This window comes from Talpa europaea (assembly GCF_964194135.1).
Source record: "Talpa europaea genome assembly, chromosome: 11".
NCBI lineage: Eukaryota > Metazoa > Chordata > Mammalia > Eulipotyphla > Talpidae > Talpa > Talpa europaea.
Genome location: NC_140078.1, coordinates 62,235,100 through 62,307,188, shown reverse-complemented (window position 1 = coordinate 62,307,188; position 72,089 = coordinate 62,235,100).

Below are 72,089 nucleotides of genomic sequence, written 5' to 3'. Positions count from 1 at the left end.
GGGAGCAGAGAGACATTTGCACAAGTCCCATTTGTTTCTCAACTTAGGACTTGAATCAGGGACTTTTGGGAAATGGAAGGAGACAGAAGACATGTAGAGACATTTGGAGGAGATATAGGTGAGAGACCCATTGGGGACACTGACAATGGCAGCCACTCCCTTAATTTGCACCCTGATTTTGCCCCTCTCATTCCAAACTATCTGACCCCTTTTACACCTTTCCTAAGGTTCCCTGCCAAAAGGTGCCTTAGACTTGTGGCAAACTTTTGGGTCTTGGTGGCCCCACTTTGGCCCCTCTTTGGCTGGGCATTTATCCACTAGGGGATGGTGACTTTGGGTGTTTTATTGGAAAGCTATTATCCTTTCTTCTCTTTCTATGCACACTAGTCCTATTAATGTTCTTTCACACTAACAGTATGCTTTGTCTTTATGCAGGGAATGACAAGACCCATTTAGAGCATGCATGTTTGGAGGTCACAGGGTATCCCTAAGGCTGACTGCTAACAGTGGTTCATTGTTTACCTGAAATTCAAATTTTACTCGTCATTCTAAATTTTATCTGGCAACTTCATCCTAATCAGGATAGCATTATTAGATTACAAATACTTAAACCTAACACAGAAAAATAAAAGCACAGCTACAATGCACTATTAGAAGTCTCAGTCATTGTTGTTTTATATTCTATTACATGATAAATTTGTGTTTCATGGTTTGTGACCCCCTAGGCCCCATCCAGGTTTTTGTGCCCAGGGACTCTAAACAAAAACAGGCCACATAGATGCAAATTATAATTTGTTTATACGAAGGCAAAGAAGCTGACCTTTATGAATATAGCTATGGCTAAGAAAGGAGAGCTTTGAGACAAAAACAAATCTAAAAATTTTTAATCTGCTTTTTTAAGCACCAATTTGCCTTTTATTATGAGTTTGTTTGCACAGGAAAGGAAAAGACAAACACGTAAAATGGATGTTATATTGCTTCCTTATACACGAAGAATTACACCTCTGTCTAACAATACTAACCACTCTAAAATATAATTATGGATCAATGCTTTAAAAAATATCCTGAATTGCCTGCAGAAATGGCAAGAAGAATTCAATTAAATTATTTGTAAAAGCCAGAGTCTTTTTTTTCCTATCCATCTGCTACTCGAAATGGGATGACCTTTCAAATAGTGCTTGCCATTCTCAAAGCAAACTCTAAATAAAGAAGTGAAGTGTGGCTTTTTTTTTCCTTTTCCACCAGGTTCAGCATAGATAGAGCATTTGTACTGACATACTACAACACTCAAAAGAATGCAGATTTGGCTTCTAGAACATAAAAGAAGCATTTTAGGAATATCAATCAGGTTCTGTCCCATACCTTCAGTCATTGGCATTTGACTTCTATCAGAAAGGTGTGCTGCTTCTGAGATAAGTGTTTGGGAACAAGCCACATGAAATAATTTACTCCCTGGAGAAAAATTACAAATCCCTCCCCAAACAATTGAATAAAATAAACCAGTTACTAAAGAATCCCTTTCAAGCTGCCTATGGCATGGGAGCTAATTCAAAAAGGTCAGATTTTTAAGTAACAATAGACTCAAAATAGACCTTCCAAAGGCCTCTCAATAGACCTGTATTATTAACGAAAAACTTTTACTTTGAGACTATTAATAGTAATAAGCAGTGCTTTCTTCACCAAGTCTATATATTTTATTTTTTTTTATCTTGCTTACTGTCCCCTCTGTCCCTCTTCAATTCTAAAATGGTTCTAATTTTGTCTTTTGTATTTTTCTGTGGAAAAAATTAAGAATCTCTTAAAAAAAATTCAGTATTTTTCTTGATAAAATAGCCACATTTTTAAAGTTCATAAAATGCAGAAAATCATTAAAAAAAATAAGATATCCCCACATCACCTGAGAAAGCTACTGCTAACAGAGTATAAACAATTCCATTCATTTTCATGCATAAATCTATCACAAAATTGCATCATAATGTCCAACTTTGAACTCTAACCTTATAAACTGCTTCAAAAGTGTAAACTTAGATTAACTGCTTTGCACATCTATGCTATAATGGAAACATACATCATTAGAAACAATTTTTTAAAGATTTTTATTATTTTATTTATACAAGAACTGGGGTACAGACCAGAGGCATGGGAGGGTGAGAGGATTCACCAGAGACAGAGTGGGGAACAGAACAGGCAGACTGACCAAAATACACTGCTGAGAGGAGCAGCAGGCGAGAGAGGAGAGGTCTGCCACGCCATTCGGGTATCTCCCTGGCCAGCCAGGAATCCAACCTGCACTGTGGAGACTGCAGTCAGCTTCACAGCACTGCACTCAATCCACTGTGCCACCAGGGAGGCCCATTATAAACATTTTTTTTATAATTTTGCATGTGTTTATAGTTGTAATATAAGTGGATTATTTAAGTATTTCTGATTTATTCATATGATTTACAGCATTTTTCATTATTTTAAACAAAACTACAATGAATATTTATGCACACATCTTTACAATTATTTCCTTAGCATTACTTTTGTTAACTGAAAATAAAATCTTAATGATAGACAAAGAGTTTATTCGATAATCAAAAGTGAGGACTCGAATCTGGGAAGTAGTCTGACAGACTGTATTATGTGAAAGTTGTTCTAATAAACACAAATTTGAGGGCCTCCCCTGGTGCCCCAGGCAGTTGAGCACCGTCCTGTGAAGCTGTCCACAGCCTCTGAAGTGCCAGTTCGATCCTGGCCCTCCGGCAAGGGTCCCACATGGCACGACAGACCTCTCCTGTCTCGCCCACTGCTCCCCTAAGCAGTGTATTTCATCAGTTCTGTTCCCTGCTCTTTCTCTGGTGAATTTTCTCACCCTCCCACGAATCTGGCCTGTACCCCAGTTCTTGTATAATAAATAAATAAATTTAAAAAAAACCACAAATTTGAATTCACTTTACATAGGTAGGAGTAGTGAATCACTGACATAAAGAAAGGAATTATTTTTTTTAAAGATGTATTTATTTTTATACAAAAACTGGGGTATAGTCCAGAGGTGTGGGAGGGTGAGAGAATTCACCAGAGACAGAGCGGGGAGCAAAACAGGCAGACGGACCAAAAACACTGCTGAGGGGAGCAGTGGGCGAGGCAGGAGAGGTCTGTCACACCATGTGGGTATCTCCCTGGCCGGCTGGGAATCAAACCTATGCTGCAGAGGCTGCAGACAGCTTCACAGTGCTGCGCTCAACACACTACGCCACCAGGGAGGCCCAGGAAATAATTATTCTTGACAAGACAGGCTTCTTATTCTAAGTTGGGTCATCCTAAAGATATGCTGATGTTAGAGGAAGGTAATGAAGGATTTAATCTTTTCCTTCTTAAAGAAAGCACTGCAGATATAGAAAGGCTAAGTGCCCATTGTTAAATCTCTATCTGGCCCCTTGGTTATCAGTGGATGTGGAAAGACTAGCTTTACCTTAGCCGTAGATACTGCATAAGCTCCAGGATGGAACCTGTTCAGATTTTAAGTCTATGAAGATGACTTTCCTTTCTTACCTGCTGGACCACAGAGGAGTTCTAGAAAATTTTATGCTATGTTTACACTTTCTAGAAGTTAGAAAGCATGAGCATTATTAAAGTTTTAAAGCCATAATCTTAAAATACAATAAATACCACGAGGATTTAAGATAAATCCACACTCAAAAAAGTCAGGAAAAAAAAGGATACAGATAATATATATTTTAATTTTTAATATATATATATATTCAACATAACAAATTAAGAAAATAGATGCATATGTACAAATAAGTTTCCGTTTGAAAAATTAAACAAAAACACATACACACATACTGTCAGAGACATCTCCATAAAAAGGAGAGGTATCATGTTCCCTGCCCTCATTTAATGAGGGACAGAGCAGAGTAACCAGGTGATGCTGTAAGACAGGGAAGGCAGGGGGCCTCAGAAGAAAAAAGGAAGAGCTTTGGCTTTTGCAGCCCTACTTGCACCATGGTACTGTTGGGAAAGATACATAAAAGGAGACACTTTGAAGAGACATGGGTGAGAAACGTGGGAAGCTGACAGTGGCAGCCTTTATTTTGATATGGTATGTCCCTTTGTCCCACCTTTCTGGGACCTGCTCAGAAGCCCTTTCGTATGTTCCCTTGCCAGGAAGTGCTTTAGACTTATCACAATCTTTTGGGCAATAGCCCCTGAGCTTCAACCCACACTGTTTGGCTGGGCATTTGCCCATGAGGGGATAGGAATTTGGAGTAATTTACTGGAAAACTATTATCCTTTCTTTTCTTCTCTCCCTATGCACCTTAATTTTATTAAAGTTTTTTTAAAACTATAAATCTGCTTTGCCTTTGTGTGCACAGATGGCCAGACCCCTTTAGGGTTAGCAAGATTGCAGGTCCCTGGGTGCTCCTTGGTTGAATGCCAACAGCACCACAAAAGAAACCAAAATTTCCCCCAGCCCTACTGCCAATCCCATTTTCCCATGATAGTTAATAAAAATACAAACAAACAAACAAACAAAACAATTGTTTGCTTATGAACCATTCTTTTCTTTTTCATTTTAATGGTTTCATAGTTTCCAAATTATTCAAGTGATTATTTTCTTGCTATAGTATGTGTGGACAGTCTCCCCAAAAAAGACAGATATGATTTTCTGAATATGCCCAGAGTAGGCATATTTCAATAATTGTCACTTTTACACAGAGAACTAATGGTTAATCAAGAAGACTCTGTGAGCCTCAGAAAATCTATTATCAATCATTACTTTAAAAAACAAATCTTTTTTTAAAGATTTATTTATTTATTTATTTATTTTAAATTTTTAATTTATTTTATTAAATAATAAATTTTATTTTTATATTCCCCCATACAACTGCACATGCCCCATTCTGACCCCAATCCCTCCCCTCCCGGCCCCCAACCCCCAAAAAGTGTCTTTGGTTCATAGTTTTTTGTTGATTTTGATTTCTCACTTTCTTATAGTTATTCTTTTTCCTGATCCCTTATTTAAGTTTTCTAGATTCCTGCTATGAGTGAGACCATCCGGTATTTTTCTTTTTCTTTTTGGCTTATTTCGCTGCGCATGATCCCTTCCAGCGCCATCCATGTTGCTGCAAATTGCATGTGTTTATCTTTTTTGAATGCTGAGTACAAGCACTGGATACAGTCAGAAAAGTGGGAGGGTGAGAGAATTCACCAGAACCAGAGCAGGGAGCAGAACAGGCAGAAGGACTGAAGTACACTGCTGAGGGGAGCAGTGGGCACAGTAGGAGAGGTCTGCGTGCCATGTGGGACCCTCGCCGGTGGCTGGGGATCGAACCGGTGCTGCAGAGGCTGCAGGCAGCTTCGCAGCCCAGCGCTCAACCACTGAGCCACCAGGGGAGGCCTCCCCAAAAAAATAATAATAATTTTAACTTAATAGTATTTATTTTAAGTAAAGGCCTTTCTTTGATCTTTGTTCCTAATGGAAGAAGCAATCACTAGTCAGAAGGATGTAAGGGGTGGGGGCGGGGAAGCATCATTCAGGTATAGGTTTGTCTGTAAACTTTCATAGTAAATATGAGGTTACCCCCTTCTCTGTCATATGAAGTTTCCCCTTCTCTGTCCTTGATGCTCCAGGTATAAACACACACACACACACTCAATAACTTTTCTATTAATGAACTATTTTTGGTTACTGTTTGTCATACTTCATTATTTTTGCCACTACAAACAATGTAACAACCTCATATATATTTTTTTATACAACAGGGGCCTCCCTGGTGGCACAAGGGGTTAAGCACCGCACTGTGAGGTAATCCACAGCCTCTGCAGCACGAGTTTGATCCCTGGCTGGCCAGAGAGCAACCCACATGGTGAAATAGACGTCTCCTGCCTCGCCTGCTGCTCCCCTCAGCAGTATATTTCAGTCAGTCTGCCTGTTCTGTTCCCCGCTCTGCCTCTGGTGAATCCTCTCACCCCCCACAACTCTGGCCTGTACCCCAGTTCTTGTATGCATAAATAAATCTTTTTTTTTATTTTTAAATAATAGATTAGCAATTCCCAATAGTAGAGACAGAGTCAAAGAGCAGATTTATCATTAAATTTAATATATATTTGAAGATTTATGAAGTCATGGAAATTTTTTATTTTCACATCATGATTTGAACTTGTATATTCATGACTGACTACTATGAGGTTTTTAGATTTTCATGTTATTGGTCATACATACAGACCTTTTGTGAACTGCCAATTAATATCTTCTTTAACCATTTATTTTATAAGTTAGAAGTATAACTTTAATCTCATCGATGTCCAGGAGCTCCTCATTTTCTAATATTTGCATTTGTTTAAGGATTTACATGTATATTTCTAACTGAAATTTACTTTTTGTTTTATGGTGAGAAATAGGGGGTTAACATTTACAATTTGCAGATGAAAATCCAACTTTTACGAGACCGTTTTTTATATATTTTCCCTGAATTAGAAATTAACTTTCACCAAATGTTTAGTTCTTTATTTCATATTTGTATTTGTTTCTGATTTCATTTCTATTTCAGTCATAAATTTTTCTCCTGACCAGTAACAAACTGTTTTAATAACACCAACTTTATATTAAGCTTTATTGTCTAAAAGGAAGAGAAAAAAAAGTGTTGCAATACTGACTATAATTACATTAATATATGTATTATTTTAGGAAGAATGGCATTTTCTAATACTAGGAATTATTAGGGTATATGTTTTAATTATTTTCTTATCAAATTTTTTACTAAAGATTTTATATTTGTTTGTTTATATAAATAAAATTTATTTTTATTTTTATGTAACTAGTTTGAAAGTATAAAGAAGCTATGGTTTTTATGTTTACATTTTGGCCATCCAGTTTGCATGTTTCTTAATCATCTCTAAGAGAGTCTTTATAAGTTTTCTAGGAACATATTCATATTATATAAAAATGAAGATAACACTAATTTTTTTTTCAAATATCTATAATGCTTACTTTTATTGTGTAATTATATTATGGAGGACTCAAAACACAGAGCTCAATAACATTGTTGTCAGTAAATATCCCTTTGTATTTTTCCTGGTTTTAATAGGAATGGCTTTTATATTTAACTGTTTTGTTTGATGTTGGATTTTTACAGCTATTATTTAGCATGTTTAAGTTTCTTCTTATTTACAGTGTTATTAGAAATTTCTGATAAATGCTATCAAATTCTTATTTTGTAATGTGAACTATATTTAATAGAGTCCTGGCCCTCAAAAATAAAATAATCAGGGCCACCTGGATTCTCAGAGGGCCTTATTTTCAAATGCAGTCTTGATAGATGTAGTTAGCTAAGATTAGATCACAATGAATTAAAGCGTCCTAATCCAATGACTGGTGTCCCCATGACAAGAGAAAACAGAGACACAAACACACACAAGGAAAAAATCTATGTGAAGCAGAGGCTGGGATAACATATTTATACATCAAGGAATACTAAGAACTGCATGCAACTATGAGATGATAAGAAGCAGCAAGGCAGGATCATCCCTTAGAGTTTTCAGTGAGAGCATGGTCCTACAGGCACCTTGTTTTTGAACCTCTACCTTCCAGAACTGTATGAGAATATTTCTATCGTTTAAAGCAACACAGTTTAGGGGCCTCCCCGGCGGTGCAACGGTTGAGCGCTGGGTTGCGAAGCTGCCCGCGGCCTCTGCGGCGCCGGTTCGATCCCCGGCTTCTCCCCGGCCACCCGAGGAGGGTCCCACATGGCGAGCAGACCTCTCCTGCCGCCCGCTGCTCCCCTCAGCAGTGTACTTGGTTCCTTCTGCCTGCTCTACTCCCTGCTCTGGCTCTGGTGAATTCTCTCAACCTCCCATGCTTCTGACTGTACCCAGTGCATGTATAAACAAAACAAACAAATAAATAAATAAATAAATAAATAAAACATGCCTCTATTTAAAAAATAAATAAATAAATAAAAATAAATAAAAATAAATAAAGCAACACAGTTTAGTAATTTGTTGTGTTATCCCAAGGAGACACTCCATATGTTAATATCATCTGTTGGAGGCGGCCACCCTGCGTAGTGAGCAAAAGGCCTTGACCCGAGTCTCTAAGGTATGTGAAAACACATGTGTCTCAGAGGAAAACCTCTGAGTGACAGGACTTGGTGTTGAGAGCCTGGAAAGTGACCTGCGTGGAGTCGGGCTTCTACATCTCCACAGTCTGAGAATAACAAAATGGAGAGATCCTGCGCAGTAAGCAGAAGGGCCTTGACCTGAGTCCCTAAGGCATGTGAAAACACATGTGTCTCGGAGGAAAACCTCTGTGTGACAGGACTTGGTTTTGAGAGCCTGGAAGTGAACTGCGTACATCTCCACAGATTGACAACAACAAAATAATGAGCGAACTTCCCAGGCTCAGGCTAGGAGGTGATAAGATTATGTGTGTGAGAACTAACCGCCTGGTATCCTACTGTCTGAAGTAAATAGATAATAGTAAGAAAATAAGCTAATCATTTATACATGTTATCATTATGTGGTATGCTTTGATGTTACACCTGCTACAATTAAAATAGTATATAATGAGCACTAAGACAATAAAGATTTGCTCCATGCTGGACATGACAGTCCCCCATGTCTGATTTCCATCACCGTCGCGGTTCAGGTTCGGACTCACTAGAAGTCCACAATCATCATATCTTTTTATTTGCTAATCTGGTTAATGATATGGATAAACTCTGAAACTTTATAATTTTGAAATAAATATTATTTCAAATATTGCATTGTATTTTTATAAGCAGATTACTTCAAACTGCTATTTCTGTTATTATATATTCATATATTCAAATATTAAATTGTTATAAATATATTCTTAGAGCTATATAAATTTTTGATTTTACTCTACACTTATACAATCAAGGTCACTTCCCTCTTTCTTTATAATGTTGCATTATTTGATAACCGTAGAGCACAACTATTTAAACTATTTAAAGCTTAGATTGATTTTAGCTGTAAAACCATTTGGGCCTGATGCCATTTTTCAATGGTACAGCTTTAACAACCTTCCACTTTCTTCTATTATTATTACTATTAAAATTCTCAACTTTTCTTCTTATGTGAATATTAATCCGATACAAGTTCATAAAGAATCACCATTTCTTCTACATTTTCAAGTAAATAGCTATAGAATTTTTTTTTCAAAATTTAGTCATACCATTGTTTATTTGTAGAGTTGACCAGGAAACTAGGAAAGTATATACCCTTTTCCATCTACTCCCTTGTGTATGAAGTGAAATTAAAAAGGCAAATTGTCAAAGAAAGAAAAGAACTATTCTACTATCGAGTGTATAAAAGTAACTCTTACCCCTTAGTAGAATTTCCAAACAGACTCACAGGCAAAGTTTTTCATTTAAATCATTAAGACTGTGTCACAGTAAAACTTAGATAGCTGTCCTCAAGTCATTTGATACTCTCCTGGAATCTCTGCAAAACTATGTAGAAAAATTTTTGATATCGAGTGTAAAAAAAACTCTCCTCTCACACCTGCACAATTTCAAAAATATCTTCAACTTTTCTAAGAAACAATTTTCACTAGATCTCCCAGACTTCATACACATATCCTTTTTTTCATAGCAGATGGAGGAAATTAGAGTAACATATTTGCTCTAAAATTATTAGTGTTGCATCACCACTTCCACTCTGAATGGCATTTCAAGAGGTTATTGTTAGGTGGATGAAAAGCTTGTTCTAGGCACAAAGAGACATAAACACAACCTTGCACTATTTTGCAATTAGCTTTTATATTTTAGTGTCTTCAACATCAGTCTAGTAGGATTTTGAACACAAATGAAGTAGAAGAACAGGTGGTTCGATTCAGATATGGGCCATATTTTGTTAACTGACCATTCTGTGTTAAGTCATCATTACTGTTTCTTAAAAATAATGCTCTCAAAATTGACCATCAACTGCTAGATTGTCAGGAAGATTGGGAATATAGTCCTAACACTCAGATCAGCTTGCCCATTAGCCTCCGGAAATGCCTAAAAGTAAGCTATTTAGGTGGTTGGCTTTAAATGACTGCTACTCTATTTAATAGTTAAAGAATCCTAGGCTTAAAAATGCCCAATCCATGAATGTTTCTTAGGCACATACTACATTAAGTCCACTGTGGAATTTTGCCTTTAAAGTTTAACGTACATGGAAAAATGGAATCTTGTTTGGACAAAAGAGTGATTACAGAAAATTATACCAGAAAGCCACTCTCCTAGTTTATATTTCTATGCTACATTACAATTTTCAAACTACTTTCATGATACTTTTCATATTTTATCTTCATTTTAAGTCTATAATGGATACAGGATAAAAGAGGAAGGAGACATAAACAGAACTCTAGAGATGCAAGTGACATTAAAGATCATCAGTGGGCCTCCCCTGGTGGTGCAGCAGTTGAGCGCTGGGCTGCAAAGCTGCCCGCAGCCTCTGCAGCGCTAGTTCGATCCCTGGCCACCGGCGAGGTTCCCACATGTCGCAGACCTCTCCTGTCGCACAGATCTCTCCTGTCGCACAGATCTCTCCTGCCGCCTGCTGCTCCCCTCAGCAGTGTATTTCTTCGTCAGTCTGCCTGTTCTGTTCCCCACTCTGGCTCTGGTGAATTCTCTCACCCTCCTGCGCTTCTCTCTGTACCCAGTGCTTGTATGAATAAATAAATAAATCTTTTTTTAAAAAAATCATCAGTTAACCTTTTTTTCCAGATGAGAAAATTGCGACCAAAGGCAAATGAGAACATGTAACATCTTGCATAGCCAAACTGTGAGAGTAAAGACGGGCCACCACAAGAATTATAAAAAGATTTACAAAAATAGAAAAAAGAAAGATGATAGTTATAAAGGACACTAATTCTAGTTATGTATGGGATTATAATATTATTTTATTTTTTAAAGATTTATTTATTTATTTATTTATACAAGAACTGGGATACAGGCCAGATGTGCGGGAGGATGAGAGGATTCACCAGATACAGCGGGGAACAGAACAGGCAGACTGACGAAATACACTGCTGAGGGGAGCAGCGGACACGATAGGAGAGGTCCACCGCGCCATGTGGGCTACTAGCTGGCTGTCCGGGAATCGAACCGGCACTGCAGAGGCTCTGGACAGCTTCACAAAGCTGCACTCAACTGCCTGCACCACCAGGGGAGGACCGCATTATCAATTTTATTAAAGTTTGAAATCCAGTGTTGCTCTTTAGGGGCTAACTTGCTATTACCAGATAATTTAGAAATACATAAAATTTTGAAACTCATAGTTTTCAGTAAACATATACAAGCCTTTAAAGAACATATACATGTAATTATAAAAAGTACCTATACATCTATACAAAAACTTAGATTACTTAAAGGAGACTAGCCATTCTATATAGTGCAAGTAAGAAGTTACCTATGCATTTCCTATACACCCACCCTTGACCTATCATCCATTATCCTGCCTCAACAAGTCCAAATTGATTATTGTAACCACTCCATGATACATATGGTTTTAACATAATATTTCCCTTAGATTAGAATTCACTAGAAGGATATATTTTCTGTTAAAATATTCTCAAAAATATATCTCAACAATGCATAGGCCATTGTCCTAATATCATCCGTTCAAGAGACAAATAGTCATTTTTCATGACTCAGCACAGAATATTTTTTTTAATTTCCATCTGAGATATCATCACAAGTCTAAAAAGAGACTGAACTATAGAAAATAATGGAAAAGTAAAAACATTGGAAGTGTAATCATTATATAATAAAATCACAGTGATGGTGAAAGACCATATCAGGGTTAGAGGTTGCATGTCTGGATTAGAATGAACACTTACCTTATCAGAATGCACAATAAAATCCTCCATTTTAAAACTGCATTTTGTCACCATTTAAATGTCTGGGAATAGATAATGTAAAATAAATGTTTGACACACCATGGAAAGTTTTATGAATCTCCTCAGAAAACGAAGAACAAATATCTCTATTTTCATTCCAGAGCTGCACAATATATTCTTGCATCCCATTTGCTCTGATTCATTTACATTTTGCTGAATTCTGTTTTTGTCCATTTTCATCTTTCAAAAGATAAAAAAAATCAACAATAAAAAGTCCTCAAAAAATGCTTTCAGATGAACTCACAAAGAAAATAAGTACATGAATTAGTGAAGCAACATCCAAGTCTATACAAATGTGGCAGTTACATCTTTTCTCATCTTGTCCAAGAATTAATTGCACTGCTGAAATTAGACATCCATCCTGCTCCATGCAGACAGGAGCCCAAACCGGAAGCAAACTCTGAATAACAACATTGCCTTCTGATTCTTTTCACATGACTACATTTTTGACATTTCCTTCAATATTTTATCCCGTTGAAGTGTGACTATGACAAAAGATTTCTGTAGGCATGACTGGCACATCTGTGGTGAATGACAGGAAATGAAAGCAGGCAACAAGTCCCTATAGTGATTCCAAAAAGCCCACAATCTTTCTGAAAACCTTCTGTATACATGCTTTAAGAAAAGGATATAAAAAATGGAAACTGTGGTGACAATTTTAATCACCTGACAGACAATTCTATGATCTACTCTAATTTTATAGTAGCAAAGCCTCTAACACACAAGAGACCGACAGGCATAAATTCCCTGTTGCCTCTCAAGATCTTCAAATGTTTATAAGATGGTTTTACACATGGATGGAGATGACCTTAACATGGCATTTGTTTAATTTATCCAAGGACAAATAATAAATGGCTAAATTTGACAACAATAGAATTTTCTTGGTAATTTTTAATTTGACTCAAATCACCTCTCTGGATTCTAGAACTTTCTCCTAGACCCCAGGAGGAGATGTCAAGTGTCACTAATCAGTTAGCCCTTCTACAGTCAGTACAACGCAAAGTTCTGTCTATAAGAAAGCAATTAGAGTTAAGTCTATTCTGGAAATGCCAATTACTGCTCTTTGTCTTCCCTGTTGAATGTCTCCTTAATATAAGAATGACATATCATGTTTATTCTATAAACCTGGAAAATATTATTTAAAACAACACTTATATTTGGCAAGAGTGCAGGCAAAGAAGCACACCCAAAAATGGTGGGAATGTTAATTAGAAAAATCTTTCTGGAAAACAATGTAACATAGGTCCTGATATGTATATCCTGTCCTATTCACTGATATTATTTTGGAGACATCCCATATATCTTTAGTTTTCAAAAACAGATTCTTTAATGACTGATGGCATTTTGTTGTAAGAATATACTAAAGTTTTTCATTGTGTCCACATTTATCAATATTTTTGTTGTTTTCAATTTTTGATATTATAAATAATTCTATTGAGAATTATTATGTTTTAAAATTGCATTGTTTATTCCTTAGAATAGGTTCCCAGGAATGAAAAGATAGCTGTTAACAAGGCTTGCTTTCAAGTATAAATTTGTACTAGCAACTAAGGAATTGCAATCAGCAAACCAATTCTTTTTTTTTTTTAACCTTTACACTCTATCTTTAATAATGTATTTTGCAAGTAACACACCAAATGGATTTATGTAATACACTTTCATGACTTAATTAGAATGCATTCTGGGTTAATTTCTGTTAAAGCAGCTACTTCATCAATGGTATTATTTACAGTTTTTCCATAAACATATGTTTTTAAAATTAAAGAATTCAACCTTTTTATAACTTTTCACCAGTCTAGTAGACTCCCCAAAGAAACCGTTCTTCAACTATTTCAGTACTGTAATAGAATCTGGCAAATACTGTAGCCTGAGACATACCAGAAACATGTTTTTTTAATCTAAATATACAGCAAACATGTAGTATATCTTATATAATTTCTACCAATTTCCTGGTTCTTTTTTTTGCATCTTTAACAATATTGGCTGATAACACACATATCTTAATGTGTTGCCATATTATGTTATTACAGAAATTTTTAATTGCATGCATGAAGATCTTTCTAAACACTGTCATTTGGTTTATATTCTGTAAACTTTTATTTTTTATTTAAATATTTTATTTACTGGATCAAGAAGATGTGGTACATATACACAATGGAATATCACTCAGCAATCTAAAAAGATAAACACATGCAGTTTGCAGCAACATGGATGGAGCTAGAAAAGATCATGCTCAGCAAAATAAGTCAGAAAGAAAAAGAAAAATACCAGATGGTCTCACTCATAGCAAGAATTTAGAAAACCTAAATAAAAGACCAGGAAAAAGACTAATCAATACAAAGTAAAAATCAAAATCAACAATCAACTATAAACCAGAAACACTATAGGGGGGGAGGGAGGGAGAGTCAAAATAAGGCGGGAGGTGCAATTGTATGGGGAATATTACCAAAATGAAAATGCATACATTGTGCAAAGAGAAAAAAAGATGTAAGCAAACCAATTCTTAAAGTAGAATCCAGTGGATCATTATTTATTTGGAGAAATGTATGTGATGATAAAACTGACTTTGCTTATTTACAGAGACTTTATAACAGGTAACTTCTCTGAGGAATCCAAATCCGATAACATATATGATTGAGTAAACATTGACTCAAAAAGGAGGGATCAGGCCCTACCAAAAGAACATTCATTTCATGCAACGGGAGCAATTTGTTGAGTTAATTGCCTTCTGACCTACAAATCCTCTTCACAAATCTATTGAATGTGTGTTCTTACCATCACTGGTTTGCATTATTTGCCTATCTTTTCAGACTGGGTAAACAATCCAAGTTTATACAACTAAAAAGACAAAATGTAGTAAAACCATGTACCTTTGTTGCCAAACCTTGCTTCCCTCATGGCATGAATCGGGAACTTATTGTCTGTAAGCTGTCCTAATGGAAAACACAGTTGACCCTTCCTACTCTGAATATTAGAAGCCAATAAAAAATGACTTGCCCATTTTTACCCTATCATATTGAAAAATATTTAAAATAATAATACTCATTGTTGACAATGAATTGCATTTCCAAAAGCTTATTCCATGAAAAAAATATTTTCATAATTGAACATGTTTAGGAAAGAGTAAGTTAAACAAACTTCAAGTTGAGTCTTTAAAGTGCTGTTACAAGCTGTGAGTCTCCAGGAGCGGTTGTAGCTAGTTAGGATTCCCAAGCTTATTTAACTATCAAATTCTTCCTGTTTTATGTTGCCTTTTGTTGTGAGCTGGGTTTTTGCTTAGCATCTCAAGGGAGAGCATTCTGAAGAACATGTTTAGTGAATGTTTCTCTAGACCAGCAGTTCTCAAATATTTTGGTCTCCAGATTCATACTAACAGTAACAACAACCCCAAAGAGCTTTGCTTACATAGGTTACATCTGTGGATTTTTACCACATTACAAACTGAAAACATAAAACTTTCAAAACCCTATTAGTACATTTTAAAGTAACAAGAAGCCCATTTTACATAACATTTTTTTCAAAACAAACAAAAATAAGATCTATTAAGAAGAGTTGCATTTTTCTCACAATTTTGGAAATCTTGACGTTTGGTTTAATAGAAGACGGATGGAGTCACAACATTGCTCTTCAGTGTTGTTATATATTGTTTTGCCTGACATATGTCAAGAAAATCCAGCCTTTTCAATGGCCCTTTAAAACAGTGTGGACATTTTTCTTCGATACTGCATCAAAACTTGACAAGTGGTAGTTTCTTTACTAGGTAATTTCAGTGTAGAACCTGAACCCACATCAATAAAATTTTAGTGCTTTATTATGTGAAAATCCATGGTCTATATTAAACTTTAAATGAATCCTTTTCCATGCAAAGTTTTATAAAAGCACACATTGCTTTGGTCGAAAATATTGGCTCACTGAATTATGCAGATCTTCCAAATGTTGACACATTTCATAATATGATATAAAAATGAATCTCATTTGTTAATATCACTATTGATCTCATCACAAAAGTCTTTAAGTATTGGGAAGTTGTCAAGATCATAGTCAGACACAACTTTTCCAAACTTTTAATATTTGCTTGAAAGCTTATATTTTTATCATTGGCAACAAATACTGTTCATTGGTTTACTTAAACTGACAGGCACACTTCATGCATTTTTGAGGAAAAAAAAGTCTATTAAATTTAGAATCAGAATAACGATATTTCATCTGTCAAACTTTCCTTCAGGTAAAAATGTATTCCATATAAAAGCAGCTAGTTCAGCTCACATAAAAGAATAGTATAAGTGCTTTTCTCAAACAACTAGGATACTTCAGGATTCAGCAGCAGTTCTTTATGTGTGCTTCCTATTTCAGCATACAGAACACTAAAAAAAAGGATGTGTACCCAAGAGACAAAACTTAATTCAATTAATAATTTTTACTGTGTCATAAAAAGCATTATTCAATGAAATTGATTTTTCTTTCAAAGTGGTAAGGGATAAAAGACCAATAGGACAGTTTGGTGCCATTACCTTGATTCATGTTACAGTGCTAACAGTTTTATCCACCTCTGCTTTTGCACCATCAGTGTAAATGTTAGTGCAAAAACAAAAGAAAAAAAAAACCCAGCTTAGTATCATTAGTAATACAGCTTTGATTTGCAGCCACCCTGAAAGAGTCTAGAGGCCAGCAGGGCTCCATGAACCACACTATTAAAATTGCTATTCTAGACACAAAATCTAGAATCTGGGTCTGACAAAAAACAGTTAGTTGGGGACAAAAAAAAAGTTCTCATCACCATGTTAATGCTCATCCATTTGACCTGTTAATTCATGAGTGTCAGGTGGCAGATTCATATTTTTCTGCAGTGTTCAATATTCTGTGCTTAGTACTGAAAGCCATTCAGTGGCCTCTCAAGAGCACACTCACATGTGCAGCAGCCAATGCCTCTTCCATGGAATCAAGGCTGAAGAGAACCTATTTAAATCTGCTTGCATGTACATACCTTCAACCCTGTGCTTCTTGTGTTAGTTCCAGACTTAGAAGTAATGTAAGGAATACTATCACTTGCCTATAGCAAAGATGTACAAGAAGATATTTGGAAACCGATCTGTCTAGAATTTGGAAACACCCATGTCTGCATAGCCACATGGGAAGACATGGTCAACCCAAAAAAACATACCAGGGTTTGAATGGGTACCTGTGGCCCCATTAATACATCATCCATAGAATCTATTTTTAACTGAATTTCTAGATCACTGAGTTTGAGAATATGATTCTTCAATCACTTGCATCAGAATCATGTGGAATATTTGCTAAAAGTACACACTCCTGAAATCCACCATGGGCCTTCTAAAGCAGAATATTTGAGGGTGAAGCAGGATGACCTGAAGAGCAATGCAGGTTATGCATGGCATATATTACACAAAAGTATATAGTTATAGAAAGTTGTGGTTTAGAAAGTTGGCAACTTTTCTGAATCGTGTATAGTCTAAAACTTTAGAGAGTAATCTAGAGCAGCTGTTCTCAAACTTTACTGTGCCTCATAATTACTTGAGTTGAAAATAAAGATTCCTCAGTGTCATTCCAAACTTAACTAGTCAGAATCTCTTAGGTAGAAGTCTGGATACTGGTATTTTAAAGGAGCTTCCTAGATAATTCTGCTGCTTACCAAAAAGTGAAGTTATTTTTCTAGACTAAAAATTCTGTAGCTGTCTATAGGAAGCCATTTCTATGAGGGTTGAAGACAAAAAGAACACTGCTAAGAAAGTCTATTGTCATTCAGACAGAATCTATTCAGTAAATATAAATTCATTTTTAAAACATCCATTAGCTTGAAAAAATTTCAATTTTCAATCCTCCTATGTTATTTATTACCTTTGTTTTCATTCTTTTTCTTTTTTTATATTGGATCCCAACCTTATCATGTTATTCCAACAACATTTTTGAAATTTATTTGACCAGAATTTTTTGCTTCCATAATATGTATGCCTACTCTACATTGTGTGATTAAATATTGTCTTCATGTTATGTAAGATTCTTATATCCTTGAGTGGAAAAGACAAAGTAACCTTACTTTCAAATTACCAAATTAACTCTGATTTTTAAAAACATTCAAAATTTCACATTATATACTTAACATATAAAAAGGTGACTTGGTGTAAATTTCATATCTAGCAATGATCCTATTCCTCAGATCTTCTACATGAAATAGAGTGGGAGGAAATATTCTATGACTGCCAAAATAATGATGTAGAAATAAAGAGTTCACCCCTCCTAGATAACAGGGAAACATGCAGACAAGTCAGTGATTTTTCGTTCCAAATGACCACCAAGATAGAAACAAAGAGTTTTCACAGTTAAAAGTCAAATGATTTAAGTATGAGCAAAATAAAATTCTAGGTTACACTGTTGTTCTACATGTCAAAATACCAAATTTGCCAGTTATTCTAGAAGATAACACAGTAAGCAATTGATATCAATACATGCAAAGTCTGTTGTTATCTGCAAGTAAAGACCAGCATTTCATAAGCTCTATCAGACAAGACTTTTTAATGGAATGTCACAAATTGGGAGGGAGAAAAATATTGTGGTAATTCTAAGGTCAAATTAGTGCTGAAAATCACAGTTAAACAACTGTGGGATTTGTCAGGCATTTTTGTGCTGATGTTACACGTCTTCAAGAAGGAGATAAAGCATACAATATTGTCCAAACATTGAACTTCCCTGTTTTAATTAATTTCTTATTAGGCTAGCATTCCCTAGGATACATTTGGAGAAATACTGATACAGATAGATCAAGAACTTAAGGCAAATTTTCAGGTGTGTATCTGAACATCAGTAAAAAACTCTGGATTCCACAGAAATAATGATGACATGCCCCACAATCAGCCCCAATATATCAGGTCCCTTCGCCTCTCTCCATTGACTTCTTACTTGTTCCTCTAAAAGAAAAGTGATGCTTATTAGAAAAGTGCCTTGGGATGTCTGAACAGGAAACACTAAATAAAAGCCAATTGTTTTCCTCATTACATCTATATTACTTGCAAAGTTTGAAGCCCTACTTTTGTTTTAACTACAGTTCAATTTGACCTAAGAGATACATAGTAATAAGGGAAAAAACACATTTTCATAGGAAATACGCACAAAATCATAATAAAAGCTTTCTGTCTCGACCCTTGTCTGCTTAAACATTTTCAATAGCTGCCAAATGACCACAGACAAAATCCAAATTTCTTAGCCTGGTTATCTTCTCAGATTGTCTCCAACTGACTCTTTTTTTTTTTTTAATATCCAGAATGCTTACTTTTATTGTATAATTTTTTCATTGAAACATTATGTAATAAATATTGACTTATTACGTTGTATATGATTTAGAGGTATAGGATCACAACTCTTCACATGGCTGTTACCATACCACATTCAAGATCAAAACAACCTAAATAGTCCACCATAATACATTGTATAACAGTGTGATATCCACAGAAAAGGGAGGTTTCAGGTTTGCTGTCCCACCCAAGGAAGGGTGGAGCTCAGAGAAGCTAGAAAAATACAAGGAAAAGGATTTGGAAAAAAGAAAAAAGAATTTTCCTTCTAGACTTGCCTGGTCCCTTCTTACTCTTTCTATGGTTCCCCTCCAGAAGGTGCCTTAGACATGTTGAAAACTTTTAAGGCTCAGTGGCCCCGTTTTGGGCCAAATCTGTTTGGGCATTTACCCATGAGGGGATGGGTAACTCTGGGTGTTTAATTGGAAATTATTTTAACTATATTCTTTCAATTCTCTCTGTTGCACACCAATTGCATTAAAGTTCTTTTCCACTGGGGCCTCCCCTGGTGGCGCAGCGGTTGAGCGCTGGGCTGCGAAGCTGCCGCAGCCTCTGCAGCACCGGTTCAATCCCCGGCTGCTCCCGGCCACCAGAGGAGGGTCCCACATGGCACGCAGACCTCTCCTGCCGCCCGCTGCTCCCCTCAGCAGTGTATTTCAGTTCTTCTGCCTGTTCTGCTCCCCGCTCTGGCTCTAGTGAATTCTCTCACCCTCCCGCACTTCTGACTGTACCCAGTGCTTGTATAAATAAATAAATAAATCTTTAAAAAAAAAAAGTTCTTTTCCACTGAAAGTCTTACACACTAAGATTATGTTTTGTTTTTATGTGGCAGATGGCAATACCTATTTAGAGCAGACAGGTTTGGGGGTCCTGGAGTGCTCCTTATTCTGCCCACTAATAATTGGGCCCCTTTTCCCCTTTGCCCCCAACCTCTCATCCTTCCCATCTGCTGAACTCATTTCAGTAGTCAGATTTCTAGGTTTTGTTCTGGCCTAGTTGTGTCTGTTCTTTGTTTTGTTTCTCTGTAGTCCACATATGAATGAAATCATGTGATATCTGTCTTTCTCCCTGTGACTTATTTCACATAGCATCCATCCCCACTGACATTTTATATCAACAGCTCCATTTTTCTGGAAAGCAAAGAATTTGTTTAAGAGCAAGGACTTTGGAGGCAGACAGGTATAGCTCAAGTGCCGCCTGTACTCCACTATATATATGTAAGTTATTTCACTTCTCTAAGCACTTGATTCTCAGAGTAAGGTCTTGTGGACCAGCAGCATCAGCATCATTTGGAATTTACCAGCAGAACCCCATATCCTTAGGTGATTCCTACTCACATTAAAATTGAGAAGTACTACTATAATTTTCATTAATGCATCTGAAAATTGGTAGTAATATGAGTAAATAGTAATAAAATTGGAGATGGCAGTTAATTTTCTCTACTGCTCCTTTGAATCTATCTCCAAATCCTAAGGATTTCACCATCTAACTGTCACTCAGATATGGCCACCTCTATCTTTCCCTTTACCATCTTAGTCCAAGTCATCCTTATTTCTGTCCAGATATATTGCAATAGCCACCCAACTCATTATAATGCAGTCATTCTTGTTTTCCCCTTATCTGTTTTCTCTACTGCAGAAACACATAAGAAATGCTGATGAGATGTAAACTTCTTTTTTTGATTTCAAAATAAAGGCTGAAAGCCTTTACCAGACCTACAACCTCTGCCAATGCCACTGCCTAACTTTATCTTACCTTGTATCAAGCTCTACTTGGTTTTCTCTCATCAATAAGCACAGGTTTATTTTCAGTTCTTTAAACTAGCCATCCTTCTTCCCAATACAGTAAATTTGCAAAATCCATACTCCCTGCCTGCAATGTCTCCCCTCTCCTCCTCACCACATTAGCTCCTTCTCAATATTATGTCAATTCAAATGCCATCAACCCTGAAATTATTCTTGGACACTCCTCCCCAAGAAACAACACAACACTTGGAACATTGTGTCCCATAAATAATAAATGGATACGTATAGACTGATAAATACTCCTATGGTTATTGTGATAATCAAACACATGGACAGTTATAAAGCCTAGTTGAAAGCAAGAATACAGTGCTATATAGCTTGTCAAATATTTTGAATATTAGTTCTGCTAAAAAGTAGACACCAAGTAGAGTTCAATGTGGACTAACAATAAGAATCACCTGGGAAATCGTTTAACCTATCAATGTCCAAGTGGTATCCCAGGCAAATTAAATCAGAATCTCTGGGGGTGGGACCCAGGTACCTGAAGGTTTTTTAAGATCACAGGGGGTTTTAATGTGCAGCCAAGGTAGAGAATGACTGTTTTACTCTTTCTCGCACTATGACCTCCCAGTCTTAATGGAGGAATGCATGCTAAGTGACAAGAAGTGCCCTCACTATTCACGGCATGAGTCCATGGCCTCACTTATCTCAAGGAAAGTGAAAAAATCCTTGTAACAAAAGTACATCAATTCTTTTCTCTTGGGCTCCTGGACAACAGCCAAATGATAGAAAAACTCCATGTACCACCAAAATCAAATTCAAAACTTTCTGGAGAAATCCAAGTTGCCTGAACTTCTGTTGGGAAGAGGTATAGCAACATGTGGAGACGAAAACAGTCCTTAGGGTTAAGTGTTGATTTAACAAAACTCATCAAGATTCCATTATAAATCTGTCATAATTGCTTTATTGAAACAATTGCTTTATGGGAGCAATTAATTTCAATCGCTAAAAAAAAAAAAAAAATGGTTAGACCTCCTGAGTGATCAGCCAGGCAACAAGAAATAGGTGATCTGGGAAACCTTCTGTCTCCAAACTATTCAAGTATTTGAAGTATCAAGAGACCAAACTGTACTTTAAGAGGCTGCTTCTTCCTAATGACCAATCTCCTGTGTGTATAATTACAGGCTTAAAAACAAACCTATTATACTCTTTTTAAAATGTGAAATAGTGATAAGGAATATTAAAAGAAAATTCTCTCTTTTAAGGATCTATAGTACACAGGAATGCACACACGCACACACACAAAATCAAAATGCCTTACTTTAACAGACAAGCAAAATGTGGGCCTCAAACTGAACACCACTTAAAATTAAAAGCTACCAAGTCAGAGCTGATACCAAGCCAGCACAAAGGCCTCAGAATTGTTATAAAATGCACAGGATTGCTCTTTGAGAATAATATCCTATTGGGCTAAACTCCCCCTCCTCCTGTTTCTCCATGCTGGTAAATTGCAAAAGGAAAAAAAAAAAAAAAAAACATGATTCATGAATATAAATTTTTCTTGGCTTTTTAAGTCATATGCTGGCATATTCATTCTCAAACTTCAGCCAAATGAGAATACACAGATAATGACAATTTTACAATAAGTGGTTCCAGGATGCAGGCTTTTCAAGATTCTCAAATGAAAGGCACTATAAAAAAGAATATTATTATTATTATTTCAAGAACCCAGAAAAACTACAATCAATGATTAGCCATAACAATTAAAGTAACAATAATACATCTGGAATAAGCTCCATGGTAATATGTACTTCATGTTTAATAGTTCAAATTAATTCAATCTGATGGCAGTAGACATACCAGTTAAGAGTTGGAGAGCACCAAAATTCACATTAGCTTCCACTTCAAAAGATATTATGAAAAGAGAAGGAAGGAAATGAGGCTATAAACAGCAGTGGTAAATAGGAAGGGCTCATAGATGATATGGTCAGGAATAACTCTCAGCTATTAAGAATTCAACAACAAAAATATGGAGGCTGCTACTTCTCTTCTCACATATTCCTTCAGAGTCAGTGACTGAAGCAGCAAAGGCAACCTAAAATTGAAGTCATTATACTCAGAGAAGGAGGTGATTTCTTTCCCTAACCCATAATGTCCTCACCAAAAGATGCAGAATAGAGGAAAATTGTATAATTTTCAGGTCATGCCTCTCAAAAAATAATAAAAGGGAGCATAGGTTGGGGTTGGTTAAAACATAGAGAGTTATTGCCTAATTATTTGTCTCACTCCACCATATAGATTTATAGTTAACTGTCTTTTAAACTCTGCCATCCCCTGTAAATAATTTTTTAAGGCAGAGTTTCTCAATTTTGGCACTGTTGCCTTTTTGGCCCAGGTAATTCTTTGTTTAAAGATCTTTCCTGTGCATTGTAGGGTGTACGGCATTATTCCTTGCCTCTAGCCCAGAGATGCTGGGAACATTCCCACCCCAATATCCAGTTGTGAATACTACAAATGTCTGTAGACATGGTGAAATGTCTCTAGAGAGGCCAAATGACCCTGTTGTAAACTGTTGCTGCTGCTCTAAGGCTTTAGTACACCTATTTCTGGGCATCCAGGTGAAAAACTGAGTTCAGAGTGCTGGCTGATCTCTAGACTCTTCTTCATTAGAGATGAGTTTGCCTTGAGTTAACATCTGTATACAAGGCACCGCTAATCTCAGGGCACACTGACTCCTCTTCCTAGTACATTTTGTACATATAACTTATTGTAGATCAGTGGAAATTTATATCCATGCATTTTTCTATTAATTGCATAAGAAAGTTAAAAAAGAAGGCCTGAGACAGCCTGTCCTTAGAAAGTTCTGCTTTCAATGTTGGCCTTTGGCTGGTGTCTGGAAATTTGGCCTGGGAAACAGTTCCCTAAATAGACATAAAATATTTCCTAAGCCATAGGAATTGTCATAGGGCCTTAATTGTTTATTCAAATAGTAATTTGGTGATATGCTAGGCAGATCAGCCCCAGCAGAAACTTTATGTGATCTCTAATGAGCTTTCTTGATAAACATTCTTAGCAGCTCATTGCTGGAGGAATTAAAAAAATTCTCCATGTCATATGTGACTCCACTGGAAGAGGACTCTTGGAAGTTTATGCCTGATTTTCGCCAGACTTCACACCATACACATTTTCCTATGCCGATTTTATTTTGTATCTTTTCACTAGAGTAAACCATAAAGATGAGTATACAACTTGTGAGTCCTACAAATTTTTCCACAGAATTACAGAACCAATTAACAGTACTGGAGACCATCAAACCATTCATCATTTGACAAATATTTTATTGTGTGTTTCTGTGTCTAGACACAGTGTTAATAGCAAGGAATCAAACTAAGTCTCAGTCCTCACAGAACTTATGTGGCAGTGACAGGGGAAGAAACTAAGCTCTGGAGCATCTCTTTTGCTTTTTCGTTTCTGTTTATGTCTTTTCTCAGATACAATAAATATACCATACAATTAACCTGATGCAACCATTACCACTGCCAGTTTTAGAACATTTTTAACATGTTATAAACAAATGTCATACTCGTCAGTAGTCACTATCCATTTCCTCCAAACCCTCCAGCTCTAGGCAACAATTTTCTATTCTCAGTCTCTATGATTTTGCTTATTCTGAATATTTCATATAAATGGAATAATACAATATGTGGTCTTCATTACTGGATTCTTCCATTGAGCATAATGTTACATGTATCAGTACTTCATTTCTTTATATTATTAAATAATATTCCATTATATGGATAAACCAACTTTTGCTTACAACTTCATCAGAAGATGGACATGAGTCATGTCCACTGTTTAGCTGAATAATGTGCTATGAACATTTGTGCATGAGATTTTGTGGACATATATGATTTCATTACCCATAGAGAGATACTTAAGAATAGAATTGTTTGGTCATATTTGTTTAACTTTTCAGAAATTTCTGAATTATTTTCCAAAGCAGCTACACCACTTTATTTCCCAGCAGTACATGACAAATCCAATTTATTCACATCCTTGCTAACCCTTGGTACTATCTGTCCTTTATTTATTATAGCCACCCTAGGTTATATCTCATTGTAGTTCTGATTTGCATTCCAGTTATGGCTAATAATATGGAGAAACTTTTGATGAGCTTGTCATCCATTTGTATATCTTTTTGAATAAATGAAAATATAAAATCTTATATAAATAAATATATAGTAAGATATATAAGGTCATATATAAGTAAAATACAAATTTTATATATCTATAAAAGTATAAAACTTTTCAACCACCTCCAGAGACAGTTTCCTGTAATTTTTTGCTGTACAAATTATTAAACAGGTATCAGTTCATAGAATTCATGTATATGACTGGTAGACTATGAGTTTTTTGGTCATTTTTCCTATTGTAAGAATGTTTAATATTTTGCTATATCAAGAAGCAGCACTACTACCATTGCATCAGTACTTATATTATTACTACTAATAATAATAATAGCAATTGGCAGCTATTTAATAGTATGTACTAAGCATTATTCTTGCATTTAACATGCATTAGCTTATAGGCACTTTGTAATCTTTAACTTATTTTCTCACAAACACCAGGAGATAGGTAGAATAAACATTACATCTTTCAAATAATGAGACTGAGGGCCTCCCTGGTGGTGCAGGCGGTTGAAGCTGTCCACAGCCTCTGCAGCGCAGGTTCGATCCCTGAAAGCCGGCAAGAATCCCACATGGCGCAGCAGACCTCTCCTGCCTTGCCCGCTGCTCCCCTCAGCAGTGTATTTTGTCAGTCTGCCTGTTCTGTTCCCTGCTCTGTCTCTGGTGAATCCTCTCACCCTCCCGCACATCTGGCCTGTATCCCAGTTCTTGTATAAATAAATAAATAAATATTTAAAAAAAAACAACAACAACCAAAAAAACAAATAATGAGACTGAGATTTACCAGTGTAAGTTAATGTGAACTGGGTTATAAGAAACAGGATAACACATTCAGGGAATTCACATCACTGAAAAGCAGGGGTCAAGAAATGTCTGATAATAAGGGGGGTGCAATTGTATGGGCAATATAAAAATAAAAAAAATAATAAAAAATAATAAAAAAAGAAATGTCTGATAATTTCTAATAAATAATAAGTAAGCATATATGCAAAATATCCAAAAAATTAATAAGCCAAAATCTAACACCAGTAAATGACATACCCAATTCTGGTCAAGTCATTGATAACAAAGTGCGGTCTCCTTTTCTTACCCAATAAAGGGATAAAAGTCTTATTACTCAAGATCACTCAAGATTGATCTGATAGCTGAAAAGATTTTGTCAACACTCCAAAAATTACGTTAGTGACTAGCTGACTGATGAAGTAAGTCAATTAGAACTAGATTAAGAAATCCAGATATGAAGTATATTATTTCCAATCTGAGAATTAGGAATTTATTAATTACTGATATTATAGCATCAAATTTGAAAACTACCCTTTCCTTGTTTATTTCTAGGGCAAAATGCAAGTAAAAAATAACTTCTAAGAGACTGAATCTAGAAAGCAAATTGATCTTAAAACTTCTCAAATGTTTGAAACTTCCTTCACTAAGTTATTTTATGCCTAGACTTGGATATCTGGTAGAGTGACTCCTCACTTTGAATTAATTCTCTTTCTTTAACCCAGCTGAGTCCTTAATAATAAATACATTAGCATTTATTGAGTCTCACATTACATAGTGCCCTCTTGAAATACCAGAAAAATGGCAACTAATTTCCTTAATCCAAAATGTATGAGGTAGGGCCTCCCCAGTGGCGCAGTGGGTTGAGCTCAGCGCTGTGAAGCTGTCCGCAGCCTCTGCAGCGCGGGTTCGATTCCTGGCCAGCCAGGGAGAAACCCACATGGCGTGGCAGACCTCTCTTGTTATACCCATTGCACCCTTCAGCACTGTATTTCTGTCCGTCTGCCTGTTCTGCTCCCCGCTCTGTCTCTGGTGAATCCTCTCACCCTCCCATGCCTCTGGTCTGTACCCCAGTTCTTGTATAAAAATAAATAAACCTTTTATAAAAAAAAATTTAAAAAAACAAAGTGTATGAGGTAGATATTACTACTATTCCCATTTTATATAAAAGAAAAATGAGGGCCTCCCTGGTGGCGCAGCGGTTGAGCTCTGGGCTGCGAAGCTGCCCGCAGCCTCTGCAGCACTGGTTCGATTCCCAGCTGCTCCCCATCCACTGGAGAGGGTCCCGCATGGCACGCAGACCTCTCCTGCCGCCCGCTGCTCCCCTCAGCAGTATACTTCGGTCCTTCTGCCTGCTCTGCTCCCTGCTCTGGCTCTGGTGAATTCTCTCACCCTCCCGTGCTTCTGACTGTACACAGTGCTTGTATAAATAAATAAATCTTTAAAAGAAAAAGAAAAAGAAAAAAAAAAGAAAAATGACATGTTAGTAGATGGACCTGCTTAAGAAATGGAGGTGAGGGCTTGAACCCTGCAGTCTGTCTTTGTTCTCTTAATCATGTCTTGATTTTTGTTTAAGAAGAAAATCAACTAGACATATAAGGGTTAAGCATGGCTAGATCAACTCCAACTTCAGTTTTTTTTTACAGTAGGCAGGCCTGTCTTCAATATACTTATAATAACTTTATATACCAAATAATATTTTGAAGTTATTTCCTCCCAACACAGAAACATAGCTGCATCTCCCCTGGGATTTTCAGCATTGTTTTGAAACTGGCCTGAGCTTAGCAAGTATTGCCTTATCATTCTTAAATAAAAACCATTACAGAGAATGTAGAAAACAATATCCCTTTCAGTTTCCCCACTTCTGTCCATATTGAGAGAGATGGATCCTTAAAGTGCTGAAGGAAAACTCACAATACAATAAAAACTCAGCATCAGAATTGTTTCAAATCCCTCTACTCTCTCCCTATATTTAGGAAACTACAATTTAATATAGGACTCATCTCTCCAGAGAATCCAGTGTATTGAACTGTTAATACATTTTTATATATTTTAACAGAGATAAACAAGAAAGAGATAGAGAAGCCAGACCAAATATGGCAAAGACATAATTATGATAAGACTAATCCAGCTAACAGCAGTAGAGGCAGATAATGACTTGACTGTGATGCTGTTGTATAGTTTGTATGGTCAGAAAACTGTATCAACATAAAATGTGAATTAGGCAGAAGTCCCATTATAGGAAACCAAAGATAACTTACTATTTGATTCCAGGAAATAAATCTTATCCAGGAGGTCAAAGGACATTTATCCTATTACTTAAACATTGCTCAAATTCATTTATAACCTGAAATCTAGATTAAATTAGTGATTAATAAAAGGATAATAAAAAGGAGAACATAATATGCATAACCAAATAAACAGGAAAACTTTAATATTGTTTTCAATAAGAGCTTAAATTTTGTCACAAGTCTTTAAAATTCTATAGACAGCTTAAAAATTCTCCCAACAGCTCTAAATTCATGGTTGTGCTATCGACCATGTCATATTTCTGAGTCTTGACCACAAATATCTTAAGATACAGATACACTATTTCTCAAACTTGATTTTATCTTCTACTCCAGTAACTCTATCATAAAAAGGAAGATTAGTCTGGTCATTTCATTTTTGGAAAATCCACATTAAAGCCTTTCTTCAAATGCTCATTAACATTTCTATTAACAATACTTCTACCCTCAATACCCACTCTTCCAGATACCTCAAAACTATTCAATTTACTATTTAAGTCTTTCCCTAAAGTCTAGGCAATACAATATCAGAAAACCAATGGTTTCTATTGCAGTCAGATGGGAATTTCCACCATTCTCTATGCACTTCTCCCTACTCGACCTGCTTTTTTTTTTTTTGCTAATCCCAGAAGGAATGCAAGCTCAAATATCTATTTCACTGGTAAGTAATGTAAGTAAATGAGCAAAGAAATCTAGTCATAAGAAAACTAGATATTAGTACGGTTGATTGTATATTAAGCACAATTTATCCCCCTTTTTTTGTAACTGACTTGTCAAAACTTATTCTCCAAAATTCTCCAAATTTTGCTGGAGACATATATCTATATCTTTCTACAAAGATAGATATCTACATAGAGATAGATATACATATAAATATAATCTAGTAGTTTCAACAATGCAAACATGATGCTAGAGGGCAACTAACATTTGATCTCAATAATAGATTTCAGGGAGATGTGGAGACTGTGGCAAACTGAGTACTGTGGCAATTGCTACTAACCCCCAGTCATTTGCTGCCAACTGAAAATGTATACCCAACATTGTGGGATTTCTAGCTCTAATAAGAAAACCTGATTTTCATGTTAAATCTCAATACTTTTCTATTTTTTTGCATAGGATTCTCCACTTTTCCAATATATTCTATTCCTATATTCTAATGTTGTAGACATCTGGTTTTTGTTTGTCTTTTCAAATGAGCTGATAGATTGAGACCTCTGAGTTATGCCATTCTTCAGCCAATAGCTTTATTTTACTAGTATCCTCCACTCCAGATACCCAACATCTCCACCAATCCATGCCCATCACTTACTTTAAGAAAATACTTTCTATACACATTCTTCCCAGATCACTCTATCCTTCATTTCTTATTGTCAAATTATTTGATTCCTTCACTTTCTTTGGTAGACTTTGTCCTCCATTTGTGAGCCCTCCATGTCCTCTAATTACACCTATACTACAAATCTCTAAAGCTAAGAACTCTGTCTCCTAACACCTTCACACCCTTAAGCACTTAGTAAAGTGTTATCCACCCTGCATGCACTAAATGCCTACTTTGAGTGAATAGCTTATTTGCCAGTGTTGCTGGGTTAATGTTTTTTGTTCTGTACATGGTGCACTCCCCAAACCAAACAGTAAGTCTAAGTAAAAACCCATAGTTAAAGCAATCTTGGGGATACATGCACTTAGCTGTACAGACAAGGGAAAACAGTTTATCTGGACATTAAAAGGAGAAGCCACCTGTTGATCAGAATCATTGACAGCCCCAGTATTACAAAGATTTGGTTTTGGAAATTTGTTTCAAGATGATAGCAAGAAGGGAAAATACATGACATAAGTTCCTTTCCTGTCTGTGACAGACATCGTTATCTGATCAGAGCATTCCTTTCTGCTGAGTTTAAATGCAAGTTTAAAAACTTTGTAACAACACTCTAGATGAATCTTGTCTAAGAAATAGAGTTGGTTTGTGAGTAGAAACCCTATCATATGGATGAGATCTATATCCATTTTTTGTGTTAAAGAAAGAGCAAACATAATATTTAACTTCTACTTCCCAATTTCTCTATATTTTAGAAATTGAATGACTTATAAAGTTGAGGAGTTAAGAGCTAAAGAAGAAAAAAAAATATTTCTACTATAATGACTATGCCAGATTTACCTTACCCTTTAAATTTTCAATCCTGTATCAAAGGCTTACTATGTGATGAGACTGTTTTGTCATTCCTTGTAAAGCATCCTGGAATACATAAAATATAGGTGCTTCATGGGGATTGTTAACATAAATAAATAAATTGATATCTCGATCTATGTTCAATAGGCTGTTTTATTTCTCAAACATTGAACCAAAGCATTTTGGAACAATGGAGACACAAAATGACCAGCATCAAGAATTCTGATGAAAAGGCAATTAGCTCTAACTATAGCAACCTTATTAGCATTTATTAAAACAAATGATCCCTCAATAGTAGAGAAAACAAGTATTGATTGGTTGATTAATCATATACTTTTAAGAAACCAAAACTTTCTTTTCAGAGATTCTCTATCTTTTAAACCAAATCCACAGATAAGAAAAAAACAGAAAATGATAAATCAAGACCCAAGGAAAAGACTGAATAATATAGTGAACATGTATTTTTGTTTGCTCACCCTGCAGTTCTTGGTATGCTGGTATTAGCATCCTGACTCTCTTTAAGGGATCCTTTTTGATTCTTCAATTCTTCTAGACAGATGTTATGGAGGGTGCTCATTTCATTCCCCAACACCAAGAATGGACAACTGAGAGGTCAATATATTTCATTTGACAAATGATTAAGGAAATTAATCATTGATTCAAGTCAGTTCAATATTTTTCAATCCTGAAATTCCAACTAAAACTGTTGCAAAAAAGGAGTACTTAATAAAAATCTTGCTAACATAATGAACTGGTAAGAACAAAAACTTTTAACTACCACAAAGAACCTGCCCACGCATGACACTAACCTGGTGGGAGCAAAACTAAAGAACAAGAGAAACAGAGTTTTGAGCCCATCTTTGAGCAACTGATCCAGTCATTTCCAAAGGCAAAATAGCACTTATATTTTCACATAGATAAGACAAAACCCCCCTTTTTTCTTGAAAGCACTGTTCAAACTCAATTTCTGTTCAATGCAAATAAGAGGCATAACTTAACGTTTATTTTATTAGTAGGCGCTGAACCTCTAAGTTTTCATATCACTAAGTTAGAAAACTTAAATTCCAATAATGGTGGCCTATTACCTCATAAAGTGTCCCTGGTAAGTCTCCATTAATTTCCTCTCTCTGCCTTTGTTTCCATATTTATAAAATAGTGATTAAAGATGATAGCCCACCAAAGAGATATACAAATAATCAATAAGCATATGAAATGATGTTCAACCTCAATATCAATAGAGAAATGCAAATCAACTCAACAATGAGATACCACTTCACAGCCATTAGGTGACTATAAACCAGAAAGATAGATAAGTGTTTCCTAGGATGTGAAGAATTTGATATCTCATACACTACTGATGAAAATGTAAGATGGTGTTTGGGTAAGGCTTTTGACAGTTCCTCAAAAAGTTAAACATAACTGTATGACCCAGAAATTCTACTTCAAGTCTTACATCCCAGAAGGAAAAAACATATAAGTACACAAAAAATAATGTACACATATGGTCATAACAGTATTATTAACAATAGCACAATGTAGGAACAACTTAAACATCCATCTGCTGATGAGTGAATAAACAAATTATAGTACATTCATATAATGAGATCGTTTTCAACAATAAAAAAGTAATAATATAACCCACAACATGGATGAACCTTAAAAACATTAAGCTAAGTGAAAGGAGCCAATCACAAAGGGTCAAATATTGTATAATTCCATTTATAGGAAGCCAAAATAGTCAAATACACAGAGACAGAAAATATATCAGTGGTTGCTAGGAGCTAGGAGGAGGAGAGGACAAGTAGTAACTTAATGGTTAGAGGGTTTCTCCCGAAGGCAATGAAAATGTTCTGGAATTAGAAAGTGGCAAAGGTTGCACAATTTTGCAATTGAATTGCACACTTTAAAAGAATTAATATTATGGTATGCAAATTATTATTCAAAAATTAGAATAGAAAATTAAAGTAATGATAAATGATAGCCTATTCTGATTCTCACAATTATCATTATAAGAAATCCATGATGCTAATGATACAAATGATGATCATTTCTGGGAAAAACAAATGGAAAAGAATCCACACAAATGCAAAGGCCTATTGCTTTTAAAGCCTAAGCAAGTGTTAAGAGAATGGGAAAAGAAAATTACTAAATAGATCTTCTTAGGTCACTTGGCTTACTTTGTATCAAGAAATGGTCAGCAAATATATATAGCAGGCACAGAAAAAAGCTGTTTGGAGACCTTTTGAGGTTAACAGCATGCAACATATTGCCACTGCTCCAGTCTGGCCTAGAATATTATTTATGCCACCCTTTCACAGCTGTATCACTCTCCCATTACACATTCAGAGCCTCCTTGTTAATAAACTACATTATGAGCTGGAGGCATTGTCTGTATAAACTGCATTGTCCAAAACACTGCCCCATTATTACAGAAAGTGCAGAATGTAATTAGTATTCCTCTTTGCATAAGCCACAGCCTCCAAAAATGGTGCCATATTATAAAGCCTTAATTAATAAACAAGAGTTGGGCCATGACGGGTTACACTTATCTGAATTTTATATTGTGAAGAAAGGCCACTGTTGAAATCCCGTTTACAAATATCTAAATTCTGGCTAGCCTACATGAAGACAATCTAAACAGAAAGCCTGAGAATTCTGTGTTGCTAATAGTATTGTGTCGGTACACCAACAATAGCAAACGATTAACTGCTGGGACATAAACCATCCTGAGAAATGCTCGGAGTGGGATGATGATAACATTGTATTTCAGCTGTATTATATGGTGCAATTCTTCTATTTGTTCGTATGCATTTCCCATTTAATGGATGGAGGAGCCAGGGTGACTTTTCATATCACTGGGAAGTCCTAAATGTGCCAACAGAAAAAAAAAATGAGCTGCAAAAAAAAATAAAATAAAAAGATAAGGTGGTACCGTGTGGGAGCAGGGTATATCATGATGGAGTGTAAGTACACAGTTCCTTTCAGCATTTCCAGCTGCTTGTTATTGATTTTCCCCTAACCCAACCCCAAAGGAAAGCCATTTATGTAAGCCAGGAGCACTGAACTAATATTTGGGGCCATAATATTGAGTAGCCCAGTTTATGAGCCTCAGCTAAAGGAACATTTGCATTAAACTGCACTCACCTGATTAAAATCCATCAACTCTACCATCTTGAGAATTATACAGCACCTGTTAGGATCAGCTGCAGATTCTTTGCACACTGAGACAGACCATTGAGCAGAAAGGTGTCAGACCAATAGAGGAAAGAAAGCAAAGAGGAGAGCGAGCATTGTGATGGGTGTTGAAAAGCAGATCATTTTAAAGACTACCAGTGTTCAAATCTGAAAAGAGCCGGAAGCTTACTGCAAATACAGTGCTGTGTGAACATGATAATTCTTTCAACAAAGTCCGTAATATGGCTTCTAGGGGTGCTGTGAAAACACGGTGGTTGAGATAACGTTACAGTTCAGAGAAGAGAGACTGGTCCAGCAGTGGAGCGTGGCATACATAGAAAGCTCGGGAAATGGTCCCTGCCTCCACCGAATCAGCCAGAGCTCATGAAGCAGAAGCCTAGGAGTTTTCAGCAGCCTGAACAAACTGTTTTAGATCACTGCTCTTTCCATCAGCTCCAGGCACCAGCCACAGGCTCAGAGTCCTATCAGTCTCGGCAGGAGCAACTCACCATGACCACAAAGATGACATTTGAATCACTAATAGACCAAAAGAGACCACCTCCAACCATGTGAAGAACTCTCCCTGAGACGTTGGTTCAATTCCTAGATCTATAGCATCTCTGTATGTGATCCTGGCCAAGCCAGCAGGCTTGTTCAACTTTCAATCAGAGAATGGAGTGAGATAATAAATACACAAAAAAGAATGAAAGAATACCCCTAAAAGTAGTTTCCCAATATTAGCACCCAACATTTAGGGTAAGATAATTCTCCATTGTAGGAATGTCCTATGCATTGTTGGATGTGTAGGCGGAGGGGGAAGGCAGGGGGAATGTTCCTTCTATCCTTCTGGGCTCTATGACTATGCCAAAAATTAAATTGACATGAGCTAAATTAATAGAAAGAAAAAGAAAACAGTTTGAGTTACATATAAACCTGTGGGTTCCCACAAAGATATGATACTCAATAGTCCAGAAAATTGAGGCTTATGTAGTCTCCAGAACTTAGAAAAGAGAGAACGGTCTGGAGTTTCAAAGTGGGGGAAAACAATTGTGAGAAGGTGAGACAAGATATTTGGTAAAGAAAGGTTGACTCACTATGCAGATAAGTCTCTCAGAGGAAAAAAGTAATCTCTATTAATAGCTTTCTTCCTGATACAGGCTCACTTTCAAATGCAAATTTCCTTTACAAAAGGGAGTTTCTATTCTGTTTTCAGAGATTCTCCTGTGCTGGCAGTTTCTCCAAATAATCAGATCAAAACAGCCCTTGTGCCACTGGGGCATACTTGGAGTGGCATATTCTGCTACCCTTTAGATGTTTCCATCATCCCTAGCCTACATGGACAAGACAGGAGCAGCACATTCCCCCCTTACTTTTCCAACCAAGTAAGTCTCCAAACGTGCTCAAAGGTCTCCAGGGAGCAAAATCACTCATGGTTGAGATTCACCACGAATGTGTCTACCAAAATTTTAGCTCCAGGATATAAATTAATGTACCATATAACCAGATAGTAGCTCCTAGAACCATATAGTAGCTTCTAATTACTTGGAAAACTTACACTGACATCGCCAACATCGCTGGAAAATCATTTCAGCAAAAAATTTTATTGAGAACCTATTTTACATCAAATAGAAAGATAAATGGGAAGGTAGTGCCCCTGCACCCAAGAGCTCACAGTTGAAGAGAAGGAGGTATTTTCACAATTCAACATCAAAGGGAAACATCCTGTTAACTATCTTTCCAATGAAAAACAGACTATCCTTGTACATAATTACACAACTGAACTATAAAGCAGGCAAGAAATAAGAGCATACTTCTTTGCTGTTAAAATAGTGCATATATTAAAGTTGCTGGCATTTGATAAGTTATATTTGAGGCCTTTTTGACACATTCTAATTGCCTGCTACAGTTGTTTATTGGTAGGTGGAGGAGCCTCCAATTGTAAGGACTGTCTTACAAAGTGGTTAAACTTCATTGGGAACCCAGATAGAGGGCTCTGAAAGGATACTGCTTCCCTAATGCTGTCAGTACTTTGACATTTCATTAATGCTTCCCCAATCTTCAAGTCCTTTCATATGAAAAGGAGATAATCATTGCAAAGTGGTTAGCACAATGCTTACCATAAGGCAAAAACTGAAACTAATAGCTGCCATCATTGTTATTGATGTTGTTGCCTCTCTATTTTATTATGGCCTGACTGTTCTTTTTTTTATTGTGGTAAAGTATTCAAACACAGAATTTGATATTTCAATGATTTTATTTGTACATTTCAGTGGTATTCACAGTCCTGTGCAACCATCACCCCCATTCATGTCCAGAATTTTCTTTTTATCTTCCCAAACTCAAAATTCCCATTCCTCACTTCCCACATAATTGTTTATTCAAACCAGGGAGCAAAATACCTTCTGAGGAAACAAGGATCATGAGTGTGTATGCCAAAGGCTTTTTTCTTGATTAAACTTTAGTCTTATCCCTCTAGAACTCCAACTGGCTTTTTTTTTTTTTTTTTGAATCTGTGAAGGAAAGGCCTCCCAAGATGTCCAGATGAGGCCTCCTCAAGACTTGCCACTTGGAATGTGGGTTATTTTGAGTTAAGGTCAATTGGAGACCTGCAGGCTTAAGAAAAACTTTTACCACTCCCTTAACTGCACAGAAGAATGAAAATGGGGGAATTGCTCCAAATTAGGATTTTTACAAGAAATAACCTTTCTATCAAAAAAAAAATCTATTGATGTGTCAAGGGAAAACACCTAATTGCAGAGCAGTTGGTCTTCATCATATGCCTCACCCTCTCCTTGTCATGTGACTCCCTCTCTATTCTTGAAGACCCAGGATACTATTCCATTTCTTAGCTCTGGATATATATGCTCTCATTTTGTCCCATTCACTTTAGCATCTGCATGCATGTAGCTTCTCCATACTATGTAATTAAACTTGTTATTTTCTCCTACTAATCTATTTGATGTGAATTTGATTGTTTGACCAACCCACAAAGAACCCAGACAGGTAGGGTGAAATGTCCTCTCTGTCACTATATCTGATTGGCCCAATTATAGTCAAATTCATACTAAGTCAGTTCAGGAAAGAAGAAAAAAAAAATCTCACTTGTTACATCCAATCATCAATATATGATCAAATTCCTCATTACTCACCCTTGATACCTGTTCATACTTCTCTGCCCTCAACAAGAATCCTATTAGGTCAGTTGAGTAAGGATTATCTTGAACCCTTAGTAACTTTCCATCCACTGATCTTCACTCTGCTCCTTTACTATAAACCCTCACTTGGCCAATTGTAATACAAAGTTTCTTTTCCTCTGTTGTAATAGTTCCAGAATAAAATCTGATTTTACCTCTTAAACCCTGCAGGTTCTAATTTCCTTTAACATGTAGATGGAACTAAAGGCAATTCAAACCCTCAGTATCCTGGACACTGAATAGAAACTGTACTTAAAATGATCCTTTGGAGTTGTGTTGATCAGTTGGGATCCATCAACCACCTCCTTGGAGAAATGAGTAAACGGTTCATCGTATGTTGAGGCAATAAACAGAATTTGAAACACTAGCACAAAATGGTTCCTACGTATTCTTCCTCCCCACCCACCACTGTAGCTACCATCCTAAGAGTATTCATTTCACTCCCCATTTAAAAGTGTAGCACCTGGGCCTCCCCGGTGGCACAGTGGTTGAGCGCTGGGCTGCGAAGCTGCCCGCAGCCTCTGCGGCGCCGGTTTGATCCCCTGCTAGCTGGTGAGGGTCCCACATGGAGCACAGACCTCTCCTGCCAGCCCGCTGCTCCCCTCAGCAGGGTGTTTCGTCATTCTGCCTGCTCTGCTCCCCCCTCTGGCTCTGGTGAATTCTCTTACCCTCCCACGCTTCTGACTGTACCCAGTGCTTGTATAAATAAATCAATAAATCTTAAAAAAAAACAACAACTGTAGCACCTAATCAGTATGATTCCAGAAGGAATTCCATCGACATAGATATTTGGTAACCTAGAATTGGTGGAGGAAAACTAGTGGTTGGGTATAAACTATCAAAGGCACTTACTTTTCCACAGAAAGTGAACAAATCTCCTGGATCAGAATTCATGTGCTTTTGCAAGATCATTCTAGGGCGGGGGGAAACTCTGGTTTATAGCTGACTCCTCAAAATAGCCAGAGTTCCTAATTTCATCTCAAAACTCTGCTTCAGCACCTACTGTGCTGTTCCAAATTATTTTCTATCCACTGTCATTTTGGATCCTATCGCAACTGAATGTAAGACATTTGTAGACAGAAACCCTATCTGAGCTGTCAGCACCTTGCCTGATCATCTTTTAGCAAATGGCCAGGAAGAAGCAGGCAGCTAAGGATGCCCTGAAGCAGATAGTCGAGGAAATTGGCCAATGAGATGAGCAGTTTGTGCTCCACAGCTGAAGTCAATTCTGCTGTATTGCCAGCGGGACCTCCCAAGACAGTCTCCACTTGGACTCAGCTGATAACATATCTGGTACATCTGTCACCATCTGTCCAGGCATATTGACCTTGTAACATTCCCCAGGCACTTAAATCCAGTGGCAGCTCTGTGACTTCTACCTATAGATCACTTTGCCTCCATGCCCTTTCTATTTTCCCTCCTTATCCATTCATTAGGACCTAGCAAAATGTTACCTCCTTTGAGAAGCCTTTCCTCCAGCCCTCAAGGCAAAAGTGGAGAATTCTGTGTTGAAACAGGAAAATAAAAAGTCACTGAAACATCCAAAATGAATCTGTCCTTTGATTTATTTTAAAAGATATGCTGTGATAAATAGTGTAACAAATGGCAGTATTTTCAAAGTTTTAATCATATATCACAGTGACCTGGGGAACTTTTGAAAAATATAGAATCCCAGGCAATGTCCCCTGGTTGAGACATTAGCCACAATCTGTGGCTCAAGAAGCTCTATTGTGTACATGCTTCCCATGATTTTCTGATGTACAAACGGTACAGGGAACATTAGCCAACCATTGATACTATGTGCTTTCAGGGTTTTCTGGGTCTGTTTTTCTTATCTGTAGACTAGAAGAGAAGAAAAATGCTCAATTCACAAAGTTCTGGAGGAAAAAAAAAAAACAAAAGAAGGAGTAAGTATAAGATCCTTTAATGAAGCCTTAGGGAGTCATACTGATGATTATTATGGATTTCCTTTAAAAAGGTGATTTTTACTTCTCAAAACCAATAGACAAGTTTGCAAAATCTTCCCCTATTAGAGAACAATTTACCAAAGAGTAAGAATATTTCAAACTAGGATGATACCCTGAAAAAAAATCAAGAGGGACATTGAGAAGTAGCCCACGTAGAAAGCAAGGTATGTATAAGTAATTTGGCTTTTTTCTGAGGCCTATATACTTCATTTCTATTGCCCATTTCTCCACATTAAAAGGATTCTCCAGTAGGAAAAGCCATTAACATATATAAGTAAATCAAATGATAACGATTGTAGAGAGCAACCCTACTTTGTAGAATTAGTAAGGCTCTTTCAATCTCTCATATGAAAAATGTCAGTTCTGTAGTAAAGTCTTTGTATCACAAGAAAACTGTGTTTAGTTAACAATAGTTCAAAACACAGTATGCTGCTTTTAGGAATCATAGGTTTAATTGTGCTCTATGCTGTTTTTGCCAATGACTCTGTGGTCTGCACCTCATTCTGCCCCTGAGTCCTAGGAAAGTGCCTGAATGTAGACTGTTTCATATATCTTTGAGGCTATCAAAAAATAAGATACTATGACAGGCACAAGTTATCAAAGTCTCCTGCAGAGTAATTCCCCATAAAGAGACGATGATGGAAAACTAGAACGGTTCCACAGCACAGAGCTAAAGGAGAGAATAAATGCTGTGCAGAAAAAGTAAAGGGAGAATGCCCACCTACCATATCTAACTCTTTTAAAAGTCTGTACTAAAAGGTATAGTTGGGAGACAAATATACACCAGGCTTGGTGTTTCCTATTTGGAAGGGGAAATGCTTAGAGAGCTCACTTGGCTCCCTCTGACCAGAGACAGCAGAGTAGAGTTCCAGGCACTGTAGCATCAGGATTAGAAATACTGGCTTTATAGGCGGTGCAGAATAAATCTGAATCTACTCATTAGCTGAATAGCAGCCTTGTGTCACCTTTTTTAGACTGTGAATTTCTTTATTTTCAAAATGGAAATGATTAAAATATGCAGCTCTTAAGGTATAATGCAGATTAAATTTTATGGAAAACACTTAATATGTGCTCAATAAAAAGCTGATACTACTATTGTTGTATTTTATTATCATTATTAACATCAAGGAAATATCACATAATACAGTTTTCTATGGATGTCAACCAAGAGCTATTGAGGTCCTATCATGTGCAAGCCCTATGCTAGGTCCTGGGGCAAGCAGGATAGACACAATCTTCACTTATATGAAACTGAGAGATCTGAAAATGTGCAGGGTTGGTGGTTTGTTTTTTGTTTTCTGTTTTTTTTTTCTTTTCTTTTTTCTTTTTCTTGTACTGCACATTGTTTTTAAGCAAAACATGTAGTGAACATTTTTAAATTGGGTAATTTTACACAGAAGTCCAGATTGCTGGCAATTTTTTTAACATTAGGAGATCTGGGAGAAAGTGAGATCTCCCTTCCTAGGCAGGCCTGCTCCTCCATGGCCCTCAAAAAATCCCCAAACACAGGGCCAGCCTTTAGCCTGAGATTAACCTACTGGTTTCTCTAATTAAGAAAAAATTCCCTCAGGCTACACATGATAAGACGCCTGGGGGAATTGGGAGAGAGTATGAAAGTGAGGACACACATCTCAAAGACCAGAACAGAAGACTACAAAGGAGAAAGGAGTCTTGGTACTCACTCTCTTTCACAGGATTTATTTGTCTCTCATCTCAGCTTGCTCGGTTTTTTTGAACACAGAAAACCCTAGAGGAAAATTCTGTTTCCAACTTGCTCTTTGCACAGCTAATTATTGGGGGATCCCAGAATGTTGTACAGAACAATGACTTTCCCAGAAGTTGCAGTTGGATTAGTTTAGTTCCCCTTTTTTGCTGGAGGTCAAAACCCAAAGAAGGGGAGCTATTTGTTTTGGCCTTAAACCAAATCTGCCCTGAGACACAGGCAGATGTTCTGACCTAAGACCAGGAAAGCTGCTATTTCAGTGCCTAGTAAAATTCTTTTCTCTTGCTTTCCTTGGGCAGCCTACAGACCTAAAACATGCATGCTCCTTATTCAAACTGTTTACTTCTCTCCCCTGCCAATAGGAAGTAACATTCAAAAAACAACAAAACACTAAAAGCCTAGGAAATACAACCCCCCTGCCAAATGAGATAGTTCATGTTTCCTAGGCAGATAGGATAAAGACAAGTTGGGGAACTAATTTGTATGGATCAATGAAATAACCAGTTTATTTATACACAACTTGCTAATAAGTATCCATAACTTTGCTCTTAAAAAATGCACAAGTCATTTAAAAAGAGGAAACCAGAAAAGAAAAATGTCCCAGTTAGGAAGCTGATAACAGAGTAGAACATCAGCATCCCCAGATAAACCGTACCCATGTTCACCTTATACTATCATCATCAACAGTGTCCCCTCATTTTAGACAAAATGAAATGAATACAGTTAGCTGCTAAAGCTGTTTCTAAAATTTCTTTATTTTTTACTCTTGGTTGTTCCAACAGAGATTCATTTGTAATTACTGTCAATTAGATAAATGCCTCAAACACAAGGTAAGGTCCATTCTGATTAAACTTATATTCTATTTCATTTAATCATGTAAGAACCACACACTGTGCTAGATGCTGGAAATATCAAGGGAAGTTAAAGCAAAGAGGGACTCTGCCCTCAAAGAATCCTCAGAGAGGTGGGAGAGGCATATATTAATACAAAATTCCTCACAAATATAAACCTTCCCTCCAAGAGGTGTATAATTGGTGCCAGCAGGAAATACAACAAAGAGGAAGTTTACCTAGAAGGTGTAGAGGAACAGAAACAATCTCAGAAGAAATAACACTTGAGCTAAGATTTTTAAGCTATAAGAACCAAATCTGAAAAAACTGCATTGAGACTGAGCAGAGTATAGATAAGGATTGAATAAAAGCCAGTGTGATTAAGTGGAGGATTCAAGAAAAAGAGTAACAAGGTCCACTGCAAGGATTTTGAGCAGTGAGAAGTCATTTTGTAGTTTTTTAAGTAGGGTGTAACAGTGGTAGTTGATATAAAAAATATATCTGGGTGGATTGGGACAATGCAGAGTGACTCAAGTAGGTCAATTAGTCTAGATAACTTAGACTGCATACATCTAGGAGGGGTGGACTGGATGATACCATGCTGGAGATGATAGAGTGAAGGTGACACATTCTATTCGCTATGGGACCAACCCAATGTGTCAGAGGCAGTTCAGTGGCCCAAGACTGCCATTAACTTTAAGTCCTGGTTCTGCAAAGCTGAGTAAAGACATTTAGACAGACCAAACCAAAAAGACCTGAGTGTATCTATATCCCATCATGCCCAGCAGCAGGGTATTACTATGCACTGAGTCATCATAGCTCACAATTTGAATTCACAAATTCTGAGAAAGACTCCACAGGAAAATGAATTAAATAAACAGGAAAGAAAGCTCTCTCCATTGGGCACTGAAAGAAAGACTATAACAAGCAGATTTCAGTGGAAGTTGAATATCCATTCTAGAGTCATCGGCAATGCTTTGATTAAAAAAATAATTAAAAATATGGGTCAATCAACTGTTCCATAATGACAGCTCCTGTAGTCATAAGTTGTTGCTATTACCTGCAGCTGACATGGTCTCAGTCTATGGGAGAGTAAGCAGCAAATGACAAATGTTTCTCTTCATTTCCCCCAAAGGGAGTTAAGCAATGAGTAATAAAAGGATATAAATTATTCACAATGTTTTCCAGAAGTTTATGATTCAAGGTTTGGGGAAAATAACAGGGGGTGGGGGGATGAGATGGGCTGGAGGCATAGGAAACAGAATCCTTGATGAACAGATTTCTTTTACAAATGAAAGAATGAATTCCTGAGATAGGACTAATTCGAGACACACAGGGATTCAGGATTGACAGCAAGAGCCACTGGTTCTTCCACAGAACCGTTCATTCATTCCTTACATGTGCTGGATAATTATTATTAACCTGTGGTCACCTAAGGAGAGCTCAGTTTCTGCCTATCAGTTTCTCTGGACTTTTGCGAAAATGGAGAGAGGAGGAAGTCAGAGAAGAGGTGGGGAAGGGTTAAGTCTAGCTGTGTAATAAAGTACTGAGGGAATATAAAAAGAAAAAGAAGAGGGACAAAGTGTGTTAGCTGGTGGAAAAGAAAGACACTTTCAGTTTCTGTTTTAATTTTAGTGGACAAGAAAGACATTAGTGAATGAATAAAACAGTATTCAATGCCCAGCTTCAAAGAATTTTGAGCGTAGTTAGTGAAGATATAACCTTTTGAAATCTAACCCAGCACATGGCAATATAAAACCAATTCCTGATGAATAATAATGTAGGTATTCAGAGAAAGGGCAGATTCCTTTTGACTGGGATGATAGGAGCAATGGTGGTGAGGACAAGTCCACAATTATTTATGACAAAAGCACACTGTTAGCTGTTTGCATAAACAGCCCTGTAATGTGATAATACTATCCCATTAACAGATGAGGAATCCAAGATTCAGGGAAGTTAAGTGATTTTTCAAGGTCATATAGTTAGCAACCAGCAAAGCTAGGAGTTGAATTCTGAATACAATACTCCAAAACATTGAGAATGGGGAAGTGGCAATTGCAGACAGAGTGCCAGCATGCATATACAAATATGCAAAGGCATTAAAAAAAAAAAGTCAATTTGACAGGATGCAGCAATGCTGGGGACACCAATGTAGCAATGCTAGGAAATGAGCTATGACTAGAGAATCAAGAACCCTGAGTACCAGGCTAAAGAACTTAAACAAGTCCATGGACACCATGCAGACACTGGGAGTTTTAGAATATAAGGAATATGATCGAAGATTAGCCTATTAGAGATCTATTGAGCAGTGGAACATGGGTTGGACTGAGGGACAAGAGAGAAGTTGGCAGAAAAGGAAATCAACTCAGAGCCTAGTACAACTCTTGCTCTAAAGGCTCTGGTTTCTGGCAATGAAGTAGAAAGAATGAGGACAAGCAAAAACTGTTAAGAGAAGAAACCAACAGCCCTTAGCAGTTGAGTTATTGTGGGTCTGAAGGTGAAAGAAACTGAGAGTGACTGAGAGAATTAAGTCATGATGACAGTGACAATAAAGAGGAAGCCACTCTGAGAATGTACAGGTTTGAGGAGAAAGTCTTTTTTTTTTTTTTTTTTTTTTTAACATGCTGAACACACCACTGCAAGGATAATCTCGAGGAAACAGTTGAATGTGTAGAAACACAAAACCAGAGAGTGATCAGTGCAGGAAAGGCAGTTTGTGAGCCATTTACCTAAAGATGCAAATGGAAGCCACAGAAAATATGACTCTGTCTTCAAGAAATAGAAAAAGAGGTTTGGAAGATAATGGAAGACATTTTAGTTAACACTCACATTTAGATGGTAGAAAGATAAAAATTAAGAAGTAAAAGATATTAAGGAATTAAGTCAGACACTATGCCAGGGAACCTTTTAGTGCTATTCTATGAGGTAGGTCAATCTCTATAAAAACTGAGGTTGAGAAGTAATGCATCTTGCCCAAGCCCACAAAACTAGTAAGTGACAGAGATGGTATCAAAGCCATGTCCATCTGATTCAGGGAGCATCTCACTGATGCTATGCTACTGCCCTGGTATAGGACTGTATCATGGAAGCCAACAGAGGGGAAGAACTTTCAGGATTGAACAGAATTAACTCAGCCAAGAGAGACAAGGACTCATTTCTCAGATAGTTGTGGTATAAGGCCAAAAATTTAGGCCAACTGTTATGTTTTGGGTAGACATCTGGGGGAAATCAGAATGGCCTCAACAGCCTCATTCCTCTTCCCACTCTGCTTCTGGGGATAAATTCCCTTTGCCAAACAACTCATTTCCTTAACTATCTTGGGACCAGATGCAATTATTTTTTTTAAGATTTATTTATTCATGCATACAAGAACTGGGGTATAGGTCAGAGATGCGGGGGTTGAGAGGATCCACCAGAGACAGAGTGGGAAACAGAACAGGCAGACTGACTGAAATACACTGCGGAGGGGAGCAGCGGGCAAGACAGGAGAGGTCTGCTGTGCCATGTGGGTAGCTCCCTGGCCAGCCGGGGATCGAACTCGTGCTGAAGAGGTTTTGGATCACTTCTTAGTGCGGTGCTTAACCTCTTGCACCACCAGGGAGGCCCCCCAGATGCAATTCTTATATATTCCTGAGTAATGGGTGTCAGTTTTCTGTCTACCCCTGGCATTTTCTAAATAAGACACTAACAGGTTTCTGTGGGAAACTGGGGTCACTCCACCCTCTTGATACTACAAGGTCTGACTCTCACAGCCCCTGGTTTATCACCCTGTTCCCAAGAACAACCCCATGTGGCCTTGTGTGGCATGCCACAGCCTCCTCCTAGACTGTGAGTATGAATGACTAATAAATGGCAGTCACGCTTCTCTGTCCAATGTTGAGTGTCATGTGTCTGACCATCCCCATAAGTCTAGAGTAGAAAGCTTTCCATTACCAAATGGGTGAATAGGGGGTGATTAAAATAATAGAGGACACCAAAGTATTCATGGTGGAAGTCACATGGGTGAACTGTCTCACTTTAATAATTATTGGCTTCATTATAATTCATTTTTTCCTGATCCCTTATTATTAATCATAATAAAGTAAAAATCAAAATCAACAGGCAACTATAAACCAGAGACATTCTGCAGTGGAGAGAAGGGACTAGGATCAAAACAAGGGTGGAAAGAGCACAAGGGACCATGGTGATAGTTCATGGGTGAATGGGTGGTGGGAATTTCACGGGTACTATAACCAAGATGAAAATGCATACATTGTACAAAAATGAGAAATGTAAAAATATATAAAATAAAATAATAATTCTTGGCTTCACTACAGTTAAAGAAATATGATAAATGAATGACTACTCTTTTCTAATTTTACACAGAGAAAACTGGCAGAGAGGTTACATGGCTACCTAGATTTACACATTAGTAAGCTCTTCTTATATATTTACTGCTGTATACTTCTCCCATGTTTTCTTGACAAGCCTCTGTCTAGAGGCTGTATAAAAGTCACTGATATCCAGAAATTACAGATGCCATCACAAACAATAAGGAAAAGCCTAAAAGCCCAACACACACAAACACACACACATACAATGCAGGCAAAAGCTATGAATAGATAATTCCCCAAAGAAGAAATAGAAATGGTCAATAATAGAAAAATGTTCAGCCTCATTACTAATTCATCAATACATCAAATAAATCCAAACAAAAATCACAAAAACCCATTTCTTTGCATCTTTCAGGTTGATAGCGATTAAGAGGATATATAGGTGCTGAAAATGTTATAAGGAATCAGAGACTCTCAGATGCGGTGGGATTAGTATAAAGTACTTCCTGAAAGGCAGGGCAGCGATGTACTTTAAAAAATTTATTTTGTTTAATTTCTAGTATTATATCTCAAGGAAACTTTTCAAGTTCATAAAGATACATGTATAAAGATGCTTGTTATTTTGGTTTTTGTAATATTAAAAGACCAAAACAATCTGAAGCCAATCAGGGTATTGGCTAAATAAATAAATATGGTATACCTATAAAAAAGAATACTATGCATTCTTTCAAAATCATAATGTAAATACACATCTTCCGAGTGGCAGAAGGGGTTAAGTCTAAGCACTGTGTAGCAATGGGCAGACACTGCAGCCTGAGTTTGATCCACGGGCCAGGGAGATAACACACAAGCTGTAGCAGACCTCTCCTGTGCTGTGTTGCCCAATGCTCCCCTCAGCAGTGTATTTCAGTCAATTTGTCTGTTCTGCTTCCCACTCTGACTCTGGTGAATCTTCTCTCCCCCGCACCTCTGCCATACGCTCCAGCTCTTGTATGCATGCCTAAATAAGTAAAATAAATCTTAAAAAAATACATGTCTGTCAAAAAAGAAGACATTAGAAAAAAAAATCTAAGTTATAAAACTGCATGTGGAATATTATGCATATATTATATAAAAATTTGGGTTTCTATTTCCATGCATAGTGAGACATTTGAAAGGAAACAGGCAAAATTTATATTGTCAGTGTCGAGTGTCCGAATTTCAGGTGATTCTTACTCTCTTTAGTTTATCCAAAAGCACATATTAATAATTAGAGGGGAAGAGTTATCTTCACTCTGGGGGTGAGGGTGGGAACACATTGAATTATGAATATTCCCCTTTAAAATATATATGTTTCATGGCGGCGAGGAGACACTGCGAGTAAGATCTCCCATTAAAAAAAGTTAATAGGGAGGAAAAGCGGCAGGTCCCAGTGAGAACTGGGACACGGAAGATAAACGGGTGACTCCAGCAAACTACTCGAAGAAGAAAGTGGCCATAAAAGAGGACTAGAAGGGAGGGAAGCTCAGAACCCTGCTCCCCTCCCCCGCCCAGAGAGGCGGCACTCTCCGACCAGCAGAGAGGAGGAAAACAACAAACCAAAACGGCCACCAAGAACAAACGACGCAGCAAGCAGGACTGTGAGTAGAAAGGAACTATTGCAGCCACCACACCCCTTGAACGGGAGCTGAGGCGAACCCTGCAGGATTCGCCGCGGCAGTGAGCGAACGGCTCCGGTCACCATTAGAGAAGAACAAAGACCCCGGGAGACACGCACACAGCCCGGGCTGCCGGTAAGCTTGCCTGGATAGCGGCGCACTCAGCGCGCTTGAAAAGCAAGTGCAGACCAGGATCACCGCTGCCCAGGTCCCCGCGCCTGGGACCTAGGCTTGGGAGACGACCTAGGCTTGCAGGGAGATGCGCGGAGGTCCTCACTGAGGTGAAGGTCCCTCCCTGAGTAAGCAGGAACCAGGCGCCCAGGCACGGGAGCGGTGCAAAAGGCGCCATTCCCGCGCCACTGAACTGGGCTACAGCCCACGTCCTGGAACTGAGGGCTTTGGAACTGAGACCCGGGGCACGAAATTAGGGGCGTGGGTTCCCCACGACGGTGGGGCACAAGGCAGACACAGCACCCCAAAGCCGTTAAGGTGTACCCTACCATCCCCGCTTTGCTCCCTGTCCCATGGGGTGGAAAATCAGCTCCCCAAGGGCTCTAGGAGAGATCTTTGGCGCCACCTCGCGACTTGTAGCCAGCACAGGCTCCTGAAGGAGCTAGTGGCCAGCTGGGGAGTTAGCCCACACCTGGCCCCTTCCGAACAAGTAGTCTGAGCCCACAGGGAGAGCGAGCACCCACAGCCAGGGCAGACCAGGCACGCAGAAGAGTGTGCCTGACACCGGACGCGCAGGGAGTGTGTCCCAAATCACCATTTTAGAACAGGGACATTTCTTCAGTAAAGACTACCTGCAGAAGGCTTCCTCAGGAGCCAGAGGTGAGCGGGGGAAGTTCGCCCACGCCAGACCCCCTCTGGCCTGCAGTCCAAGCCCAGAGGGGGAGCAGGAACCCACCGCCGGGGCAGACCAGGCGCACAGGGGAGTGTGTCCCCACATCGACATTTTAGGACAGGGACCTTTCTCCAATAAAGACTGCTTGAAACTGACAGATGACTCCTGGAGGAACCAGAGGGGAGAAGAGAAGCCCACCCAAGATGCCGGCCAGTCCCAACAACACAGTGTCCCAACGCATACGGCAAATTAGAAAACAGACAGTAGGGAGGAGAAGAACCACATGCAACCTAGCAACTCTCCAGAGAAAAAGCACACCACAAAAAGAAAGCCAGCCCCCAGATTGCAACGACAGTAACTTGGAAGAACTTCTGAGCCTTCCAGAAAGAGAATTTAAAATTGCCGTGATTAAAAAACTGACAGAAGTCATAAAGGAAAACAATGATAAGGGAAAAATAATCAGCGATCAGAAGAATGAAATTGAGTCCCTAAAGAGGGAAGTAAAAGAAATGCAGGAGATCAAAGAATTAGTGGAAGAACTAAAGAATTCTGGGAAAAGCAATGAAAGCAGAATTGATGAAATGGAGGAACGAATAAGTGCTCTTGAAGACACAGAAATAAAAAGAACCAAAACAGAAAAGGAAAGAGAAATACGAAGGAAAAAGAATGAAGAAAGACTTCGGGAACTATCTGACTCCATGAGGAAAGGAAATATAAGAGTTATAGGAATACCAGAAGGAGAGGAGAGAGAAGTAGGAACAGAGAAAATATTCAAAGAGATAATTGAAGAGAACTTCCCAAATGTGAAGAAGGAGCTGAAAATTGATATACAAGAAGCAAGAAGAACACCAAACTTCCACGACGAAAGAAAAAATACAGCAAGACACATAATAGTAAAGCTCCCAAGAATCCAGGACAAGGAAAAAATAATGAAGCTAGCAAGAGGGAAGAAACAGATAACATTCAAAGGAAAGCCAATCAGGCTGACATCAGACTTCTCCCAAGAAACACTACGGGCAAGGAGAGAGTGGAGGGACATAGTCAACAGACTCCAAGAAAACAGATGCCAACCAAGAATACTCTATCCCGCAAAGCTCTCCTTCCTCTTTGAAGAAAGAATATGGACCTTCCCAGACAAACAGAAACTCCGGAATTTCATTGCAACTAAACCCCCACTCCAAAAAATACTACAAGGAGTCCTAAAGCCAGAAACTCAGAGGGACGAATAACAATGAAAGAAGGCCAAAAAAAAAAATAAGTTATTAAAAGAATAAATAAATAAAATCAAAGGAAAGACAAACACAATGGCAAATACATATGTTAACATATCAATATTAACTCTAAATGTAAATGGACTAAACTCTTCAATAAAAAGACACAGAGTTGCAGCCTGGATTAAGAAACAAAACCCAAACTTTTGCTGTCTCCAGGAAACACATTTAGCTACAAAAGATAAAAATAGGCTCAAAGTTAAAGGATGGAAAACAATCCTACAAGCAAATGGACCAAAAAAGAAAGCAGGAACAGCTATACTTATATCAGATAAAACAGATTTCAAACTCAAAAAGATAAAAAGAGACCCCAATGGTCACTACATTATGATCAAGGGGACAATACTTCAAGAAGAAATAACACTCATTAACATATACTCACCAAACGAAGGAGCACCAAAATATATCAGACAACTGTTGTCCTTTCTGAAAACAGACATCAGAGAAAACACATACGTAGTGGGAGACTTCAACACACCACTATCAACAATGGATAGATCAACAAGACAAAAAATAAGTAAAGAAACCAAAGCTCTAAATAAGGACCTAGAGCAATTGGGCTTAACAGACATCTATAGAACACTAAACCCCAAAAAAAACGGAGTACACATTTTTCTCAAGCGCACAAGGATCATTCTCCAGGATCGATCACACACTGGGGCACAAGACAAACATCAACAGATACACCAAGATTGAAATCATATCAACCATCTTTTCTGACCATGAAGGCATCAAGCTAGAAATAAACCATAAAAAGAAGGCAAGGAACTTTCCTACCTCATGGAGATTAAAAACCACACTACTGGAAGACCACTGGACTAATGAGGAGATCAAAGAAGAAATTAAAAAATTTTTTGAATTGAACGACAAGGAGGACACCAATATCCTAAATGTATGGGATGCAGCAAAAGCAGTAATAAGAGGAAAATATATAGCAATAGAAGCTCACATCAAGAAACAAGAAAGAACTCAAAGAAACAACCTAATCTCGAAGCTCAAAGATCTAGAAAAAGAACAACAAAAAAACCCCAAAACCAGTAGAAGAAAAGAAATAATAAAAACCAAAGCAGAAATAAATGAAATTGAAACTAAAAAAACAATCCAAAAGATCAATGAAACCAGGAGCTGGTTCTTTGAAAAAATCAATAAAATAGACAAACCACTAGCCAGGCTCACAAAGGAAAAAAGGGAGAAAGCACAAATAAACAGGATCATCAATGAAAGAGGAGAAATCACAATGGACACAGCAGAAATCAAAAGAATAATCAGTAACTACTATGAACAGTTATATGGAAACAAGTTTAATAATCTAGAGGAGATGGACAAATTCCTACAACTCTACAATCACCCAAAGCTAGATAAAGAAGAAATAGAACACCTAAACAGACCAATTACAATTAGCGAAATTGAAATGGTAATCAAAAACCTCCCCAAAAACAAAAGCCCAGGACCTGATGGATTTACAAATGAATTCTACCAAACATTCAGAGACGAATTAGTGCCTATCCTTCACAAACTCTTCCAAAAAATTGAGAAGGAAGGGACAATACCAAACACGTTCTATGAAGCCAACATTACACTAATACCAAAACCGAACAAGGACAACACAAAAAAGGAAAACTACAGGCCAATCTCCCTAATGAACACTGATGCAAAAATCCTCAATAAAATTTTAGCCATCAGAATCCAACAATGTATCCATAAGATAATTCACCACGACCAAGTAGGATTCATTCCAGGGGCACAAGGATGGTTTAACATCCGAAAATCAATCAACGTTATCCAACACATCAACAAAAAGAAATATAAAAACCATATGATAATATCAATACATGCTGAGAAAGCTTTCGACAAAGTGCAACACCCATTCATGATAAAAGCCCTTGAAATTCTTGGGATACAAGGAACATACCTCAACATCATAAAGGCCATCTATGACAAGCCAACAGCCAGTATCATTCTCAATGGTGAAAAGCTGAAAGCAATTCCATTAAGATCTGGAACAGGACAAGGATGTCCACTCTCACCACTGCTTTTCAATATAATACTGGAAGTCCTAGCCAGGGCAATAAGACAAGAGAAAGACATCCAAGGAATCCAAATAGGAAAAGAAGAAGTCAAACTATCACTATTTGCAGACGATATGATATTATACATAGAGAACCCCAAAAACTCCACAGAAAAGCTAATTCAACTCATCAATCAGTTCAGTAAAGTGGCAGGATACAGAATCAACATGCAAAAGTCAGTAGCCTTCCTATACACAAACAATAAATCTGAAGAAGAAGAAATCAAAAAGACCATCCCTTTTGTTATTGAAACAAAAAAAATCAAATATTTGGGAATAAATCTAACAAAAGAGGTAAAGGACCTATACAAAGAAAACTATAAAACACTGTTAAAAGAAATAGAAGAAGACACAAAGAAATGGAGAGACATCCCCTGCTCATGGATTGGAAGAATAAACATTATTAAAATGGCCATCCTTCCAAAAGCAATATACAGATTCAATGCTATTCCAATCAAAATTTCAATGTCATTCTTCAAAGAAATAGAACAATTATTGATGAAATTCATATGGAATCACAAAAAACCCCGAATAGCCAAAGCTCTCCTGAAAATAAAAGAAGGGAATGGAGGCATCACACTCCCAGACTTCAAACTATACTACAAAGCCATAATCATCAAAACTGCATGGTATTGGAACAAGAACAGACATACAGACCAATGGAATCGAATAGAAAATCCAGAAATAAACCCACAGATTTATGGTCAACTAATCTTTGACAAAGGAGCAAAGACTATGCATTGGAGCAAAGAAAGTTTGTTCAATAAATGGTGCTGGGAAAACTGGGTCGCTACATGCAAAAGAATGAAGCTTGACCACTACCTCACACCATACACAAAAATCAACTCAAAATGGATTAAAGAACTAGACATAAGACCTGAAACCATAAAATATATAGAAGGAAATATAGGCGAAACACTACGTGATCTGCACATCAAAGACATCTTTACAGACACATCACCCAAAGCAGTGATAGTGAAGGCAAAGATAAACAGCTGGGACTACATCAAATTAAAGAGCTTCTGCACAGCAAAAGAGACAATAACAAAAACAAAGAGAAACCCCACCAACTGGGAGAACATTTTTGCACCCAACACTAATGATAAAGGACTGATCACAAAAATCTGCAAAGAGCTGATGAGACTCAACAACAACAAAGAAAATAATCCAGTCAAAAAATGGGCAGAAGAGCTAAAAAGAAACTTCTCTGAAGAGGAAATGCAAATGGCCAACAGGCATATGAAAAAATGTTCAACATCACTTGCCATCAGGGAAATGCAAATCAAAACTACCACGAGATACCATCTTACACCAGTGAGAATGGCACATATTAAAAAAACTAGCAACAACAAATGCTGACGAGGGTGTGGAGAAAAAGGAACTCTTCTGCACTGTTGGTGGGAGTGCAAACTGGTCCAACCACTGTGAAGAGCTGTGTGGAGATTTCTGGACCTACTAAACATAGAGCTTCCATATGATCCAGCAATTCCACTCCTAGGTATTTACCCAAAGGACACAGAAACATCAATTCCAAAGAACACCTGCACCCCTATGTTTATAGCAGCACTGTTTACAATAGCTAAGCTTTGGAAACAGCCCAAATGTCCAAAAATAGATGACTGGATCAAGAAGATGTGGTACATATATACCATGGAATATTACTCAGCATTCAAAAAAGATAAACACATGCAATTTGCAGCAACATGGATGGCGCTGGAAGGGATCATGCTCAGCGAAATAAGCCAAAAAGAAAAAGAAAAATACCGGATGGTCTCACTCATAGCAGGAATCTAGAAAACTTAAATAAGGGACCAGGAAAATGAATAACTATAAGAAAGTGAAAATCAAAATCAACAGAAAACTATGAACCAGAGACACTTTTAGGGGGGCGGGGGCGGGAGGGGAGGGATTGGGGTCAGAATGGGGGGATTGCAATTGTATGGGGAATATAACAATAAAATTTATAAAAAAAAATTATGATGGTGATGATAATAAAAAATAAAGTACATTCAACTGATAAAAAAATAAATAAAATAAATATACATGTTTCAGAAAAAGATTATGCAAAGTGTACAGCATGTTTTGGTTATGAACTTATATTTGTTTCCTAACTGATGAATATGAAATACTGGTAAGAAATGAATCAGCCTTTCACTGGATTTCTCATAGAAAGCACACTAAACAGAGACTTTTGTGCCCCCAGTGAAACGCTGTGGGTAAGGAGTGAAAACCAGTAGGAGAGTTGGTTCAATATGCGCAGGTTGGCCCCTCTCTGACTGAAAAGGACACTGCAGGTGACAAGTGAGACTCCCCCTCCAGGTCCTCAAAAATGACTGATTTTTGCCTTTGGCTTTACAAACTGTTCAATCTCATGGCTCTGGATAAATTTTACTCTTGCAACTTTCACCTCCTGACAGTAAATGCCACTATTTTAAAATCCCTTCTGTGCCTCTTTGCTGTGAGAATGCTTTGTACAAGGCACATGCGACCTATAAAACATGTTCCTCAAAACTTAACTCTAGGAAATCAGTTACTGAGTTACTTCCCAATTCCATTATCCAGAGAAGGGCAAAAGGTGACAAAAGAGAGCCTGCAAAGTTTAATTCAAAAAGACAGATACTTAATTTATTTATTCTGAAAAATTACAAACCCTCCTATGTCACTTTGGAAACTTCAAAACACAGATTCTATGTATCCCATTAGCTGTCGGCCATCCTCCTAATAATATTACTTGTGCCATCTCTAAGAAAAACAATATAATTGACCTCCTAGGTGTTTAAGAATGCACACCTTAATCCATCTGGAAGTACTGTGTTGTTTAATTTATGAGTTCTTTAAATTAAAACAAATTCAGACACAAATTCTGGGACAGTTTTGGAATATTATATAAGGGTAAATTATAGGCATTCACACAACCTACCATTGTCCTTTAAAGTATTTTTATGAGGCAGAGTCAAAGGCTGGCAAAACTCTCCTTTACCACAGTGGAAACTAAGGCTAAAAACGAAAATAAGAAGTTTATGAACTATTAAAAAAAATAAAGCTGCAGACTTAGGGAGTTATGGATTAAGTTCTGATCCATTAATTCTTTTATTCTCTGACTTAGAGCTGTCTGAAGATGGACAGCCCTCTGGTGGGGACAGAAACTGTCCACGCAGACAGCATAGAAAAAGGAGAGCCATATGGTTGGCAGAGTGGGGAGCAGACCCATTCATTTGGATGTTAATTTATACAGGAATCTGGAGTTCAATAACCTCAGATCCCCAGGTAAAGGGAGAGATCCATTCCCCACTTTCATTTGGGAGTTTTCTTACTTTAAGCAATATTCTGTTTGGCCAGACATGCCATTCTCTTCTCTTGAAGGAAATTAATTTCTTGATTCTTCCAGCTAATATAATCCCAATTCAGTGCTTAGAAGTTTTCTCAGGGCACTACTAGATGAAATAAAGTCTGAAATTCTTCTTGTGGGAAAAACATAAGATACAGATAGAAACAATAGAGGGAAGGCAAGTTGAAGAAAGCAAGGGGATGGGGGCACTGGGGGTGGGGTAAGCCAGGTGTTGACTCTTTGCCTTTACTAGCCACATAAGTGATTTGTTAGGGGTGTTCTATATTAACTCTTTGCTGAATAGAGCTATTTTATTATTTCCATAAGAAATTTATTTTTAATCATGTAAGGCCTCTGAACAGGATAAATAAAAGATTACAAGAAAAATAACCACAGTGGTTTCTGGTTGTTTAAAAAGCAACTCAACAAGCCTTTACCAGCAAAAGGAAAAGGTCAGGATCAATAAAAGGGCCTTTTCTTTGGAAGGAAATCTGTTTTCAATTTAACACAAATCGATTCTTATGGTGGGTCTACCAAAGACCAAAAAACATCCAACTATGCAAAGGATCTGGCCTTGCCAGGAAAATAAAACTTAATTTGAAATTCCCCAACAACATCAAAACAAACCTTACCCTCTCTGGCCGATTCCTCACACTCTGCTTGATAGGCAAATACTAGTTACTCTGGAAAATAGAAACAAGTCCTCAAATATAAGCATGTTACTACTTATAGATGCAATTTTATTCTACAAGCATTTTTGAGACTCCATCTTAGGCGCTGCTAATGGGAACTCTCACATATAAGGAGAGGCTGGTTTGAAAGATACAGCAGGACACTAAGTTTCTTCAATAACTAAATACTTACTCTGCAAAGTATATTGGTCTAACTCAACATCTCTTGCTCTTTATAGGCCCAGGTGCCTTGTTAAAGTACTGGGATTACTACTATGAAGAAATGAATTTTCTGCCTCTTAGGCTTTATAAAATGAATGGCATTTTTTCCCAACTCTTTTTTTTTTTTCAACAAATCTGAACATCTATCTCTTTACACGCACACACACACACACACCCCACCCCACACCACCATACCAATTAGATCAGTACCTATTAGAGGCATTTATAAATTTATAGACTAACTTGAAAATAATGCAGAACTTTACCTAGTTGTCTTCAACTTTAGTTCATTTTAAGTTTTAAGAAATGTTTAAAGAGAGTTTGACATACTTATATTTAGAAGAATATAGTTCAAAAAGTTAAGGAACACTGTGCCTAATGGTAAGATCTCAAAAGACAGAGATCATACCTTTATACTAGACATACCTATTTTACTAGAGATATGCCAAGAACATGCAGTTTTGTATGGAATTGATTTTAACCTTGAAGGGAACAAAAATTCAGACAACCACTTCATTCGTTAAAAATTTAATAATATTAAAATGTATATCTAATATTAACTAATTTCCAAAATCTTGGCAAACTGTATCACTCTGTGGTCAGGTCTTAGTAGAAGCTGCCTGTACTAGGCCTCCCCTGGTAGCGCAGGCAGTTTAGTGCAGCGCTGTGAAGCTGTCTGCAGCCTCTGCAGCACCGGTTCGATCCTGGCCGGCCTGCAAGGGTCCCACATGGCACGGCAGACCTCTCCTGTTGCTCCCGCTGCTCCCCTCAGCAGTGTATTTTGTCAGTCTGCCTGTTCTGTTCCCAGCTCTGTCTCTGGTGAATCCTCTCACCCTCCTGAACCTCTGGCCAGTAACCCAGTTCTTGTATAAAATAAATAAATAACTCTTAAAAAAAAAAAAAGAAGCTGCCTGTACCTAAACACTTTTGCTTTGTAATCTTAGTAATTCTAAATGCATCCTAAGGAGTAAAGAAAAGTGCCTGGTATAGAGAACTCATTTAAATCATCTTAGTTAAACTTACCTAAAAAAAAAATAAATAAATAAACAAAAGACAGAACTTCTACACATCTTGTCTTTCTGTAGAGAGAGTGCCCTATGGCTTGGGCTTCTTTTATCAAAATCATACCTATGCCTTTTTGTCAGAAAAACTTATTTGGTTTTCCTTGTGTAATGGGATGAGTATTGTACAAGGTTTCAATGCCCTTTTTTCCAACTCAAATTGTCCCTTAGAGGCTCAAAGTGCTAACAAAATGCTTTGCTGCATGAAAGTGCTGTCTACATTTGTCTGGCAAATATGATGCTGAATGAAAAGGCTGATGGGCTTATAATTTATCATGGACACAATTGAGCTCCAGGCTGCTCCACCAGAGGGTGAATTCAACTTTATAAAGGAAAGCATGGATAAGAAAGCCTCCAGCAAGTTCCCCGAATGCCAGAATACAGACAGGAAATCCAAAGCCTAACAAAACACTCCTGGGGAGAAGGTATTGATAAAGCATCATTCTAAGGAAAGAAGAAAGAGGATTTGAGCATGTTTTTATATTGAAGGTAAAGTTATGAGCACAGAGAAAAAGAGAAGGTCTCCATTATCCCCTACAACTCTAGGAATTAGGCCACATTACCCTTGTATCTACTGATGCAGAAACTGAAACTCAGAGAGGCTTAGCAACTTGTCCATGGTATGACCCCACTAGTTAGTGGCTTAACTGAATTTTGGCTAGGTCTTTCTGACTCATTAGCTCAAGTCTACTCACTACATAAGCAAACTTCTAGTAAGTCACCTGACCGTTAACTTCATGTCATTAGCTTATCTGTGAAGCTACAGACTTGAAAGAGGGAATTGTTCAATTTTTTTCACTATTTTGCTGAAGATACAAAAGACCAACAACAAAAATCAATCTGCCACTTATTAATATATTTGAGGTCTCCCAGGTACTAGAGAGATAGAAGTTAGGCCCAAGGGTAAGATTTTTTTCATTATTGTATAAATGGGGAACCACTGTCATAGAAAAGAATGTTTATTCCCTCAATGACCAAATATTTATTGAGGAACCACATGAGCCAATATTGTACTAGATTCAGAGGATAATAGAGTGAACAAGACAGAGAAGGCCCATGCTGGAAGAATCTTACATTGCTTTGTTCAGAGTTAGACTAATTAAAGCAGAGAGAGAGGGTAGAAGCTTTTATGGTTTATGACAAATGCTGTGAAGCAAATAGTGGGTACCCTGATAAAATAAATGGAAGATATCCTTAGATTGTGAGGGCAGGGAGTACCTCTCTGAGGTAAATAAATAAGACCCCTATAAGGGGTAGAGGAAAGGGAGTTTCACATAGAGGGATAAAATTATGCAAAGAAGCAGTAAGCGCAATGAATTGAGTTTATCTGGGAAGTGACAGTCACCCACTGCTGAGTGGGCAGCGCAAGCCAGGGTGGGGGTTAGGGTAGGAACCCACACCATCATGGGTCTTGCATGCCACTAGAGTGAGTTTGGATTTTTTTTTTAAGATTTATTTATTTATACAAGCACTGGGTACAGTCAGAGGCATGGGAGGGTGAGAGAATTCACCAGAGCCAGAGCGGGAAGCAGAACAGGCAGACTGACGAAATATACTACAGAGGGGAGCAGTGGGCGCAGCAGGAGAGGTCTACCGCACCATGTGGGACCCTCACCGGTGGCCAAGGATCAAACTCGGCAGCTTTACACCCAGTGCTCAACTGCTGCGCCACCAGAGGAGGCCCGAGTTTGGTTTTTATTCTGTGTTCACTGGAAACCTGTTGAATGATTTGGTCTTAAACAGGGGCCGACATGAACATATTGATCATTCTATTTTAACTGTCACATGGAGAATGAATGAGAAAGGGACCAGGGTGGAAATGGGAGGATAGATTATAGTTTGGGAGCTAGCATTTAGATATTCTGCTGGATGACCGTCACTTGCCCTCCAGATCTACACTCCACTGCATGCATTCTCTTATCTGCCTCAGAAACTAATTTATATAGATTACAGCCAAGGGTTCCCTTGCCTTCTAATTTCCAGTTGGGTTCAGTCAATGGGGAATGCCAGTAGGAGATCAGAGGAAGGGAAGTGAGAGATGAGGTGTTTATTCTATCAGCTCCCTACCCTTTCAGTTAGGGTCTATTGCTGCAGACTGGTTACATCCTTCAACCCAAGGCTGCTGGTTCTGTTTGGAAGCCTCTCCCTCCAAGCTCTAACACTGTTCCCTTCCAATATACTTCTCCCTCATGTCCACTCAGGCCTGGGTAGTACAAGAAAAGGCTGCTACTGGCCTCAGGGCTCTGCACTTAGGGCCTGTGGTTTGAAAATGATACCTTTATTAAACTCTAGTCAAATTACCCAATTTGTATATATCATCTGTTTCCTGCTGGGCCCCTTAATGATACAGGAAGAGATAGGCAAAATTGGATTTTGAAAAGTTCAGTTAATGTGATCCTTGACTAATATTCTGTCCACCGATGTATTTTATTGTAAGGATCACAAACACAAAAAGATTAGTAAGAAATCATACACTTCTTTATTATTTAAAAATCCCAAACTAAAAATTGACCAGAAAGACACAAGGCCAAACCATGGATATGAAAATTCAAAATGCAAAATAAGGATTCAATATTTAATTATGATTTTTGGTTTGATATTTGATTGCCAAGAATGTATACATTAAAGAAATATATATATAATGTTTTTTCATTTATTTAATCAACTCTTATTGACTGTCTATTATTTGCAAGGCACTGTTTTAGGCACTACGGATAGAGCAGAGAGCAATCATACCAACTCTCTTGGAGCACACACTCTAGAGGAGAGTCAGAAAGTAAACAAATCAATAACATCTATGTGCTCACAAAAACAGTCAAGAGGGATAAGGAGTAAATTAGGATTGGGATTAAGTGGTGGAATCTGAGCAGAGACCACAGGAAGGGATAAAGGAAGCAATGCAGACGTACAAGGGAAGCATGACCCAAGAGAGGAAACTACTGGAGACTGAGGCAGGAATTGCTTGGCACTTTGGTTTAACAGTCAAAGGACAGTGTGTTTGAAGTAGAGGAGGTAAGATGAGTTGGTAGCTTGTCTAGTCAGGGAGACAGGTGGGACAAAAGCACCAGGTTCTTGTAAAACTTTGGATTCTATTTTGAGATAAGAAGTCATTAGGGTTTTGAGCAGAGTAATAACAGAAACTAACATAGTTTGAAGAGCATCATTCTAGCTCTTTGGCAAGAATAGAGAGAAATGCTTTGGCAAAAGTTAAGAACAGAGATGCTGGCGACTTCAAAAAGGGTGACAGCATTTATTTGCTGACTTTTTTAGATATTTGAATGGAGAATAACCATTGAATATATAATTGGTCTACAGTTAAAGAGATCTGGGCTGTATGTAGAGATTTGGAAAACATCAGTACAAAATTGTGAGCCTGGATGAGCTTCTCTAAGGAGTAAAGATGAAAGTGACAAGTTCTAAGTTTGTACCCCTGTAGTATTTTAGGTAATAGAAAGAAGAGGAGAAAGCAGCAAATGAGACTGAGCAGGGATAAAAGAAAAACCAGGAGACTATGGCCCCCCTTAAGCCAACTGTATAAGTATTTCAAGTAGGAATAAGAGAAGAAAATAGAGAATAGAAATAGGGGTAAACAATGGATTTGGCAAAGAAGGGGTGATTTATGACTCAGACACTGTTTTGAGAAGTAGTGGACTTGAAAGTTTGATGGTGAGAACATGTATACACAACTCTTCTGATAGTATTTGCTGTCAGTGGGGAGCAGAGAAATTGTGATAACCAGGGGTATTAAGCAGATTCTCTTTTCCTTTTCTTTAAATTTAAACAACCTTGAATGCTTCTGGGAATCATGTAGCATGGAGAGGAATCCAGATGATGCAGGATAGAGCAGGTAATTGAATGGAGTGCAAGGTGCCATAAAGGTCATGGATGAAACAGAACAGTTCATTCTCTATATCAGAACACATGGTCTACTTGCAGACAGGCTAGTGAGGGAATGTGGAGGTTTCCATATGACTGAGCTTTTCTCAGTAAAAAGAGGAAGTAAGGTCATTACAAGTAGCACAGAGAAGCCATTGGAAATCTAAGGAGAGAAGAGAGTAGAAAATAGTTATCTAGGTAGGACAATTAGGTGGAGTAGGGACAGGTTTTGGGATTGCTGGGTAGTACTTTAAAGTGAGTCCATAAATTCCATTAATGTTAAGGGACTGCATTAACATTAATCTAAGGTAGAAAACAGAGTAAGGTAATCATACAAGGAAAATACAGAAGACATGGCAATCTGAAGCACTGAAAAGTCCAAATGTTGAATTTGATGGCATCCTCCTAACGTTACCACAGGAGATACTTTCATTCAGATCTGGGAAAGGAGAATGTGTAAAGCAGTCTTCATCATTGAAAGTGATGAAATGTTAGGAAGTACTCTTATGACAGGCTTCCTGTGTCAACCCCATCCACAATTCTTCTTCATTCAAGGTCATATTTACTTAAAATAATAATTATATTTAAATCTGATCATTAAAGGTGTTAAAGGTGTGTGTGTGTGTGTGTGTGTGTGTGTAATAGCTCAATAAACTGGGAGGTTACTATAGAATACTTGAAGTTCAAAAAAGCATAGAAATAAAATTCCTATAAACCCCTTCCTCAATAGCTAGCTACTATTTTCTATAAATAACTAACATTTACTAAGTTCTTATCATGTTCCAGGCAGTATGGAGAGCCTATAGAAGTAGGTATTACTCTGATGCACATTTTATGCATGAGTATGTAAGAACTGGAACATGGAATAGGTAAATAACTTGACTCAAAACACAAAGTAAGTAAACAGCAAAACCAGTATTCAAACCCAGGTATGAATGATGCCAAAGCCTGTGTGCTTAACCACTGAACTACATCACAGGTGATAGGATGTGTTCTTTAATAATAGGTTTGGTGTTACAGAATTGGAATGGGATTGGTAACCCCTGCGTGAGGAAAAAATAGTATATAAATTAATGAAGATTCTCATGTTACAGAACTGCTAGCTTTCCTGACCATGACAACATTTTAATTTGAAACGAAGTAGAAGAGTGCCCCATATTAACTATAACTGTTAACATTGCCTTTTACTTAAGATAAAGATACCACTTCTGTCAGGCACCCTGAAGTTTGGATAGAAGTATGGATTTTTCCATTTCAAACTGTCCATACATCCAAGGCCTCACTTTATTTTTCCTATACTCCTTTGAGTCAAGAATAACTGGTATTATTAACTTCATTTTCCAGGTGAAAAAACTGACCCCTGGAGAGGTTAAGTAAGTTGCCCAAGGTCATACAGCAAATCAATGGTACAAGCAGGATTGCAAAGTCTGTCTCCTGACATCAGCCTGGCACACTTTCCATTATTTTGTGCTCCTTCCTCCTGTCACTTCCACCTTTCCTGAGGGACTTGAGATGATGGGGCATGCTATCAATTCCTCAGAGTAAAACTGTCTTATCTAGGTAGGACACACACACGCAGAACACACACATACACACACACACACTACACTATACCGTAATTGCAACTGCCAAATGTTTTTTTTAACAGTCCAGCAAAGGATGTAGAAAACTCCCAGGATGCCTTTCAAAAACAGAGCTCAGAGGATCAATTTTATCATAAAACAGAACTTCCTCAGTTGTGGGTATGGATGAGCAGGTCAGTGAATAGACTACATTAACAATGGAACAATGGACTGCAGGATAAAAGTCCTTTTAATTTTCATTGTTATTAAACAGTGACAGTGCACACTCACACTAGGAAAGAGGCAGGCCCAAGAAAGAATACTGAGATACATGTCACCTTAACCTTTCTGGAATTTCTTTCTCTTTTTAAATTGCAGGGTACTAAACATGGTGTTTTAGGAATAACAAATGTGTATTTTTAAAAATGCATACTTAGGATACTATACAAAGTAAGAAACAAATGAGTACTGATTAAGAAAAAAAATTAATGCCAGGATGAGATTATGGTCATACTCAGTTTTACCTGAACTCAAAGTGAAAATTGCCATTTTAGCATCAAAGCAAGGATTTTCAAATGATAAAGATGGGCAAGAGTCAGATATTTACCACAATGGCACAAGCCCCATCAAAATAGAAGTTAACTTCTATTTTCTTTGCTAGTTAGATGAGTGGACATCATAAGGCAAAAAGAGGAACTGCAAGATGTTAACACTCAAAGACAAAAGACGGTACTGAGAGTGTAAGTGCCTAGGAAATTGAAACAAGATTTCTAAATATGCTGTCAAAACCATCAAGTGAGGAGCAGCACTAAAAGCTAGACTGCCTAAAATTATGTTACCTTGAAAATCATCAGAGAACCTCAAGTGTCTTTTTTCTGCTATATTAGCAAAGGAAGCTTAGACACCAGGAGATTGGACACATTCTCAGAAAAGCTTGCCACAGACAAGAATTAATCCTAGTGCCTAAAAGGAATGACAAATTTCATCAAAATAATTTGAAGCCCACTAATTCTGGTTGGAGAGTGACAACAGCAGGAAAAGCTGAGGGAAAACACACACAAAAAATATGAGAATACAGCAACTCAAGTACGCTATCCTAAACATCCTGGGAGCCATGTAATCCAGTCATGGTACCATATCACAAAGAGAGAATGCAGCCCAGAATCCAGAAAGTTCTTCACATTTTTACCTGGACACATGGCAAGATGTAAAAAGGAGGAGTCCATTCTTAACACATACAAAATACCAAAAAAGTTATTCTCTACTCATTGTTGCCTTTCTCCAGCAAATGGCTGGAAGTTGGCACAGAAATATGCTCCCTCCTGGCTTTTACCCAAATAGTCTAACACCCAAAGTGGACAGCCTGTCATGCTTGCTCTTGTCATCTCAACTCTTTATAATACAGTTTAATACAACTTCTTAATTACTTTTGTTTTCTTCCACATTCCTTAGTTTTTAGAAGACTTCCTTTGTAGAACATAAGGATATGTTCTCAAGTAGGAGGAAAAAGTCAATAAATATTACTATATGCAAGGCACTGGATTAGGTAGGAAAAATACATAAATGAGAAATTCAAGATCCTTATTCTCAAAGAAGTCACAGTCCAATGCAGTTTCTCAAGCTGTATTCTTCAGAACTTATGCCCCTTGTATAAAGGGTTCTATGGCCCAAATATTTTAGAAAATCTGACATATTCAATATCCTTTTGTGTATTTTCATACTCATCCTAATCCTAAAGAAGCTTCACTTCTTTACTCCAGCATTTCCTAAATTTAATTTATTATGGACTCATTTGCCCTGCAAAACACATCTTGAGGTAAGCTTACACATGTTAACACAGAGATCCTATGTTTAGCTTATTTTAGATAAGTAATTGGAATATTTTAATATCAAATAAGGATAATTTAAGGACTTCCATAAATAGAAACTTGTATTTCAACGAAAAAGGCAAGGGAATCTAAATGTTATCTGAACTACGAGTTTTTTTATCCACTTGCTGCAATGAGAAAATGAATAATGAGAAAAAATACGCTGCATGTTGTCCATTTTGCTGATATAGGCAGTCGAGAGATGTTTAACTTTCAGGAATATTTGGGGAAATTATAGAAAAATAAAATCCTTGGCATCCATGGGGTTACAGCTTTCAACTGGCATACAGAGCGCATCAGATGGTGACAATTTCCTCATTAGTCCAGTTCCATAGATGGTTCAAAGGCCAGCTGTGGCATCACTGCCTGATTTCTCACCAGGTCTGTTCTGTAGTATAGTTTTGGGCATTGTTCCTGCAGATTAAACTTAAATCTATTTCCTTGGGATTCCCAATGATTCTTTGAAACTCTTCACATTCTTTAAAAAATTCCTTTTCTGGGGTGTTTCTGGTGACCAATGGGCCTAGGGGTTGAATCTCAGTGCTATCATCGCTAGAGGCTGAATTTAATCCCTGGCCAGGGAGCTAACTCACATATGGCCCAGCAGACTTCTCCTGTCTTGCCTGCTATTCCCCTTGGCAGTGTATTTTGGTAGATCCATCTGTTTCTGCTCTCCCCTCTGTCTCTGGTGAATCCTCTTATGCCCTGTACCACCGGCCTACACCCCAGATCTTCTATGCAAATAATAATAATATTAAGAAGAAGAAGAAAAGAAAAGAAAAAAAAAGAATTCCTTTTCTATTCAAACTACACAGAGAAGACACCAATGTTTACAACTAACACCTTTGACTATATTTTCCTTCTCCCACTTTCAACAACTAGGCAAGTAATTAGTTTAGCCATATATAAACTAACATTTCCTCCAGGAAACTCTAATCCAGTAATATTTTTCTATGTAATCTCCACTGCCCTTCTCTACCTCCAAGCCATATGTAGTGAATGAGATTAACTCCTAGCTCTAAAATCCCACCTGCATTCCTTTTCCAACTCAATCTCCTTTCTTAGCCTAAGGCTAGTCTATTTATTGTGTGAAGTGTACATTTCTTACAGTCAACATGGCAACATCTTTCACTAAGTAAATTCTAGTTCTTCCTTTATCTTTGGTGTTATGAGTACATCCCTGAACATAGCAATACTTTGAATACAATATTTATCTATCTATGCCACTCTTCAGCAAACATTTTGTTTGCTTTTTGTGGCTACACTTTGCATAACTACACTATCTTTTAGAGAACTCCCCTCAACTGTTAAGAAATCTGTCAGAGAAATTTCAAAACAGGACCCAAGTGGTCTGCCTGTTAAAACAGGCAAGAATGCCAGGACTTGTCCCATTTCCCAGCTGGTGAGTCACAACAAAGTTCAGACAAATTATAGGGGCCTCCATGCACCATCCCAAGAGAAAGGTACTGTTGCCTTCTCAGGATTTGTGTAAGAGCATAGGGTCAAGCTAGGTCTCTAAAGAAAGTTGTTCTAAAAGTAGGTTTTAAAAGACTACAAATCTGTGTTGAGTAGTAAATAAGTCATAAAGATCAATGGCATAGTATCATGAATAGATACAATGATATGGTACTATAATTACGTGACGTGATGTTTGCATGGCAATCATATCAATATAACAAATATCAAAGTAAGATGCTGTACAACTTAAACTTATAAAATATAATGTCAAATTTATCAAATAAAAATGCTAGAAGAAAGTGCTTTAATAGTTATGGGAGAAAAAAAGGAACCTTCCTTGATGCAGTAATTAAAAAAAGATTTAGATCCAGTGTGTGAATTCCCATAGAATCCTACTTAGCCTCCTTATCTATAGCAAAGCAAACTTAGTTTCACATCACCAGTGCTTCTCATTTATCTTAATGCTAAGGATTTATTTCTTATGCAAAATTGTTCATTTTCACTAGCCTGGAACTTAAAAAAAAATCACATTCTCTTCCTGGAGGATTTTCATTAAGCCAAGGTGTCATCAAGCTGAAAATCTGCAGACACAATTTTGGCATTCTCCAGAAGGAAACTCAAAGGAGTGCCCAATCCTGGCAATAGCAGATTAGCACTGACATATTCTTAAAGGTGCTAGAAAGAGAAACAAACACTGGTGGTAAATAACCATGTGCAAAGATTTCTGCTCTACCCTAAAGTTGAACAAATAAGTTTGTCTAGACTGTTCCATGAATGACTGTAGCTCGGATGTTGCATCCTTCAGGGCAGGAAAGTTAAAGATGAAACTCAGAATTGTTTTGCCCTTGTGATGTACACGTAGGACATAGGTAAGTATCTGTTGCCTGGAAGCATCCCAGATTATCAGTGAGATATCAGTAACTAACACACAGGTAATAGGCTAAATTGATTACTCACATCTCATCTGTTTTTTTTTTTAATTTGGCACCATAAAGTTCTCATGAAAATATGAGTGGTTAAAGCCTCTCACTAGAACAAACTTATAAAGTTACCAATGGAATTCCACAGGAAATTAATGAGAATTTCAAGAAAAAAGAAAAACAACATTAATCAAATATTTCAGGCAGGAAAATACATATTAAGTTATGATCTACAGAGCAAAAGTCAAATGAAAGAAATGTCAAAGCAATTGAAACCTAATAACTAACCCAATGTCAAAACCCGGAATATCTATATTAGTGTACCCTCTAACTCTATGTCCAATTAAGCCCACATCGCCCACATCTTCCTAGACTTAATCCCAATTTGCACAGATGTCCAATAACTATCAGTGTAGTTTTCTCGATGGCTAATGAAACAGTCCTTATTCATTCTATCAGTCATATCACTATAATCTAATCACTGCATTAAATCATTCCCCCTAGTGTTTTTCCCTAGATTCTACTTGTATTCCATTACAGCATTTATGTTTTCCTAGGGTCTCAGTTCTTAGATGTCAGTGACCATTTAAAGACTTCTGATTTGTCATAAAATGAACCATTCCAGCATCTTGTAAATGACCAGGCAACTGTTTTAAGACTTTAGCTGCAACTTGAACTTCTTACCAAGCTCTCTAATTAAGTCACAATATCATTGCTCCACTAGTTTACAAGATAATCATCTAATTCCCTTTTGTTAAGCTATTCGGCCTTTGGCCTTATGGTTTATTCACTTGGGAACTACATTAAACTATAGCTACAGTGAAATTATTGTGACTTGTTACAAGTTTAATTAATGCCAAACAAAGCCAACCCTAATCCCATCTCCATTCATATAGTTGCACTCTCATTTTGCTTTCAATAACCTTCTTGATTAGTATTTTTCCAAGAGTTTCTAAGCTCAGTCATTCTGTTGAATTAAAACGTTCCTAATGGAATGTGACTGATTTAAGATTTTAACAATTTTCAGTCTGGGTTTACAGATACATCATTGGTGGATGAGATTAAGGGACTGGAAATGGTAAAATTATCTTCATGAGGATATTATAATTATTAGAACAAAATACATTTGATAAAACTCTCATTAAATCCTTTATTTCATTAAATCCTTAAGAGAAGTCAGATTTGTGCAGAGAAGACATTACTATGACTATTTGATTGATTGCTAGTTTCCAACTTATGTCAAATTATACCAAGTCCATGACATTGTTTTACCAAAAGGGTTTTTATGTTGTTTTGTTTTTTCTGATTTTATAAAAATTTTTACATACAAACTAAAAGTAAGACCATCATTTGAACAAAGGATATGCTGGCTTTTAAATAAGGAAAAATTGAAAGTTTCTGTTACAGCGGAAGGAATCAAAGCTCAGGACACAAATGAGTTTACCATTAGTACCAAAAGAGAAAAAATAAAAAAAGGGGGAGGTATATCATAGAAAACAATATCCATTAACCTGCAGTTCTTCACAACTTGTCAACTGAAAGAAGGGATAAATGTATATCCTCTTTATGATTCTAGGACCCATTCTCATATACACAGGTCATAAAATATTGGTACTTTTCTCTACTTTGCAAGTCAACTGTGAAAATGCCACAGTATAAATACTTTGATAGGTTTTTAGAAAAGTATACAATCTTGTACAAATAAAGTTACATTCACTTCTTGCATGGATGATCAAAGATGAAGGGTGGTAAAGGTAGTAAACCACCCTTCGTCCAAAAATCATATTATAATTTGAAAAGCCTTGTTATTTTTTAAAAACTGAGAATACTCAATAAACCCAATTGCAAAAAGTAGTCTCAAAGATGAAGAGCTTGGTCAAAGGAAAACCTTAAGATTTTATGCACGGAGGCTCCATCAATGGTTCCCACCCTCAAATCCCAGGAAAATGTACTAACTGTGAGCCTATTATTGTTTTCTGTTCTAAATTCTGGGAAGAGATTGGTGAGCAAAATAGGATTGGCCCCTACCCTCATGGAAGGTAATTCTACTGGTGGGGAACAGGGGACAGGGATAGGGAGACACCAATAAACAAAGAAAGAAATGTATGAATAGATAATTTTAGTTTTTACTAGTATTAAGTCCATAAAACTGATATCACAGAAAATTACTCACAAAACCTGGGGAGGAAAGGTGGTCCATTAGCTCAGGTGATAGAGAACTTAGGATATAGCAGGTTAGCAGGGACTGGAATAACATAAGGGAACCAGATCAGAAAAATCCTGCCCTGAGCTGGTCCAAGGCAAACTAAAGGACAAAGCTGTGAAGCAGAGATCAGAAGCAGAACTGACTTGCTAGACAAAGAAGGATATCAAAAAACCACAACCCTATTGGAAAAATTAACCCTATCTTGATGGAAAGAACCAGTTGTAAGTCTTGATGTTAATCCAGATAACCTCCCTTTAGTCCTAAATTCATTTGCTGTCTCTTTGACCTCTAGAGTAAGGCTAGAAGGAGATCCAGAACAAAAGTACAGGAGAACACTGAAGCAGTAGCCATGCTTATCCTTTGTGAGCCCTTCAACAGGAATGATGACCATGAACAGGTCATTAGAGGTACCAGGAACCGATAGGAAGTGTCTTATTTTAAGATTTTATTTATTTATTTTTATGTAGAAGAACTGGGGTGCAGGCCAGAGGTGTAGAGGGGGAGAGAGGATTCACCAGAGACAGAGTGGGGAGCAGAACAGGCAGATCTGCTGAAATGAACTGCAAAGGGGAGCAGTGGGCAAAACAGGAGCGATCTGCTGTGCCATATGGGTTAGCTCCCTGGCCAGGGATCGAATTCTCACTGTGGTGGCCCATAACATGAGTTCTTTTATTATATAGTCACAATGGAGACTTAAAATAGTCTGTAGTCCGAAGAGGTAAAGCAAGTAAGGCTTTAGTGGATAAAGATGTATTCTGTCAATGGGAAACTCTGGTTAAAGAAAGGTTAGATGACTCCAAGATTCAACCACCTGGGCTGGCAATGTCCATCTTCTGAAAGCTACCGCACATTCTCTCAGATGGTCTATTCTACCCACATCTCTCCTTCCAGACTACTGTAACTACTTATGCCCTCATTCACTTTGGCATTGGGGGCAGTGATTCTAAGAGCCCTTTGAGGCTCTGCACTCTCTCTTGTGCATCCACTAGGAAGATGGGAATCTGGACAAAGGCCAGAGAGGAAGTTGAAGTGGGATCCTGGGTATTCTCCAGAGATGATCACAGAAAATGGAATTCTGAGCAAAGTTTCTAAGCATCACATCATTAAGTGATAAGCACCACAAGCTGATTGGTAAACTTAGGAAGTGCCCAAAGTGAAAAACAGGGAGAAAAGCATAAAGGGGGTTGGGAGGGACAAAAATAACAGTTGGAAAGGCAAGAAGTAGAAAAAGCAGGCACAGTGTATGGTTCAGCAGTCAAAAGAACATTATGGGGCCTCCCCGCTGGCACAGCAGTTGAGCGCTGGGCTGCGAAGCTGCCCGCAGCCTCTGCAGCACTGGTTCTATCCTCGGCCACCGGCAAGGGTCCCACATGGCGTGCAGATCTCTCCTGCCATGCCCGCTGCTCCCCTCAGCCGTGTCCTCCGTCTGTCTGCCTGTTCTGTTCCCCGCTCTGGCTCTGGTGAATTCTCTCACCCTCTCGCGCTTCTGACTGTACCCAGTGCTTCTATAAATAAATAAATAAATCTTAAAAAAAAAAGGAACATTATGAAGAAGAAATAGATCAGAGAGTGATGACTACAACCAGCCCTCAGATGTGGTGACTGAGATATTTGATATCTAGGAGAAGGGATGGATACAAGTGGCCTGTGGCTGTGATAAAATCTGTTGGCCAGTGAAAGTTCATAAGTCCATTTCCTGCACCACAGGTAAGAGTGTGAACCATTAAACCCCTATGGAGGGAAGTGCCTCCTTGATTCATTCGCCAACACTCACTATACTCCTGATATGAGCCAGGAACTCGCAGACAATTTTTTCACTGCTGCAGCTTTGCTCTAAAAGCTGACCTTGCTGTCCTCTGAGTTTCATCCCAGGAAAAGCACAACAATTGAGCAATTCCCTAGACACAGGGGGACAGAATTTAAGAATGACAGAAAAACAGGATTCCCTTCCTCCTTTGGGTCTCTGGGGTTGTGTCCATGCATCCTGCAGTTGCAAAAGGAGTATGATTGGGCAGTAGGTGATTCCAATTCAATTTAAAGCAAGAAGTAGTTGCTGATAATTTACCATATGTTTAGCAAGGAATCAAGTGCTGTGGGATACAAAACTAAATGAAGTTTTTCCTTGTCTCCAGGAGCAAATAGCATCATGGTAAACCAATGCACAGGCAACAGATAGGAAAAAAATCCACAAAGCTCTTTTCACAATTAATGACAAAATGTGAGATTATCTATGGAAATAGAGACAGAAGATTTTAATCTTTTTATGTACAGATGTGTATATGTTTTCTAACATTTCTATATTTGATATGAATTATTATTGAAATGAGAAAAAAATTGAAAGCAGTAACTTTTAAAAATAGTTCCTTTTTAGAATGAGAACCTGGTAGACAAAAATAAGACAGGTGCTGAATTCCAAGTATATTTTTTTCTAACCAACTTGACCACTTGATGCCCAAATTTTCTCACCTTTAAATTCTGTAGATGAGCTAGGAAGGTGGCGATTACTTTCTGGTAAGAAACCAAAAAACAAGACCATATACTACATCTAAATTATGGGTCTAAAAAGTCTTTAAATATCATGAGCTTACTTCAGTTGGCATCTTAAACTAAAATTCCTATTAAGTTACTCATAAAGGTTTTAGAAAGAAATGTAGTGTAATATGCTTTAAGAATGGCCATGGTTCAAACTCTAGCTCTGCTACTTACCAGTAACTGACATGAACTAAGTTCTTTTTTGTTCTTTATTTTTTTAAGATTTATTTTTGCATACAAGAGGGGTACAGGCCAGAGATGTGGGGGGTGAGAGGATTCACCAGAGACAGAATAGGGGACAGATCAGGAAGACTGACTGAAATACACTGCTGAGGGGAGCAGCAGGAGAGACAGGAGTGGTCTGCCTTGCCATGTGGGTAGCTCCCCGGCTGGCCAGGGATTGAACTAGTGCTGCAGAGGCTGCAGATTGCTTCATAGTGCGGTGCTTAACCCCTTGCACCACCAGGGAGGCCCTCACCTTCCTTAGTCTTAGTTATTTCATCTATAATGTGAGGATAATAATAAAACCTACTTCATAGGAACATGGTGAAAGTAATGTACATCAAATACAGGGCACAGAATAAGTGTCTAATTGTTATTTATATACAATTATAACTTTCATCTGAAAAGGCTGGTATTGTTTCAAATATAATAGAAGACAGGCATGAACAGGTTCATATCTTTTTAACCTTTATACTACCCGTGTTTGCACAGGGCCTATCACATATTAAAGGTTTAAAAAATATTTATGAATGAAGAATGAATGAATGGATATATGGGTTGATTTTCCAATTCCATCAAGAGTCACAACTATAAATGACTAAATTGACCTAGACAATAAGAAAGGTACTTTCTTAAGTGTTTAAATTCAATTTAGTGGATTTTAAGTAAAAATTAATTCACATCAGTGAATTGGGGTAGGAGAAGCCAGAGGTATTTTATATTGAAAATATTACCTGGTTATTTAATCTACTGGGAAGAAATGGAAGGTTTCTTTCAA